General features: G+C 41.7%; 1 protein-coding gene and 2 long non-coding RNA genes across 5 annotated transcripts; 1 reads left to right on the forward strand and 2 right to left on the reverse strand.

Moving 5' to 3' along the window:
* Positions 1-16,613: 16,613 nt before the first annotated feature.
* On the reverse strand, positions 16,614-35,246 carry LOC116048516. Of its 2 annotated transcripts, none has more exons than XR_004104667.1 (4): positions 35,236-35,246; positions 33,644-33,650; positions 27,849-27,853; positions 16,614-16,734 (listed from the first exon to the last, which is right to left on the reverse strand). It is a non-coding gene; the product is annotated as an uncharacterized LOC116048516 (long non-coding RNA). The 2 variants fall into 2 exon arrangements; XR_004104668.1 differs by lacking the exon at positions 27,849-27,853 and adding an exon at positions 25,232-25,236 and having other exon boundaries at positions 33,642-33,650.
* Positions 35,247-41,093: 5,847 nt separating this feature from the next.
* LOC116048236 lies at positions 41,094-44,489 on the forward strand. The gene is made up of 3 exons (XM_031297208.1): positions 41,094-41,154; positions 43,567-43,619; positions 43,806-44,489. Exons 1-3 carry the CDS (start codon positions 41,094-41,096, stop codon positions 44,487-44,489), a joined length of 798 nt encoding a protein of 265 aa, XP_031153068.1.
* Positions 44,490-53,330: 8,841 nt separating this feature from the next.
* On the reverse strand, positions 53,331-54,630 carry LOC116048521. Of its 2 annotated transcripts, none has more exons than XR_004897082.1 (4): positions 54,608-54,630; positions 53,783-53,981; positions 53,593-53,672; positions 53,331-53,390 (listed from the first exon to the last, which is right to left on the reverse strand). It is a non-coding gene; the product is annotated as an uncharacterized LOC116048521 (long non-coding RNA). The 2 variants fall into 2 exon arrangements; XR_004104673.2 differs by lacking the exon at positions 54,608-54,630 and adding an exon at positions 54,236-54,414.
* Between the last annotated feature and the right edge of the window lie 15,007 nt (positions 54,631-69,637).

Here is a 69,637-nt window from a genome sequence, read left to right on the forward strand (position 1 = left end):
TTAGCGCCGGCCTGTTTTACAAAGACACTCCGGGGTCAATGGATTCTATCACATTGGCTAACGGACCGAACAAAGGATTAGTCCAGAGAGCGCAATTCAGCGCAGAATCTGGGGAAGTTGACTTACTAGGACCTCTCCACAGCGACATTTTTTTCTGCGAGCGTTTGTTAAACTCTGTCGATTTGAGAATCAAACTTATTCGTTGCAATGATGCGTTTTGCCTTATGGGGGCTCGTGACTCAGAGTTCACCCTGAAGATATTATCAGCCTCCCTGTTTGTTAAAAAGGTCACCGTTTCCCCTGCTGTACGCCTGGGTCACGCAGCCGCCCTGATGAAAGGAAATGCACTCTACCCGCTCTCGCGTGTCAGTGTGAAAACGTACTCCATCCCTGAAAATTCCAGGATATGTAACCAGGAAAATCTCTTTCTGGGTGCTATGCCACGCTATTTAGCTTTAGCCATGGTACACCACGATGCTTTTGTAGGAAGACGGGACCTGTCACCGTTTAATTTCAAACATAATGATGTGGAATATTTGGCTTTGTGTCAGGACGGCAGACAGGTACCTGCTAAAGCCTTTCAGCCCCGTTTCAATACCGGAAATTCAGTCAGAGAATTTTACAATATGTTTACTGCCACAGGACGACATCTTAAGGATTTACCTCTTAGCATCAACCGCAGCGATTTTAACCAAGGTTATTCTCTGTTTGTCTTCAATCTTGGGGCGACCGAAGACAGCGACGCCTTATCTCCCATTTCCAACGGAAATTTGCGTTTGGAAATGAGATTTAGGGTACCGCTGCCTTACACTACAACACTTATAGTATACGCATGCTACGATTCCATTCTGGAGATCAACGCTAAAAGACAGGTGCTGGTGGATTATTATTAAAAAGATGGATAATCATCAACTAGAACGACTGTTGCATCATCTTATGGGTCATTTATTTCACGGAGTGTGGGCTTCTGATCAACTACCCTCGCTGAGTCATACCTACCGTCTACCTGCTTACTTTATCGTCAACACTCACCCATCCCACATGCCCGGGGAACATTGGCTTGGATTGACGTTGGAAGAGGACGGCGGAGCGACCTTTTTCGACTCGTACGGATTCCCGCCTGATTTTGCTCATTACCCCTCGAGCATTCTACAGTTTCTGGAAAACCGTTCAAAGAATATACAGTACCACGACCGTCAACTTCAGCACCCGCTGTCTACCGTATGTGGCCAGCATTGTGTTTTTTATCTCTGCCATCGGGCCTGCGGCTTATCGTATAAAGAAATGTTGACTCTGTATTACGATGATGTCAATAAAAATGACCGTATGGTATCTAATTTTGTGAATAAATATCAAAGGTGCGTCAGTCGTAACCGTTCAGAATCTTTTCACCATAGTGTGTGCTCTTTAGACATGTTTAGAGATTGTTACCGCTTGTAAGAAAGACTCTGTAACCATAAACTTGTGATTAATAAAACATTTTATTGAAAATGACATGAGTGTATGGTGTCGTTAATCCAAAGTTGACCATCGCGGGGATAATAGGAATGTTTTTCTTCTTTTTTCCCGCGGTAATTTTTCTTCAGAAGTTGACCATCGCGGTGATAATAGGTACGTTTTCTTTCTTTTTTCCCGCGGTGATTTTTCTTCAGAAGTTGTCCATCGCGGTGATAATATGTACGTTTTTTTTCTTTTTTCCCGCGGTGATTTTTCTTCAAAAGCATCACCGGCCATTTTGAGCTGCCTGTACTGAGCGCGTGCTTGGGGATTTTTAAACATGGCCACAGGGATATTTAACCCATCCAACGTATTTAAGAAACTAACCCAACCTTTTGGGATTGATTGGGTTCTTCTTTTATTGGTCAGTGAGAGGTTTTTTATTAAGTCAAGCATATGAGATCCTTTAACTACATCTCCCTTATATATAAATTCACCTCTCGATGTCCAACCCTCGTCACTTGCGGCTAATTTCTGCAAAATGTAGAGGGCATTTTTACGATCACGTGGGGGTAGGTTTTTTATCACCTCGTCTGCAGCGTCATCCAATGTGGTATGGGGACTAGCAGCTGCTACTGCATCTACTGCATCTGCAGCTGCTGATGGTGCTGATGCTGAGTGTTCAGTTTCTGATGCACCCTGTTGCAGGCTGAGTGTAACGTTGTGAACATCATTCTTACTTTGTTTAAGCAAAGTGAGATATCGTAGCAGTAAAGCTTCGTACCTTTTAGCTTTTTCATATGAATTTAATCCTGGATCATTTAGTACCGCGCTCATTTTCTCATTCAAAACATCTTCAGCCGTCTGTCTGATGGACGGCTCTGGTCTAGTTATTTTGCTCAGCTGTTGAGGTGAAATCAAATACATTTTCTTGGCAGCCCTCAGAGACATCTTTTATTTTTTTGGAAGCAGACCTCCTAACAAATTTCCCAATATTGGAATGGCGGCCGACAGTAATGGTAGGATAAAGCCCCCCGTCTGTTTTTTCAGAGCCTGATGTTTACGCTTTAAACTGGTTTTTTTATCGGCCAGCAGTCTGATAATCTTCTTTTGACGTTTCAGTTGTTTGTATTGAGAAGACGATACAGGCAGATTCCCTTTTAACAGATTTAGAGCCACCTCACACAAGGCTTGGAGAAAATCGGGTGAACAGTGTTTCAAAATGTCTTTACGTTTTGAAGGCGTGGCGTGGTACAGTGCTTTCAGCAACAGAGCATTCCTTTTTATACGCTCTGACATAACGACGTCCTACTTTGTTTTTGATATGTAAATCGTCGTTTGCTGGTGGGGAAGTAACCCTGTACGCACCCTGTAACGTTCTGGGCATGAAGGTGTGAGGTCCAGGATTATATAACCGTGTGGTTCTCTCGTAGCATCTTCAAAACTTTCCAGGAAAAAATGTTTTTGTGAGGGAAACATCTGATGCGCTAGTATCCTAATCTGAAGCTGATCTCTGGGATTTTTAAATAGCACCAGATAATTACTGTTTAAACTTATGGTACGACTGTATCTGCCTTTATGGAATACATTTTGGGTTAACATAAAAACACTCATATTTCGATGATGTCTGTATTGTGTGAAGATTTTCACCACCTCAGGATGATCAGATGCCTGAAATATGACGTCGTCTAGTATGACCAGATGTGATTGCTCAGGAGGAAACATACTTGCATCTTCAAAAGAATCAGGTAGACCTTGGACAAACTTGATTTTTTTATTCATTTTCTTCATTTCGTCATACATGGGTTGATAACTTGTATAAATCCAAACAATATTTTGAGGTACAATATCCATCACACGTTCACATTTTTCCAGTACAGATTTCAGAAAATACGTCTTGCCACATCCACTGGGGCCAACTATCAGACACGAAAATGGACCCTTTAACCTCGGATCAAAATCAACCTCTTCCATCATGCGTCGTTAGTAACCAAAAGGTAGAGTTGTACCGTCAGGACATAACCTCCTCTTGTCATAAATGACTCTAAATTTTTTCCGGAATGACGCGTTTTTCAACAGAAACCCTTTTTTATCGCGTTTAATATTCTGTTGAGGTGTCTCAAGGGACATTTCTTTAGAACCCCTGAGATAGCCCTCCACCAGCTCTGACACACTATCAAAGTTGATTTGTTCGCAGCACTCACGAGTTTGCGTTATGCCTTTCACCTTCATAACCACTTTTTTCTGATTTTTGGTCTGGTAGGCATAGCTCTTTGGTCCCGCTGCTACAAATTCCTGAATTGTGTCCCCGTCCAACTCATCGGTAAGATCCCCGAGAAGATTACCCAGCTCCAGAGGGGCCTCGCCCTCTTTTGTCACATATATCAGACTGTCTGTATCTGTATACAGAACGTTCTGCTGCAACTTTTCTAAATAACTGTACAGTTTTAGACGCCCATAAGCTGTAGTAAACGCCGCAATGAAAATGTTATTGGTTCGCCCGGGAGGTACGCCGGTACGTTCATTGTGAGTCCACTGAATCAATGCAATGTCATCCTCGCTGTTGTTTGTCGGTAAGAAAGACACGTGTCTTAGATTTTTGTCTAGGCGATTTGACGAAAATCTTTTAGTTCTTTGTACTCATTGCTTAAGGAATTTTTTAACTCAGCAAACAATTTGTATATTTCACTTAAGTCAGCCATGCTGCTTGCGCCCCCGGCAATTTGTTTGTTTGCCATTTTCTTCTTTGGCTAATACTTATTAGTCTCCTTATGCGTTATAACTCGTTCATAACTAGTTTTTGTTGCCTGGCATATTTTCCTCTTTAGATGTAGGATAAACAAAGTACAAAATTACTTTTGGGGGTAGGAATAAGCGAGCTCAATCAAGCTGTTGCCATATCACCGGAATCGGAAGCACCACCTCCAAAATAATCAATTCTTGTTTTTCCAGTATGTACATACATTACTAAAATCTATCTATTGACGCAAACAGATGATTTTCATTCCTTCTTGTTTACCTAAAAAACGAGTATGTTATAAAATAAAATGAATTAAGGTGAAATATTTTTTCTTTAAAGAAAAAATTGATTTGTGTGAAATCAGTCAAATTATCCCAACTGTAAATATTAAAAGTTTCTAGTTTCTGTATTGGTGTTTGGTGCTAGTGTTTTTACTTTCAGTATGTTCTGAGTGCCGGTGTGTGTTGTCTAAATGAAGATTGTTCATAGTGTTTGGCTGCACTGGTGTTTAAATCCATTCATATATTTTCTTGTTCTTGTTTAATAAGCGGTACTTTGCATTTGTAATTGGATAGATATACCCTACAATTTTCCTTATGAAAGTGAGAGAAGAATTGCTACATTTACAGCTTAACAAGGTTAACACAGGGCTAACAAATAAAACCAAAGTGTGTATATAGTGAGATGAAAGGCTACAGTGGGACATGTGGCTTTTACCCCTCAATGCTTTTTAGCTTGAGTGGTTCTGGTTGTGTTTGGAAATTATTTTCCTACGGACATTTAATCTAATGACAAATGATAACTACTAAGCGAGAACGTATGTGGACATAAATGTATAGCTGTTGACATGCCACTGATGTCTCTGTGTGTGTGTGTGTGTGTGTGTGTGTGTGTGTGTGTGTGTGTGTGTGTATGTTCAACAGAGCAGAGGTTAGCCTAGAGGCCCCTTGCTATGGCTCGCGTTTTCATGCAGCATATATGATATGATACTATTTCTAAAAGATAATAAGATAAAGCTGGTTAAAACGTAGTTGTTACGCATTAATGTCAAGTTGTACATAGCATAAAGGTGTTTAGGTAAAGACTGAGCTGACTACTCAATATAGGAGAGAGATAATCATTGCAGTAATTTGTATTATACATCCTTGCAACTGACTAATGTTGCATAATTAACTGTTAATTTGTTTCTTGTATTAAGTACTTAAGACTAAAAAATGAGACTAGGAAACAGAAAAACAGAAAATAAAACACCATACATGTATGTAGAGTAGAGGTTGACCTTTGAACTTAGTTGCAGCAACTGTTACCTATAGGCGTCATCCTCTGGCTCGCATGACAGCTGCTCGTTTCATACAGCAGAACTGATGCTTATGAATCTGGGCCTGTTAAGAATGCAAACCACCGTCTACACTTGTGTAAAATAAACAGTGAAAGCTAGACAACCCGTCCGCTGGCTCTATATCACTCTGGCAGCATGTGACAGAAGGGAAAGTTGCCTGTTGCATTGGGCATTCCATCAACAACTGGTTGGTAATTTTATCGAATGTCAGTCAACTTAAGCTACCCAGGTCTGAATTATATAGCACTAAAACTAGAATCAGCAGTTTGTCTCCTAACTATTTGAACATTTCGCATAAAGTAGTAGTATGGGGCTTTTATTTAAAGTTACATTAATGTCAAGTTGTACAAAGCATAAAGGTGTTTAGGTAAAGACTGACCTGACTACTCAATATAGGAGAGAGATAATCATTGCAGTAATTTGTATTATACCTCCTTGCAACTAACTGATGTTGTTAATTTGTTTCTTGTATTAAGTACTTAAGACTAAAAAATGGGCCAAGGAAACAGAAAAACAGAAAATAAAACTGTGTGTGTGTGTGTGTGTGTGTGTGTGTGTGTGTGTGTGTGTAAGCGCTGCAGAGCTGAGGTCGACCTTTGACCTCAGCTGACTACTGCATGCTAGAGGTCCTTGCTCTGTCAAAGGGAGAACTAGTCTACTCCAAGAGAGATCTTCCAACATTGATAGATGTTGTAGATATGAAAAAGACAGAACATTGTATAACAATATTAGAAATACAAAGTCGAACAATATCACATTTGGATATACGAATTCGTAAATAAAATAGCAGTTTGCTTAGAGGGCCAAGCTTCCTATATCTTTTTCTTTTTTAACTATCTCTTATAGTTTTCTTAAATCCTCTCTTTTCTAGTAAATAACAGGAACCTTGTTTGAGTCAGAGTTTTGATGTAATCATGGTTGCCGTTCCAACACCCTTCAGGGTCTTTTCAGTGATACTTTTACAGGATAAAAAACTGTGGTCTTAAATTCTTAGTTTCTGCTCTTAAGAGATATATCATTTGTCGGTCATTCAAATGCATACATACATAGTTGTCAGTTGCATATTGTGTTGTATAATTAATTATTATAAATAATTGAGCTCAGGTTGAAATGCAGATAACATGAGACCAGAGTAAAATGCAAGGTAGTACTACTTACTTTTAACGTTGGTGTTTTACAAAGAAACAAATTTGGGTCGGGGTGCAAAGTTGAATCTCATCTTACTTTTCTTTTCTTTTTTAACACTGATCACATAAGGTTTAAAATGTTTGTAATGTTTTTAATATAATTAGCTAAACTACTTGCTGCTATGTTATCTTTTTTAAATTGGCATCTTTCACCACATTAAACACAAACAATCTTTTAAACGTATGTGGTTATGATAGTTACATTAAAATGATACAAAATAAGTTTTGTATTCACAAGTTAAAATTCATGTTGAACATACCATATCTTGTCTGTGAGACTTACATTTTGGCAACGTGTTAATTCTGAATTGGGAAATTACGACGCAATGTCGCTAAAACATAAATGCATCTGATGAAGTCATATAACTTCAAGGTACTACTTACTTTTAACGTTGGCGTTTTACAAAGAAATAAATTGGGTTCAGGGTGCAAAGTTGAATCTTATCTTACATTTTTACAGCTATTATAAGCATTGTGTACATCAAGGAGAATAAAATATAATTTTAACAGCTGTATTAATACAAAAATGTCACAAGCACATATTTTTTAACGTTTGTATATTTAATACATGCTTAACTATTTGCTACTACGTTATCTTTTTTAAATTGACATCTTTCACCACATCAAACACAACCAATCTTTTAAGTCAATGTCAATGTTTGTCATTGTGAATTGTCAATCACTACAAATCTGTTTTGCTAGTTACATTAAAATGATACAAAATAAGTTTTGTATTCACAAGTTAAAATTCATATGCATGTGCGGGCGAACATTAGTGGTTCACATGCACAAGCGGCAACATGACAACATGTACTGTGTCTGTGTGTGTGTGTGTGTGTGTGTGTGTGTGTGTGTGTGTGTGTGAGAGAGAGAGAGAGGGAGGGGTGAACAGAGAGAGAGGAAGTGAGGGGCGAGGGTGTGTGTGTGTGTGTGTGTGTGTCTGTATAATGGTACACAAGCACAAGAAAGTTGTAGGAGTGTGTGTATCTTTCCCATTAATTTCCTACATTTTGACCGTAAACAAAAAAAAAGTGTGACTAAGTTGAATAAATCACTCAACATGCAAAGAAAGTAGTCTTATGTATGTTATGTGTTCAAATGCCATGTGTGATTTTGTGTGATCTGATGAAAAATACCACATTTATGGTACAGGGAATGTTGATGTGAAATGTTTTTTTTTGACTTCTCACTGGTTAGCTCATTTGAACTGAAAACGCAATTTCCGGTAGAGTGTTTGGGCATGGGACAAATAGGTGTGGAGGGAAAAGGGGAGTGAACACAGATCCCCGGGCCAGAACGATGCAGGCACAGCCAGATGAGTACGGAGCAGCGGAGGACGCAGGAGGGTAGAGGACAGTGTGTGTGTGTGTGTGTGTGTGTGTGTGTGTGTGTGTGTGTGTGTGAGTGGGTGTGGGTGTGTGTGTGTGTGTGTGTGTGTGTGTGTGTGTGGGTGTGTGTGTGTGTGTGTGTATGTGTGTGGGTGTCAGAGCAGAGGTTGACCCCTGACCCAGTAGACACTGAAACAGTTGCCCCTGAAATAAGACGCCTTCCTCCGGCTCGCGGGAGACAGCTGCTTTTGGTGAGCACTCAGTTTATACAGAAAGAGCTGCAGAAACAAGTCCTTAATAATTTCTCCTTTGCAATATTGTAATATTGTAATGTACTTGGAGCAGCAGAGGACACTGGGAACCAAAAATACGAACCAGAGCGATGCATGCACACATTTTCTACAAAATGTAAAACCTAATTTGACCCATGTTATTAGTTATTAAGATGCTCCATTTCATATAATGATAACACGCTTTGTTGGACCAAGTATGACAATGTAACCGTTGGACAATATTTTTGTGGGATGTCAGCTTAAATAGTTTAATAGCTTTAATATTTTTTGTTTGCGTTCATTCCTATATTATTAAAAGACATTGAATGCATTAACAATCGGATTTAACAATCTTAAACATAAACTAATAGTATAACAAATACTGATAAAGATATTTAACTCATTCAAAACCATCATCTACGTATTTCCTGTCACCCTCATTTCTCATTGGCTCATTTGAAAAACGCATTTCCTGTCTCGATGCATTAATATGCAGTTTCCGGACTCCTCCTCGGTCTGAGGCACGCCCTCTTTCTAGAAGGTTCCGGAAGGATTGCGTCAGAAACACCTGTCGAACATCAATCAAAATTTTGACAGGTCGTGACCTCTTGACCTGGCTGTCATCAATCAAACTCGCATATTTGAGTGAAAGAAGCTCACCACTTATACTCTCTGACATGTGGAGGACATTACTTATTTAGTTATTTTATAATCCTACCTGTTTCTCATTATTTAAATATTTCACTTACAGTTCCACTGGGATTCCGCTAATACTGATTCTGCTGCTGGTGTGCACATCATGTCAATACTTCGGAATCAATACTTTCTTTTTTCTTTCCTTTGAAATGTGTTTGTATTGGCAGCTGAGTGTGATTTTCCAATAGAGTAAAATTCCTCTTGTGCAGTGTTTTTTGTACTTTGATACCATTTTCATCATTTAGGGCCATTACATTTTACTAACATGGGAACATTTTTTGTTTCTTATTTGTAATGAAGCACTTTTACTGAAAGTATTTTCCAAAGAACTTCAGTTCGGCAAAACACTATCACCACTTACACTGTAAAAACGTACCAAATATTGCAGTACAGAAATGCCTCAATGTGTTTGAGATCTTTTAGAAACACTGTCACCTACCGTCCACAAGAGAGCAAAACTCACATTAAACCTGTGTTGTTGTTGTTGTTGTTGTTGTTGTTGTTTTTTTTCTCCCTTGTTTGGGGGCATCACCTCAAGCTGTAAACACGACGTTGACATATTATGACTTGTGCCAACAGCTGACTATTGACACATCCAGCAAACATGGAGCGACAAACATTTATTTAGTCATGTTTCTGGCCAACTGGTGTTTCTAAGTCTAACATTTACACTCTTTTTATCTGGCTCTTTAGCTGCTAAATGTTCCACTGCTAAATGTTGACCAGCTGGTCACTAACTGTGTCTGTATGCAGCTGGGCAGGGCCCAGTTTCAGGAGGCAGGTTTAGTGAAAACTCTGAGTTAGTTAACCCTGAGATGAGGGAAACTCTGGGTTTCTGTTTCAGAAAGAGAGGGAACTTAACCTCAGAGTCAGTTACTATGGTAACTTCACCTCAGAGTCAGTTACTATGGTAACTTCACCTCAGAGTCAGTTACTATGGTAACTTAACCTCAGAGTCAGTTACTATGGTAACTTCACCTCAGAGTCAGTTACTATGGTAACTTCACCTCAGAGTCAGTTACTATGGTAACTTCACCTCAGAGTCAGTTACTATGGTAACTGAGCCTGTGACCCTAACCTGGTTGGGAGCAGGTTTTCTTCTCTCAGTCTCCTCCCTCTGACACAGCCCTCTTTCATTTCCTCATTCATTCATTCATTCATTCATTCATTCATTCATTCATTCATTCAGTCTGTATTAGGCTCATTTTAGACCAGTTTGTTATCTGCATGAATAAAAAAACGTGTTGGTTTATTAACCATGTTAGGCAGACTATAAAACGTTTTTATTCCAAACATGACATTTCCTTGTGTCGAGGATCCTGTTGATGAAGAAGCTGCTTTACTTCTCAGGGTGTTAAACACACGTCTGGAGATGATATTGAGGCCCCCCCGACTATAGATCTATTTTCATTTCCAGATAACTTCCTATTTGAGCGGTATGGTTTTTCTTCCCAGTCAATCAGTTATGTATCCTCCATAACCTTATCTGTCCTCATATCACTATCGTCACCCATCGTGGACATGCTCTACATCCCAGCACATTATTTGTGTCACATACGTTTTTTTTGCAAACGGCAGTTTTCTTTACAACATTGGTGATGCGGAGCATTTAGTAAAGCTGCTGTAGCAAAGGGCCGTCAGAAGAATGTGACTCGCTCTGAAATGTGTTTTAAACGTTTGTGTAGTGTTCCCTGGACACAAACCAGTAAGAGCCATTACAAATATATTCCACAGTATTACAGGTGAATGATGTAAACCCTTTGAAATAAAAGATTATGAATTATAATTCTGTTAATGATGGTGCTGCTGAGTGGGATTAGTAGGTGTAGTACTTTTTCGCCCACAGTATTGCACCTAAATGAAATAGATTATAGGTTCAATACCATTTTACCAGTAATATTATACTTATGATTAAATATGATATAGACTATATTAGAACATACTCATTTACTCTCTTTTGCAGTAGCCGTTGTATTGTTTTTTTTAACAAAATACATGTTCAAACTCACTGTATGTGCGCATGAGTATTTCCGCCGACCAGTTTGTTTGTGGTTGTTACCATGGTGAATCGTAGTATCATGGCTCCATTGATGCTGCCTTTTTATTGTGGTGGTGCACGCGCGTGAACATACTCTGAGTTGATTGAACCAACTCATATCAGCTGTTCTGGAACCAAAAACTCAGTTTCCATCTCAGGGTAAATCTACTCAGAGATCAGGGTTAGACTCAGAGTTTGGTAACCCTCCTTCCTGAAACAGACCCCAGAAAGCCTGAATCAAAACAGTTAAGTTGTGTGCGTAAAACCAAAACAATGAGCTGAAAGTTACTAAAACTCTCCTCAGACTGTAGTCACTGTGGGTTTGTCACTATAAATGGCTGATTTAGGGGGGGGGGGGGGGGGCTGCTGCTGCTGGGAACAGCAGTCTTCTGGAAGACCTGGAGTTAAGCTTTTCTTTGAGAAAAGAACAAAGAACGGCACTGAAGTCATTCTTAAAAAAGGAAGATGTGTTCAGAGTTTTGCTGACTGGATACGGCAAAAGATTAATCTACCAACTATCTTCGCTACCTTCTTCGTTGCTCTGCCTGGTTGTAGTGCTATCCTATTGCGTGCAGAGGGAATTTGAAAGACAACCCTTTATCCCGCCCCTCGGATTGAGGTCCGTCAATGGTGAGTTCCCAGACCCAACATCTGGATGTGGGGCTGGCTTGTCAGGCTAAGGAAGGGCTACACAGAGACATAAATCAGCACGATGTCTACTGAGACTGGCGCAGTTTTGATTTGAGTCTGAGTAAAAGCAGAGACTTCACTTGAGTGATCTCAGTGTGTTCTTGGAGTCATTTTTTAATATTGATATCAGCAGCCTCAAAAATCCAGTTTCAGTCAGAATCATAAACACAAGATTTAAAATGAGGCAACATAAATTATACATAAAAGCTAGACTTGGTGACTTAGTCACCGAGAAGATGTCTGCAGAGCCCTTTTTGCTGTGCAGTGCAGTGAGGATGAGCAGGGACCATGGAGCCTTTATTTATGCTAAAAGCAGAGTAACAGAGAAAGGCCACAGCTAACAAGCCAGCCCTCCACTCTTACTGTCCCCTGAGGAAAGGGGGCACAGGGAGGAGAGATAGAGCTGGAGCCTCCAGGGAATGTCATTTTGCTCTCCTGGGAAATTTGCATGCTCTAATATTAATTGCTATTGGAAATACTTGATTTGATTAAGGGGGGAGTCCCAGCGGGGGAGAACGTCTCTCTGCAGCTGAAGAGAAGGGAGTGCTCCTAACCTTGTTATGTTGAAAGGCAACCGGCACTGAGTCAATAATGCACACAACACACACCACTCCAGTCTCTTGAGTATGTTTACACATTTCTACATTTCCTTTTTTTGTTTTTTACAGATCAGTGACACAATAGTTGCTGCGTATTAAAGATTTATAGAAATGCCTTTGCACACATATTTGGAGAAACACGTACAGTCACTCAGATGCACAAACACTCAAGCATACACATGTTCAATAAATGATTTGCATCCACTGGATTCCATTACAACTTTCATCGGATTAAAATATTGAAGAGATGCACACAGGCACGCACGCATGCACACACACACACACACACACACACACACACACACACACACACACACACACACACACACACACCAACAAATTTAGCATTCAGACAAGGCTAAGGAATTGATCACAGGATTTGATATGGAAATGCAACATAAGCACACTGTATCTACTGTGCATTTGCATTCTGCTGATCACTCCTTAATTTATAGCAGAGGTTTTCTGTACATGTTTTCCTTTTGGTATTCACCCGATAGCTCAAAAGGAGCTTTTGTTTTGACTGCACAGGGCGTATTTGTCCCCTGGCCTTAGCGTAAATAGGAGTTGACAATAAAATATAGCCTACAGAAGAATTCCCCATTGACTGTGAATGAGAAGGAGCACAGCTATTGTATTACAACAGGTTGATTTACATAACTGTGCATATGCGCAGAAGTATATGTGTACAGTTTGTGCTGGAGTGTGACTCTGGGCAACACATTGTCATGAACGAGTTCGTATGATATTGTACTAAAACTTATTCCTAATAACTCGTATGATATCCTACGAAATTACGGTAACCAGTGGCCAGTCACGTGACAAAGTTTGGCTGAGCGGTCACATGACAGTTAAGTTTAGCAGTCTTTACAGTTAAGTTTAGCCAAGAAAAGGTGACTGTGAGTCGGGTACAGTCGTTTCAGCGGCCGTTGTAGTCGAGATTAGCCAATAGATGGTGACTGTCCTGCGGTGACGACACCAAAATTACTAGTTAAGATTAGAAAAAAGATTGTGGTTTGGGTTAAAACAGCGGCCCCCTTAAGTAGTATCACCGGGAAACGAACACCTGTTTCCTGGGTGAAAGTCTTGTGTTTTCCCCTTAACTTCTTCCAGGACACAAACTCTGCTCCCCGTCTTAAAAAGCCCTGTGTTTGGGACCCATCCATCCATCCCGACCTCCTCCCTATGCTGATCATCACGGTCTTATACAGCGGCAGTCAGTGTGTTGCATGCAGTAATAAATACGTGGAATACATACGAATTGCAGTGCATCACTTTTCATAGCTATATGGTAGTGATGGTCAAATGAAGGTTGGCGAACCACTGTCTTTATTTTCTGAGCTCACTAGATGGCGCTCTCTGTTCAAAGAAAAAGGTTAAAGGAATGGCAATTCAATGGTGTTTTCAACCCTTTGTTGAACAGAGAGCGCCATCTAGTGAGCTCAGAAAATAAAGACAGTGGTTCACCAAGCTGCATTTTACCATCACTACCATATGGAGGTCAGCCCTATGGTCCCATAGCCCAATGGTCCCACAGCCCTATGTTCCCACAGCCCAATTGTCCCACAGCCTTATGTCCCACATTTCTAAGAATTTTCTTTTCACTGAAAATTAGACCCTATGTTCCCGCAGTCCTATGTTCCCCCATTTCTAGGACATTTTCAAAATTAGGTCTTGTGTTCCTACATTTCCCTTCAATTTAACCCCTATCCTCCCACAACATTTTTAGGGTTAGGGGTTAGGGTTAGAGGGATAAAATCTGATACAAATTTATGAAAAAGGAAATGTGGGAACATAGGGCCTAATTTTGAAACACAATCTTAGAAATGTGGGAACATAGGGCTGTGGGAACATAGGCACGCTCCAGGTATATGTATGAATGGTTCAGCCTGCTCTGGATTGTTATGATGCAGATTGTAACTGTAATTGCAGCATACAGTTAAACAAACTCGATTAAACTTCAGGTTCTGTATGGACAAAGAATGTTACATTCATGTCCAATCACATGCATTATGCAATCTTTTCTGTCTCTCTTTTGACCTCTGGCCAAGAACATTAGCATACAGTACCCAAGACTCCAGCAGGCTTATCTTAATGGTCTCCTTCAAATGAAACTCAGCCATTGAGTCAAATCTCCCTAGCTCACTGGACTTACTTGGCAGATTATTGGACTGCACAAAACACCAGCTGATTAATTTAGAATTCCTCTGAGATATCCACCATAAATATCAACCCAGTCTCACAGCAGTTCGTGAAATGGTCACGTAATTTAATCTATTGATTCGTGTACACGGACACGTTTATCTCGTTTTTTTGTGGTGGTCAGCACGTTTTGTTAACTAATGTATTTCAATAGGAAGCATCTTTTGTGATCACAGCACGACTATGGTAGCGAGTAGTATGAAAGGCCGGAAATCTGCGTAGGGAGGTTGGTTGGGGGGGTGGATGGGTCAAACAACACAGGACTTTCACCCAGGAGACCAGGAATCGTTTCCCACGTGTCACGGTTCCTTTCCCCGTTCTTCTTTTCCTAACCCAACCCCGGAGACTGGGGATCGTGTCCCGCGTGTCACGTTTCCTTTCCCCGTTCTTCTTTTCCTAAACCCAACCGTCCCGTTGTTGTCCCGCATCCCCCAGAGACCGCGGATCGTATCCCGCGTGTCACGGTTCCTTTCCCTGTTTTTCTTTTCCTAAACCCAACCTCTGTGTTCCCATTACAATGACGTGCTCACCATTGATTTTCGTGATTTCAGACGTGATTGGTGATGCAAACAATGCGAGTACTTACTGAGACAGACAGAGTTTCATTAAAATCCCTGTCAAAGGTGCAGACAGTCTTATCAAGGTTTGTGAATGAGCTGTTGAAGATGAGGATATCATCTCTGAGTCATGTCTGCGAGGGGCACTATTATACAGTTCACTGTGGATGTTTAATAGCAGCCACAAAATGAGATTATTTTGACACTGATCCAGTATTGTGACTGTTCAGAATATGTTCTAGTCATACAATATATGCCATAGAATGTATATTACTATTATTATCAACATCTTTTTTTTGTATGATTTTACTATGTATGGTATTTATAGTTTAGTATGAATTAACGTAACGTAATGAGTCATAAAGTAAAGTGGCACGTAAACATCCCGATAAAGAGAATCATTTGGGAGCTTTAGTCGTTGCTACTGGCTGGAGTGTCACTAACTTCTCTCAAAGGCAATTTCTTCCTTGAAGAAATCCTACTAATTTAACAATGTTTCTGTGATTAGTCAGTCAATATTCTTGTTTTTATTTATGTTTGTAACTATGACATTTATTTGGATGGATTTGTAATTAATTGCTGCCAAGTGAAAGGGAAAAAATTGAAACGAGGATTGCTTGCTGACATGCAGTAGCAGTATTATCCCACAACCAAAGGAGCACAGTCTCCTGATTAATACGAATTAAATTCCTTCTCTGGACAAATAAAAACTGTTGCAGTGTTACTTTCAAATCTACTATGTTAAACAGTCACATCATTTCTGATAATGATGCTGGTAGATATACAGTATTTACCAGAGAGATACTGTTACCTTGTATAGCACGGTATACTAACACGGCAAGTAATGAGTGTTCAATTCAATCAGTTCAGTTCTGTCATGTCACATCAAATATAGTCTGGATCCACAGAAGTACATTTCCAGGATAATTGCCTGACATCCCTCACCTTCCGTTCTCAAACTCTGTTCGTTACGGGAAACAACAAACTTTGAGCTAGCTAGCTACACGCTAAAACGTTTTGAAGAAAATTTTGATCAAGCAACAAGATTGGTTCTTTTTGGGAATGATGGGAATTTACAAAGAATATGTTTGCTGTGGACAAAGTACACACGGAGATACACTGGTAAGAGCCAATGAGGTTTAACCATGTATCAGCTAATTTAAATACCTTACGTTACTGGATTGTGTCAACAGTTAACTTCATTTAATATTGGATGTAGTGTTTATTTTTGCAGGATGCAAATGTTCCACCAAAACAAGTTCCTTCCCGAGACTATTTAGCAGACCCACCGTTGCTGTGTCCCCCAAGACGGTTGTAATTGGTTTAAAGAAATGCAAACAACCCTTTTCTCCTATCCCGTAATGTATCTGTGGTGTAGCCAGACCTTCCTCCACAGCACTGTGGCGATAGGTCTGGCAATGCGAGACTACATCAAATAGCGTAAAGGAACACGCCACCATTTTTTTAAATAGGGTTATTCACCGTCTCCCCTAGGTGTAGATGGGTGAGCAAACGCATTTTTGTGTCAGTGCATGCATTGTCTTAGTCCGGCAGCGCCGCCGCTAGCTTAGCTTAGCTTAGTGAATGGAATCCTATGTTGCCGGTTCGCATATCGTGAGTAAAAGTGAGCCAACAATAAACAAAAAAACCTATGCAATGCAGATTAAGACTAGACGATTTCCTAGGCAGATATTGACTTGGGACTATATTGGGGCGAAGCACAGTCGAAGCACTGCTACTTGGGTGCAGAGATATCACGCAGCAACTCTGTGTGAGTACAGGTCTAATAAGGGTTGATCTATCCCGTAAAATAACCATGTGTCATGTTTACAATAATCAGCGGCAGCGCTGCCAGACTAAGACAATGCATGCACTGAGACAAAAATGTGTTTGCCCACCTATCTACATTTAGGGGAGACGGTGAATAACCCTATTTCAAAAAACGGTGGTGTATTCCTTTAAAGACGCTTTAAAGGGGTGATATAATGATTATATAGGGTATTTCACACTGTTCCTTAAGGTCTCCTAATAGAGTATGTAACATTGGTTGGGCTGAAAATTGCCCGAATGCTATTTTATTAGGCCCTTAACTACCCTGTGAATATGGCTCTATTTGGAACAAGAGCTTTTCTTCCAAATATGGTATGCTCATGAATATTTAGATGAGCTGCACGCTGATTGGTTTGAGCGAACCCCATAGAAACACGGGCTATTTCGTTATTAAATTCACTTCTGATATGTTTTTATGCGAGAAATCAACTATATAAAGCTCAAATATGGGCCGTTTTACGAAAATTGATGGCTAATTGCCATCAATTTTCTGGTATACTGGTAAGACATGTCAGACTTTGGAGCTCCACACAGTCTGACAAGAAAACGGCAACCTCACCCAGTGAAAGTCACCGTTTCTCGGCTACTGGACTACTGGAGCTCCGTGGAGCTCCGCTGCCGGCATAACTAGAGTATATTTAGTTTGCATTTCGTCACGCCACTTATAGAACATATACCCCGAGGTCTTATAAAGCTAACTATGGTGTCCGATTTCAATTTAATGCATTTTTGTGAACATTAGGGATTTCGTTAGCTGCTACTGTCCCTTCAATCCTATGGGTAGCTAAAGATTGCAGCTAGCTGCAGGCCCTGGAGCTCCATCAGGGCCTCAGCATTTTGTAGTCCAGTAACCCAGAACACCAAGACGTGCCGGGCGGCGAGGCAACACGTAGCCTGCTGAGCTCCTGCTGAACTGCGACACACAGTTGGACAAAATTTGCAATTAGCCATCACTTTTCGTAAAACGGCCCATATTTGACCTCTACATAGTTGATTTCTCGCATAAAAAAGTCTCAGAAGTGAATTTAGTAATTAAATAGTGTACCTCTGGAGATCTGCATGACCTAGCTAGATTCAGAAGACTAAGCTGACCTCAGGTCAGTGGTGTAGCCTATGCAAATGTTGGGGCGTGACTTGAGATCATGACGTCAACATCCAGCTTTGTTGAGATTCGCCCGTTTTCAGCGGCAGTTTCAAAATGTGAGATTTGCTGAGGATAGGGGTATCAATGGGATTTTGAGCTTCTATGTATGTCTTATTTACCCACCGAACTGTCGTTATTCAACTGTGACAAGGTAAAATCGGTTTCGCATTCTATCACCCCTTTAAACATGACTTATGGTTTAGTAGTTTAGATTATAATCTTACTGTTTGCCTTTGTTTAGTCTTCCAAATAAGTTTTAGCCAACCTGGGGGTTTGTTTATAGCCTGCCCAATCATCTGACTGCTCATGTTCCTTGGGGGAAAAAAACTACAAAAAAAAGAACCAGGTTGTAATATTCTGGAATTTTTCATTGACCTATGTACCTTCAAAAGTATTAATATTAAGTGATGAAGTCTGCGAAAATGACTGCTACAGAGTAATACTTTACTTACGTTTAGAAACATTAGCCATCATACCAGACCAAGTCGGCTCACGCTGTAGCAGCAAAACCACTGAGTGTACTGAGCGGAGCAAGAGTGTGTTGAGAAACAGAATGAGTCAGTTCTGCTTTCACATGTTACATATTCTCACTTCCATCTGCAGTATCTCCTTCTATACTAATCTTCTGTCTTTTTCAGTCTTCAGTCTTTAAAAAAATACTTGTTTTGTCTTTTAAATTTCTATCAGTCTAAGTTTACAGTTATCATTCAGTTTTGCATATTGTCACCTTTTATAACCCACATGTTATCACTGGGTGATACATTTAATCAGAACAGTCTGAACAAAAAGAGCACTCCAACTTTTGCATTGTATGTCATTTTTTGTGAGTGTCCTGTCATGTCACGTCACATTAAATAACTGTGTGAAGCTTTAAACATAGCTTCTACTTTCTCCCACTTGCACAGTTTCACCTGCATCAGCCAAAGCTTGAGCCATTACACGCAGAGATTTGACAAGTAGTATGCTTTTCCCTCAACAGGGGGAGATGTGGCTCTGCCATGTTAGGCTCAGTCCTGTGTCAGTGAAAAGTGTACCTTGCCGAGGCGATTCGGCTCCCAAACAGTGATAAGTGCTGCCGTCCTGCCACACAACCCGCAGGCTGCTTATCTGGTTGGAACTTTCTGTTTTTATGTTATTTAATAGGATTTTCATAGCAATGTGTCACTCCCTGCAGTCTGTCAGCTCCACTGACTGAGTGCATACATATACTGGGAGCTGGCAGGGGGGTTCATCATGGGCGTCTTAACAGGTAAAACCTGGTCCTGCGTGGATTCTCAAAGCTTAGTTACAGTGGAATCGCAGGGCTGCAACTAATGATTATTTTCATTGTCGATTAATCTGTTGATTTCTTTCTTGATTAATGGGATAGTTGTTGGTCTCTAAAATGTCGGAAAATGGTAAAAAACGTTGATCAGTGTTTCCCAAAGCCCAAGATGACGTCTTCAAATGTCTTGTTTTGTCCCCAACTCAAAGATATTCATTTACTCATTTGAGGAGAGAAAAAACTAGAAAATATTCACATTTAGGAAGCTGCAATCAGAGATTGTTTACTTATTTTTTATAACAAATGATTTAAAACCAAGTAATCGATTATCAGAAAAGTTGGCGATCAATATAATAGTTAGTCTCGCATTGCCAGACCTTCCTCCAAGCGCTGCAGAGGAGGGTCTGGCTAGTCCACACAGCATTCTGGGATAGGAGAAAAACGTGCTCTGGTTTATTGGCATTTCTTTAAACCAATCACAATCGTCTTGGGCGGCGCTAAGCACCGGACGGAACAACGCCGCCGTTGCAAAATAGCCTCGGGAAGGAACTTGTTTTGGTGGAACGTGTCTGTTCAAAAGTAGTTTTAGTCGTGCAACAGAAAACTCAGATTGGACAGATAGTCTAGCTAGCTGTCTGGATTTACCCTGCAGAGATCTGAGGAGCAGTTAACCATAGTCCTCACAAATCCACCAGAGGTTAGAACACCAACACAAAGAAAACCTAAGGTAATGGATATCTGGCATAAATGAGTGAAATCCGGTGGAATTACCGACGGCAACGAAGCAATCCCGGAAGTGGAATGTCGTGGATATAGCCTAATGTAATAGTTGACAACGAATCGATTGATCAATAAATCTTTGCAGCTCTATGAAACAGCATGAAGGACATAAACATTGGTACTAATATACGTTACAGCAAGGTAACTGTTTGCTATAGCTGTTAGCAACACATTAGTAGGGATGTCCAAATTAATCGTCATGAAGCCTTTTCTTCATTTCCTGAGCCCAAAAGATGTCACTCTCTAACTTACTAAAGGTTAATCGTATCGATTGTAAAGATTTACAAAGAATATGTTTAGGTCATTTCCTCTCTAACTGGGACGTTTTGGGACTGATTGGTGGGATTGCTGTGGACCAAGTACACAGGGAGATACACTGGTAAGAGCAAGTTATGTTTAACCATGTATCAGCTAATTTATACAGTATAGCTCATGTTACTGTATTGTGTGAACAGTTAACTTCATTTAATATTGTATGAGGCGTTTTCTTTTGCGGGGTGCAAATGTTCCACCAGAACAAGTTCCTTCCTGAGACTATTTAGCAGAGCCATCGTCGCTGCGTCCAGAAGGTTTGGCAAAGCGAGACAACTACAGGAGTAACCATGCTTCCCATCATGCACTGTGGCTATGTTGTACATGTTGAGATCGAGCGAGCGTTCACCCCGTACACCAAAAAATCCAAACGATAAGTCAGAAGCCCTAATGTCTGGCTGTGCATCTCCACAAGCAGGCGCATAAACATGATAACCGCGTTAGAGATGTGGAGCCCTGACATAGATGCATTACTCAACACAGGGAACACAATTTGTCTGGGTACAGTTTACACGGCTCCGTGATAAACTGCCTCACACCATCACAGAGGCTCCGGTATAGAGTTTAGGATGAAACGAATATATGGGAAAAAGAACAGAGGGAAAAAAGACAAAGAATATCACTTGTGTGATGTTCATAGCTTTCATCTGGTCTGAACAGGAACCAGGCAGAGGAACCAGCCAGTGCATCAGAAAGGGAACATCCCCTCTGTGACCAGTCTTTCTGTCTCATTCTTCACGTCTCCGTCTCTTTCCCTCTCTGGTTGACGCTACATTTACCCCTCCAATGTGACAGACTGCACATTATGAGCTGCTTCCCATTGATGTGGAACAAAAACAGACAGTGTAGCTAGTGGGTTAGACTCTAATTGTTTGGCATCCCAAAATGGAGCTGATGGCTAAGAGAGATTGACGACTTGTGTGGGAGTACAAGTTTTTCCTGTTTTGATACCGCCCTGCAAGATCAGGTAATAATGAGGACTAAATTTAGATGCATCAAGAGTTTAGAAAGGGGGGGGGAATATCATAGCAACCAGTACAAAATGTTCATGAGGACTATCTTGAAAGATGCCATCTGTCTGGCTCAAGATTACACTGTCAATGCTTGTATCTGCATGTGAAATGTATGTTGGGCCATGTTTTTCTTTTTTCAGTACGTGTTGGATGCTTGAGTGTATTTCACGAGTGGGGGAATGTAACTAAGTACATTTACTCCAGTAATGTACTTAAGTACACATTTGAGGTACTATACTTGAGTCTTTTCTTTTCATGCCACTTTCTACTTCCTCTCTGCTACATTTCAGAGAGAAATATTGTACTTTTTACTCCAGTACATTCATCTGACAGCTTTAGTTACTAGTTACTTTACACAGTAACATTTTTGCACACCAAACACATGTAGTTTATAAAATACTATGTTGTATTATTAATTAAACAACCCAACAATATACAGGCCTACAAGTCCAGCTGAAATGATCAGACCATTAAACACACAACTGTTTTGAGCGTTTCCAGTTTCTAAAACGTGAGGATTTTTCTGCATTGAGTACTTTTAATTGTAATACTTTAAGTGCATTTTCCTGATGATACATACTGTGACATTTTCAATGCCAGACTTTTACTTGTAACAGAGTAGTTTCAGTGTGGTAGTACTTTTACACAGTACTTCACTTTCACAATGCATCCCCTGCAAAGGTGTCTAAGTTGTTTGCACTAGATGGCACTGTGCACATGGCTGTGGAAACCTGAGTATTGCGACTGGATCAAAGCCACACACATCATTTAGGATCAGTTATTGACACCATTTTGTATTTAGACCTTACCATCATCAGACTCTGTTGCCGTGGGAACAGGTCTAAAACAAGCTGCACAAATCCACACACGTGTGATTTACTCCCCATCCAATGTCTCAAAGGCGAGTCACCATAATGGATACAGCAGCTGAGTTGAGTCAGCAAAGGTCAGAGAAGATGACACTACACTCTGAGAGTGAATTAGCAAGGGGTCCCTGCCAGGGCCAGGTGCTGAGCCGTTAGCCGCCGTTGGCTTACAGGCAGGCAATAAAAGTCAAGTCTTGAACAATGTGCTGGTCAGGTAATCCAGCAGTTGAATAAAATGTCAGCCTGGCTGGACGTGCTCAGCACACCTGTTTGGAAAGACTGTTAGGCTGCTTTGTTATACACAGTGCAGCTGGGCCAGCAGACCACATGCCCATTCAGACAAAGTAATGGCCTACTGTATGGCTTTAAATGGTAAGTTCACTCAAATTATAAAAAAAACAAAAGCATATTTTCTTATTAACCTCTTCTGGTATCTAGCCAGAGTAGTCTGGATCAACATAAGTACATTTCCAGGATAAAGCCTGACATCACCATAGGCTCCCCTTGCCGTTGTCAAAATCCCTTCATTAAGGAAAACAACAACAAACTTCGAGCTAGCAAGCTACACGCTGACAGGCAAGTTTTGAAGAAGATTTGGATTGGGCAACAAGGCAGGCCTGCTTGGTTCTTTCAAGGAATGATTGTAAAGATTTAAAAAAAATATATGTGTACGGCATTTCCTCTCTAACTGGGACGTTTTTGGACCAATTGGGGGGATTGCTGTGGACAAATTACACACCTGATACACTGGTAAGAGCAAAGATGTTTAACCATGTATCAGCTAATTTAAAAAGCTCATGTTACTGTATTGTGTCAACAGTTAATTTAATATTGGATGTGATGTTGTTTTTTTGGGGTGCAAATGTTTTACCAAAACAGTTCCTTCCCGAGACTATTTTGCAGCGACACTGTTGCTGCGACCAAGATGAAAACTTACTGTTTTTCACTATTTCATTATTGTTGCTTTATTACGCAAAGAATAAACCATTCACAGTACTGTATGTTGTAATGCATTGAAATACAATGTAAAGTGCACACCCACTTAAATGCAATAAATTGATATTGAATTGGGGAAATTTATATTGAAATGCATTGATTAATCAATTTTTTTTTTACTTAGCCCTATGGCCCAGTGTTACCACTGATAGCATCACCTGTAGCTTTGGTGTAATTTGTTTTTGAGACTTTAAAAAAAGAAGAAGAAATTACTTTCTAAAAACATGAACAGGTTTGGGGGCCAAATTCATTGACATGGTACATACTTTATATGCCAATCCCACGGCCATAGTCTCAACCAATGGCTTGCATTCTCAGCCATTTCCCATTGAGCGGGGCTCACAACAGGGGTGCCCGCTTTCCCCCATGTTGTTTGCAATATCTCTTGAACTGTTAGCCCAAGCCATAAGGCAAAATTAAATCTGTAATGTCCAGATTAAATCCAATAGCAGCTCAATATCATTATTTGTAGATGATATTTGGTTGTACATTTCTGATCTTGAGGACTCTATTCCAAAAATTCTTAAGATCTTCAACAAATTTGGCTCAATCTCTGGCTATAAAATTAACTGGAATAAATCTAATCTTCTTTTATTGAACAACAGGCATGTGACATCAGCCATTAGTGTTACAATACCAAACTAAAGAGTTATCTCGAGACACTTTACAGATAGAGTAGGTCTAGACCACACTCTGTAATTTACAAAGCCCCAACAATTACAGTAATTCCCTCAAGAGCAAGCATTAGCAGTAGCTATTGCAACAGAAAAACTCCCTTTTAGGAAGAAACCTCGGACAGACCCAGACTCTTGGTAGGCGGTGTCTGATGGTGCCGGTTGGGGGTGTGATGAACAGTGGCAATAATAGTCATGATAAAGATAATAGAACAGTGACTACAATGGTAGTCGTAGTAGTTTAGTTAGTTTAGTTAGTATGTCATAGTAGGGCACAGCAGGGCGTTACGGGGTGTAGTGTGGCACAGCAGAGCATGGGTGGACGCGACAGGACGCAGCAGGACGCAGCCGGACACTGCGGGGAATTGCAGAGCGTAGCAGGGTGTAGCAGGTCCATAGCCACAGCTGCACCCAAGACCCAGGTCTTGGTGCCACCCTAATCCAAGGCGATATTCTGGGTGAAGAAGAAACATAAGGACTCCGGGGAGTAAACTCCCCAGAGCTAGGTTAGTAACAAGCACTTCTGGGACAAGGATGCACACAAATGGAAACAAATGAAAAGAGAGAAGAGAGAGCAGCTCATTGTGTCGTAGGAAGGAAGGAACTTCCCCAGCAGTCTAGAATTATAATAGCATAACTAAGAGAGGCAGGCTAAAGAGAGGTGCCATCGCTACAGCAAGTTGTCCAGGACAACTATGAAACTACATTAAAGTGCTCATATTATGCTTTTTGGCTTTTCCCCTTTCCTTTATTGTGTTATATATGTTTTTGTGCACGTTATAGGTTTACAAAGTGAAAAAGCCCAAAGTCCCCCCCAAAGGGACTTACCATCTCCAACAGAAAACTCTGTTCACAAACTGCTCCAAACAGCTCTATTGTAGTCCAGCCTTTACTTCAGAGACAAACGTGGTCACTTTGGAACACACGTTATAATGCTCACCTAGCTGCTAGCATGGCACGCCCTCATACTCTGCTTCTGACTGGCTAGTAGTCCTTACCTAGGTACTGTCAGGACACGCCCTCATACACTGTTTCTGACTGGCTAGTAGTCCTTACCTAGCTACTGTCAGGGCATGCCCTCATACTCTGCAACTGACAAGCTAGCAGTACTTACTGAGCATGTGCGACTCCCAACAAAAATGGTACAGAAGTGAGATGTCTCACTCTGTAGCTAAAACAGAGAGCTCAAGAGGAGCTGCATCAATGTGCAGTAGACCAAAATATATGGTGTTTCTGAAAATTAAACCACATAAACCTATTCTGGTACAACCTCTAAATACAATTATGATCCTCAAAATTAGCATAATATGAGCACTTTAAAAGGATATTTCACCGCTGGAAAGATGAATATGTATTTAAATTGGGTTATTTATGTAGTAGAAATGTGACATTTTTTTAGAAGTTGGTACCTTCTAGACCGAGAAAAGCCAGAAAATGTTTTTTTGGCTCATGTAGATGAAAGACAACAACTCCCAGAATGCACTTGCTTCGCTTTCCTACAAGGCCACTCCCAGGCCACGTCTACTGGTTACAGAGGGCAGTCAAGTCAAGTCAAGTGGGTTTTATTGTCATTTCAACCATATACACTGTATATAGTGAAATGAAACATTTCACCATGATTCAAGTGGTGTTACACATTGAAAATATATAAAAACGACATTTTATAAAAACAACATTATATAAAAACGACAAGACAGGCTACATTTAGTGCACACACATTATTGACTATACATAAAGTGCAATTACTACTTAAAGTAGAGCATTTAAGACAGACAAGGGACAAGACAGAAAACAGACAACAAAAGACAGGGCATAAGTAGACTTGTAACAGAGCACTGATTGTTATAAGTTAGGTTCAACGTGAGGTGAAGGTAGAATATAAGAACTTTGAGTTTTGCGTGGTTGAAATCATCAGCAGGATGTAAACACTGAGTATAAACACAGCCGTGAATTTCTGTGGAATGTAGAATGGTCGGCATTTAATAGTCACAAACCAGCCCAGTCTCATGGCAGTTTGTGAAATGGTCACGTTATTTAATCTATTGATTCGTGTTCACGGGGACGTTTTTCTCGTTTTTTTCGTGGTGGCCAGCACGAAAATGTGAAGTAATGTATTTCAATGGGAAGCATATTTCGTGGTCACAGCACAAAAATGGTATGGAGTAGTATAAAAAGCTGAAAATCCGCGTAGGGAGGCTGGTCGGGGTGGTGGATGGGTCAAACAGCACAGGCGTTTTGTTTCCCGTAGTCTTCCTAATCACAACCGTCCCGTTATTGTCGCGCGTCCCCAGCAGCCGTCTCCCGGCGTCTGAGGCGTCCTTTCCCTGTAGTGTTTTTCCTAAACCCAACCTCCGCCATCCCGTTATTGTGGCGCGTCCACCGCGGCCGTCTCCCAGCGTGTGAGGCGTCCTTTCCCGGTAGTGTTTTTCCTAAACCCAACCTCCGCCATCCTGTTATTGTCGCGCGTCCCCCATGGCTGTCTCCTGGCGTGTGAGGCGTCCTTTTCAGCCGTCTCCTGGCATGTGAGGCGTCCTTTCCCCGTAGTCGCGTCCCCAGCATCCACCTCGCGGGGGAGTCGCTCGGAAGGCTAGCACACCTGGTAGCTGGATAGCAGAGTCCGGTACACTGTTGTTCAGCCATGTTTCCACAAAAACAAAAACACAGCAGTCTCTGAACTTGCGTTGGGAGTTTTGTTGAAGTTGGATGTAGTCCAGTTTGTTGTCTAATGAGCGGACACTTGCAAGCAGGATGGATGGGACAGGTGGCCGGCTAGCGTTACCTTTCCACCTAGCTCGAACTCCTGCCCTCGTTCTGCGTTTCCGCTTTTTCGCACACCGCTTTCGATGTCCCCTTCCCCGGCTAGCGGCACCAAGCGACACCACAGGCTGAGGTGCTGGTCTGTGTCGCGTAGTGTGTCGAGTATTCCATCTGCAATAAAGTTTGCTGCATATTTTCCGATCTGTACCAATGTATCCCGATGGTACACATGTGCGGTAGTTTGAATGCACATAATTGCAAGGTTGCTGCTGAAAAAGTCATTGCTAGACAAACATTTTACATTCTACTGCAGCAGCTGCTCCGGGCGCCTCTTGTTCCTCCATCATCCACAACTGTTCCTTGCTGTATTGCAGCTTGTACAGGCAGCCACGAGCATTGGATTCGCGCACCAGATCTTCAAAATCCCCTTTTGCCATATCATCTTCAAAACTTCCTTCCGCCATCGTGGTTAGTCTACTAAAGTATGAATTCATTACTCAGCTTTCTCCACAGAGCAATAGCGTGTTAGCTTAGCTTCAAGATGGCTGACACTATTTGGAAATTCTGGGAGTGAGTTCCCACCCCCTATAGGCGGGTTGAAAACATGCGGAACTAGCTCTTACTACTGGCTGTAGTCCATTAGCCTCGTGAGACCGTCCAGATCTCGCAAGCTCCAGTTTTCCACTCGCAGATCAGTCTGGCATCTTGAGATAGAGAAAATTTGGAGCTGTTTGCCAAACGACCAACCAATCGGTGTTGGTTTTGAGGCGGGTTTAGGTGTGACGCAACAGTTGTTTAGACTGTTCAGTCTAAACAACATGGCGGCTTCTACGGATGAGATGAGCGTAGCTATCGCTAGTTTTATCCGAATTAGAAAGTATTCCTTCATTGAAAGAAGAGCAAAAAACGGCACTGGAGGCTTTTCTCGGAGGAAAAGATGTTTTTGCTCTTCTTCAGAAGTGTACCGTGAAAACTTGGTGGGGATTGTCGTTGATGAGTTTCATGTCGCATAGAAATGGTAAGTTTAAAAATGTTAACGTTAGCTACGTTACCTAACTTAATTGTATGTTAAACGATGGCATTAGAAGAACGGCAAAGGTCATTGAAGCCAAACTAACGCTAGCTACACTAACTTAGCTAGCTTCGTTGATCTGATTGGTTGATTTGGCCCATCTATCACCAACATAGGTGGTGATAGATGGTTTATCCAATCAGCTAACCAGTATTTTCGCCCCTTCCCAAAAGTTCTCCAATGGAAAGTTCCCAGAGGGATATGCTGAGGAAATGCGAAGCAATCCATCTGGCGGAGTCAGGTTAGTAGTCCATAGCCTCTGGGCAAAAATGCCTCCGAAGACGCAAAACGACAATTTTTGCGTCCTCAGAGGTTTTTTTCCAGACACACAATACAAAGATGTCTCATCATTCGAAAATAGTACCGGGTTTCTACTGATACAAAGCTTAATGCTAATCGGTGAATTATCCCTTTAAGTAATGTTCAAAGGGATCTGGCCAATTGGTCTGCGCTGCCGGCATCACTACGGTCCAGGATTGCTGTCTCACATCCTCGTGAGAATTTCTTCAGTACAATGATCCCCTTACCCCCACCAATACATTTCTGGAAGAAACTTGATACTTTAATTTGGCAGTATATTTGGAACAATAAACAACCTAGGCTAAAATACTCGATACTGCAGCTTACCACAAACACGGGAGGCCTGGCCCTCCCCAACCTTAAAATTCAATTCAATTTCAATTCAATTTTATTTATAGTATCAAATCATAACAACAGTTATCTCAAGACACTTTACAGATAGAGTAGGTCTAGACCACACTCTATAAAATGTATCACAGAGCCTTTCAGCTACGGGTCCTCAGAGTGTGGATGGACCCCTCATCTACAGCTCCATGGAGAGAAATAGAGCAAAACCTCACTGGAAGTCTAAGACTGCAAGACCTTGCCTTTGCAGGTGTGTGTCCAAAAAAGTGTATGTTAGCCATGTCCCTATTATCAACAACACATTGACCAACTTTAAACAGGTGGAGGAGCAACTATACTACACCAATAAGTGGCATTTGAATACCCCAATATGGTTCAATCCACACTTAATGTCTGGTAACAAACCCTTTGCTTGTAAGCAGTGGAGTGACAGAGGTATTTATACTTTATACCTAGATATGTTGAGTTTTGAAGACCTAAGAGCTAGTTTTGAGGTCCCCAGGACATCATTTTACTTTTATCTTTGCTCAAGATCAGCCCTAAAATGTTATGGAGTGCCATGGGGAAACAGTCTTGAGGCACACCCATTCATTAAATGGTTGGTTGATTTTCCTGTGAGAGGGTTTAGTATCCAAGATTTATGCTAAACTGATGCAAGTATCCATAGGAGAACTCCCAATAGTAAAGAAATAGGAGCAAGAGCTGAGCCCTGACGGGAACGCAATTAATTGGGAGACAGTTTGGGACAACATTTTCCACTGTTCCAAGAACCCAAACCACCTGCAGATCCACTTCAACATATGTCATAGGACATATTGGACTCCCCAGAAGAGATACGTCTCTAAAGTCATTCCCACTCCTTATTGCACGTTCTGTCAACCTGAACAAACTGGAACTTTCCTGCATATGGTCATCACCTATCAACCTATGGAAAGACAGACTTAATGACCTCAGTCTCACAAGAACTAGAGGAGAGTGATTAGGCAAGGTGTGGTTTCTCTTTGTTTGTTTTGTTTTCCTCGAGACTGCAGAGGGTGGGGGGGGGGAGGGTTTTTGTTCTTGTTCAATTTGTGTTTCTCTGTTCTGTGCACCATCTGACATTACCTGTCACACATTGTGGAATTAGTTTTGTATGTCTGAAGGTGTAATAAAAAGTTCATCACAAAAAATAAATAAAAACATGAACACTTGTCTTAGTGCACCACAGAATTGGAGAAAGTACACTAATGAACATTTTTTATTGGAACATAGACCTCAGAACAACTTTTGACAGTGTGATCTGAAACAACAGGGACAGTGTTTCTGTCAAGGCACATTGTTATTGAATATAATGTAGTAGTCAACATCGATGGCTCCAACGTTGCCCCCTCCACCTGCATCCGCAACCTTGGAACCATCTTCGATCCCACCCTCTCCTTTGTACCGCATGTCAACCACATCACCAAAACCGCCTTCTTTCACCTTTGTAACATTGCACGCCTCCGCCCCTCTCTGTCCACCACTGCAGCTGAAACACTCATCCACGCCCTCATCACCTCCAGACTGGACTACTGCCACAGCATTCTTTACGGACTACCAGACAAAATCAAAATCAAAATCACCAACAAACTCCAATACGTCCAGAACTCAGCTGCCCGCCTTCTCACCTCCAACCGCCGCCGAGACAACATCACCCCTGTTCTCCACAACCTCCACTGTCTCCTGGTCAAACACAGAATCAACTTCAAAATACTTCTCCTCACATACAAAGCACTAAATAACCTTGCCCCTCCATACATCACCTGTTTGTTTGTAACCAAAACTGTAAAGCATCTGAGTGTTTAGAAAAGCGCTATAAAAAATAAATGTATTATTATCATTATTATTATTATTAGTATTGCATTTCCATTAAGTTAGGAGCTTGTGAGAGAGAGATTTCAAAATGAATGATGGAAATTAAAGCAGCAGAGGCATCTTTAATGAGACCCTCCCTGCCTGACAAAGACATTCTTTTGAAAATATGAATAGTCAAGCCTGAGCCAAAATAACCCTGATGACATCACTGACCCCTTGATTACATTAGGGTTATTTTCTCAGACTTTAGAAAGCTCCCTTTAGAGCTGAAAATAAATAAAACCTTTCTTTTCACAGCCTGCATAGTACTCCTCCTGATGAGTAAAGTTAACTCTATGGGTCCTATCTTGCACCCGGCACAGCGCAGCGCAAAGTCCATTGCAAATGTCTTAGCTAGTTTAAGACCGACGCAGTTGTCAGTTTCCCGTCCAGCGCCCACATCGTTTAAATAGCAAATGCACCTGCACCCATCTGTGGCCCATGGGCGTGCTGGTCTTACAGGGAGGTGTGTTCAGGTGCATTCTGGGTGTATTGCTATCTTGAGGCAGCGGAAAGTGATCGCGCCATTGATCAACAAAAACCTAGTCTAAAGTCAATAACGCAGCATTTCATTGTTATTTTAACAGCGCAAATATTTTAGGCAGCACACAAACATGCAAAACATTAAAAATAAAAATATTACAATGTGAAGTAGTTTAATTTCACTCACGAGCAGATCAGTTTCTTCTCCTGAACATCTCAATCCTCCATCATAATAGCAATAAGCCTGGCTTTTAAAGGGAATGGCTTTTAAAATGTTGCCTATATCAGATTCCAGTGTGAACTGTTTGCGGGTTCGAACTGACCCGCATGCGCAAAAGACCAATAACAATGACATCAGACACAGCACACTGTTGCACTAAAGTTAGGGAGGTTATGGAGGAAGTCAGCATTTACACTTTTATTTCAAAATGTTTGTGTAATGGCAGTCGTAACATTAATGAGCAGGTGCTGAGGAGGAGAAGAATGAAGAGAAAGAGAGCCAAATTCCACTAATTAGGTCTAACAACTCACTCTCCCTCCATTGACTTGCTTCATTTTGTAGGCCTAGTCAGGTTTTTAATGTTACTGTCTGTGTCTAGGCCTAACTACCGCCGGCGCATAATTGTGACAAATGTTGATGTAGATTGACGTAAAAGTTGCATCAAATCCTCCTTGGTTGTTCACACTGCGGCCGCATTGAAACAAATCAGACCTGGGTCTGATTCAGGACCACATATGGAAGTGGTCTCAATCTGATTTGAAAAAAACAGATTTGGGCCACTTTTTCCTGCAGTCTGAACATAGCCTCTGATTGGTTTATTGCATGTTACGCCCAAAACACTAAGTACAACCCTTTTGAACCATGCGCCCGGCGCAAGGACCCTTTTTAAACTAGCAAAAGTGGATTTGTACACGCCCTAAACGCACCTGCGCCAGGCGCTTCATACCATGTGCTTAGATCGTTAAAATAGGGCCCTAAGTGTTAAACCGGTGGAGAGCCCCTTTAAAGGAACACGCCGACTTATTGGGACTTTGTCTTAATCACCATATCACCCAGAGTTAGATAAGTCCATACATACCCTTTCATCTCCGTGTGTGTCGTAACTCTGTTTGACGCACCCACCGCTAGCCTAGCTTAGCACAGATCCTGGAGGTAACCGGCTCCATCTAGCCTAGCTTAGCACAGATCCTGGAGGTAACCGGCTCCATCTAGCCTAGCTTAGCACAGATCCTGGAGGTAACCGGCTCCATCTAGCCTAGCTTAGCACAGATCCTGGAGGTAACCGGCTCCATCTAGCCTGGTGTAACCCATATGAAATATAGGGCTACTAAAACCTTGTGTGTTGTTTAGAGATGCAGTTACACGGTTTCTCCAGCAGAGTGTGTTTGGCACAGTGTGACTGTAATAAGCAGTGAGCGGTACCTGAAGTCCCCACTTTTGTAGCAGGGGGTCACTTTTGAAGGCAACACCTAGACGAGCAGACAGCAGATGCGCAGCTACAAGCGAACTGAGCATTTCCTGGTATAAAATGCCATAAAACAGTTCCAAAACCTTGATTAATCCAGTCATATTAAATTGTTTTGGTGTTGATAAGTTGCTCTTTTATTAGGTTGCGAGCTGTGAATCTATTGGATACAATTCCTGTCGAGATAAAAATGTCTTTGAACTCCGGTGAGTAGCCGCACATGGCACATGATACTATGTTGTTTTGCTAGCCACTGTGAGGAGAAAATAAATGATAAATGCTGTTTATTTATCATAAAACCAAAACCAAACGGAGTTATGTGAAGGTTTTCCAAATGTTTTCCTGTACTTTGGTGTACATTGTGCCATTGTTTTAATATGTAAAATAGATCGCTAAAGCTATCGCTAATCGCTAGCTACGATGCTAACGCTAGTAGCTAAATCATATTGCTAGTTGGTTGGTGATAAACTGTGCTAAATGTTATGCTAATTGGCAAGCTAATTGCTAATTCTGGTTAGCAAAGCAATACAGACATGGTGGTGAAACCTTAAAGGAGCATTTTACTTATTTTGCTACTAAAGCACCTTGATTAGCAGAATGAATCCACTTTAAATGTGATTTAATTCATTCTGGTTGTTAAAATGCACTTGTTTAGTGAAGGAATAATTATATTCACTTTTCTTGTTAAAATGTAAAATATTAAAAATGTATAAAAAGATAAATGTTTACTAAGAAAAGATAAATAATTCATTGTTTATTAAAATGCCATGACATATGGTAATTAATGATAAGTAATTCATTCTTTGTAGTTAAAATGTTAATTGTTGTGATACAAGACAATTCATTTTGTATAAGTCTATACTTGTTTTGATTAAGAAGTTGATGTAGTCAGAGTAGAATCAGATAACTTACAAGTCTGCACTATTTGTGCAGGTTGTTTTTTTTGTTGAGTACCAGAAATACTGACGAACAGAAGGATGGCGAGCCTTGCCCAGCAGATCTGTGGACGGTGTGGGATATGGTGTGGCCAGCCATAAAGACCTGCCACATAGGAATTGGACTTGCAGATTCATTCATTCTGACACAGATAAGAAACGCACTAACCTACCCGGGTAGTAGTATTAGAACTTGACATTGAACACACAATCCGGATATTTCCCCCCCAAGACTGAACTCTCTCTCTTGGAGGTTGAACAGTTCTCCTCAATACAGAGGAGCAATAGAGTTGGAACACCCAACTCAAAGGGACCTAATTCTTTTGTTTATTATTTCAATTAAGAGCTCTATTTTATTTTGGTATACATACAGTATTGTCTGCGAATGCTGTAAATGTTTGTTGATTCATGGTGACAAGCATTAAAATTGTCAACTGTTAACCCCACACTTACTTCCTTCGTGAGTCATCTATTCCAAGTGTATTCTCCTATAGGACCTAGAGTGATGTAAGTGTCTCATCTACCCAATCAGGTTAGGACCAGAGGTGCTACACTAGCTTAGCACAGATCCTGGAGGTAACCGGCTCCATCTAGCCTAGCTTAGCACAGATCCTGGAGGTAACCGGCTCCATCTAGCCTAGCTTAGCACAGATCCTGGAGGTAACCGGCTCCATCTAGCCTAGCTTAGCACAGATCCTGGAGGTTACCGGCTCCATCTAGCCTACTGCTCCCAATAAGTGACAAAATAACACCAACATTTTCCTATTTACATGTTGTGATTTGTATAGTCCCAGGGTGTACAAATAACAAGGTCACATGAGACACAGCCATCTTCTAACCGTATACATACTGGGAACTATATTCTCAGAAGGCGAAGCACTGCTACTTCTGCTACTTGGGCGGAGTGATCTGCTCGCAGCACCTGAGAAGCCCCATGGTGAGGAGCAGAGAGTAACAAGGTGTTGTAACAACAAGGTGTTGCGCTAATCACTCCGCCCAAGTAGCAGTGCTTCGCCTTCTGAGAATATAGTTCCCAGTTTGCCATCAAATACTTGTTTTAAGAATAATAAAGCAGGCATTTCCTGTTACATCTGGGATATTGCTCCAGACTTCATATGCTCAAAATAATGGTTCATCCACATATCATTGGCTCCATCTGTCTCTGCAGCCGCTCCACACACACACACACACACACACACACACACACACACACACACACACACACACACACGCCATCAGTGGTGGAGTGGGCAGGTAAACAAAGCCTATCCAGACAAGTTTGTGGAGCAGCTGAATTTGTTGAAAAAAATATTTTTCTTTTTAAATCCTATAAGAAAGTGCAAGAAAACGTGTCAGAAATGCATACTTTTGCTCACATCAGCCAAAGATATATATATATATATATATATATATATATATTCAGCTGAGGCTTCTCATCTTTTATCATGAAGATATGGTTATGAAAGTCTTCAAATCACCAGAGCAGCTTAATCAGAAATCATGGTAACACTTGTACATGGATTATTATGAATGCATGCATGACTTCATGCATGAAAAAGCATGAATTAATTTGTGTAGAACTTCATGAACTATTAGTTATGTACAAGGATTACAGTTTTTGCCCATTGCTTACACACTAAAAACGAATGCTTAGACCAAAGCCTCAATACCTAAACTTCTCGTAGCATACCTTAATCACAGTGTAACCATAGCTTAAACACATGGTCAACTTTGCACTTTGTTTGCAATTCTGTAACACACTTATTGCGAAACACTACACACATTTTCTTACATTAGACACTTTGTTCAAAAACGAAGTCTTGTGTTATCATTAGGAAAACACTGTTCAAAATGCAAAACTCATCTGGCAGAGTTCCGGTTACGCCTTGATGGAGTAGACAGTGCGGCACCACAGCTCCCGGTAGCCATTAAATAAACCCTGAAAAACTCGAAAATTTAAGACTGAAAAACATAACTACCGAAATGAGCGGGGATAAGAAGCCAAGGAGTCATAAAACTTGAAACAACCCAACTAACATACCACGGAGAAAAGTGAACTGAAAGATACGATTGCTGTTCGCGGGACAGATGAAGATGGCCGCCATGAAGGAACAGGCCAGTCGGGCAATGGAGCCGAGTTTCATTCTGTCTTAGAAAACATTAGCATGGAGATCTGAGGTTTAAAGTCGGAATTAAAAGAACATCTCCACTCATTTGGTGAGGTTCTGCGCAGCGACATGAAAGCGGACTTTGAAAGCTTCAAACAAGAATTTAACCAAAGATTCACTTCATTGACCGCAGAACAACAACTACAGCGTGTGTTGAACGGAGGTTCAGTTGAAAACCCAAAAACCAGCTAAAACTATATTACTGCTTAAAATTATACTGCTTAAAAATGTATTAATCTGTACTGCATTATACAAAACTGATAGCATGCTATGTACTGCATTTGCTTGTGGAAAAGTACTGACAGAAGAGGAAGACCATATTTGACTATTGCATGTAGCTTGTGGAAAAATACTGACAGTTTGTGTAGAGCGCTAACAGAAGAGGAAGTTCATAAGTAGGCCAACCACGAACGTTAGATTTCTAACTGAATATCCTCTATGACACGTGAGTTTCCTGTAAACGTCTGCATTACTTTACTAGGACATGAAGCTATGGTGAACAAACCCTCTGGGGGAGTGAGCCAACTTGTGCATAAAAAGAGAAGCTTTGCAAACAGAATTGGCTTAGTTACCTCATGCTCTAGGCGCAAGGATCATAGTACCTCAAACAGCCAGAGGAATACTCATTGAACCGACCCGGTTCTGAGCATAGCATTTAAGATAGTCTAGGTTACCTTGTGCTTTTGGGCATAAGGATTTAGGACTTAGTACCTCAAACAGCCAGAGAAATACTCAATGAACCGACTCGGTTCTGAGCCTAGTCTATTTCTTTTAATTTTGCTTTTTTCTTTCTCATTTAAATAAAACTACCTGAGCTTGTGCTGAGCTAGGAGACCAAAAAGAGTTTTCGTGTTCTTTTTTGGATTCTTTGGAACATGCTCCTTACCCCCGTGGCCAGGCGGGCGCTACTCTAACGGGAACAGCTTAGACTCCTCTTTAACCGCCTGCGGCGAGTTGCGGCCCGGCGGAGACCGATTTTGACAGTCAGACCTCCTGTTATCTCCTAGAGAGAGTTCATTTCCCTACCCGCTCGGCTGGTCAGAGCCCCTGAGCACCTACCCTCTCTCAGATCGGCGACCGAGAAAGGCTAGCAGGCATCCTTCGGAAGGAAGGGACCTCCAGTGACCCTGAGAGGAGCGGCCAAGACTGTGAATACTTAAGATGTGTCTCTCTAAAAAACCTAGCAATCAGGGAAGTATCTAAGTAACTCCTTTTGAATAGACCAAAACATCCGCTCCGCTGACGGTAACTGGCGTTGTCGTACAGCAGAAGAGGGCATAGTAGACGCGGGGGTTACTGGGGGGAAGGCATAAAAGGAGTCGGCCTTTGACACAAGGGCGATACGACGCTCCACACGTGCAAGAGTGACTGAAGCAGAGACACGGGTGGAAAAGCTGGAAAACTGGGCTCAGGAGTCGCACGACGCTCTCTTACTTTCACTGGAACAGCAAAAAGTCCTACAAGACAAGCTCACGGACCTAGAATTTCAGTCGAGGCAAAATAATACTTGTATTTACGGAGCTTCGGTGGGGGCAGAGGGTGAGTCCGTCAAGTATGTGGACACTCTGCTTAAACGTGAACTCTCTCTACCGGAGGAATTCAACTTGCTAATACAGAGAGCCCACCAATCACTCACGCTTAAACCCGCTGACGGCGCACCTCCGAAACCTATCATTGTGAATTTTCTGGAGTTTTATACTAAGGAGAGAATCCTGAGGGAAGTGTGGAAAAAGAAAATACACCAGGGAAACAGAGTGTTTGACATTCGACCACGACTATGCAACTGAAATTGTGGTAAAGAGGAAGGAATACAACCCTGCTAAGCGCGCTTTGAAGGAGAGGAATCCGGTTCCAGACGCCGTTTACCAAGATGCGAATCCATTGGGACACGGGAACCTGAACATATAACAACGCGAGGGAGGTGAGGGCTGAACTGGTGAGGCGTGGTTTCATGGAGATGGCGCCCGCTCCAGTGGCGGCTGGTACATCGCCAGAGGCGCGGCTGAGAGCAGCGATGGAGTGGCAACGCAAGGACGGGACCTGGAGGAGCGACGTGACCACAGCACTACGGTCCAAGGAAAGGTTGCAAGAATTTCAAAGAACCTCTGATTGACTGATGAAGTTGTGAAATGTAAACCGAGCTGGTAAGAATGTTGTTATTATAATTTAAACTATGTGAGTTTTGACTCCGTGCCCATTCGATTACTCAACAGGACTACCTGGGAGCTGTATTTATGTTAACGTTGGACTTACTTAGAATGTCCGTAAGCGTTGGCTCAAGAGACATTTCTTCTAAGTTAGGGCCCTCCTCATGTAGGAGGATTTCCCCTAGATCTACCAACGGGATCAAAACACGGGAGGAACCGAAGAGCCCCCCCTCTTTTGGAGCTCAGCTGTTGTATTTCTTCCTGTTGTTTCAAGTTCAAGTTGTAAGTGGGACCACTGCTGTTTTTGTTTCGTTTTTACTTCTTTCTCTTTCTGTCTACATAAAAGACACAACATAACATTGTAATGATAGCATCCTTGAATGTCAATGGTCTTAATAACCCAGTTAAAATAGGATATGTTTTAGCCAAGATGAAAAAGGAAAAAAATCTGGTGATTTATTTACAGGACACGCATTTGTCCCGACAAGAACATGACAAATTGAAAAGGTTTGGTTATAAAAATACCTTCTCCAGTGATTACAAAAAGGGGCCCAAAAGAGGGGTTGCCATACTGATATCTAACTCCCTTAACTTCAAAGTCACAAAATAATTACACGAAAAAGAGGGGCGATATGTATTAGTAAAGGGGAAAATAGAAAATAATGTGGTCACCTTAGTCAATGTTTATGTCCCACCTAGCACTGATAAGTCTTTCTTAAAACAACTATTCGAGACTATAGCTCTAGAGAGTGAAGGAATACTCATTTGTGCCGGAGATTTCAATATGATTTTGAATTCTAAGCTTGATACAACCAACAAGAGAATCAGGTCCCAGTCATCCAGACTTGTCAGCACCTGGTTAACAGAACTCGGGATGTTTGATGTGTGGAGGGAACTTCACCCGTTAGAAAGGGATTATACACACTTTTCTGCACCTCATTCCGAATACGCCAGAATAGACTATTTCTTTATGAACAAAATTGATAGACATAGGGTTGAGAAATGTAACATTGGAGTAACAGACTTGTCAGACCACAGACTGACCTTTCTAACCATTCGTTTGGATGGAAGACACAAAAATACATTATGGAAACTAAACGTGGGCATGATAAATAATAGAGAAGTAAAATGGGAATTAAAAAATAAATTAAAAACTGTATAGAAGAGAATAATGACGGCCTAGTAGATGCGACCATACTTTGGGACACGCTAAAAGCTGTTTTGAGGGGGAGGTTAATATCAAGGGCTGCCTACCAAAACAACAGGTGAGACAGGAAAACTATGAAAAGTTGCTTATTAAATTAAGAAATTTAGAACAACACAAAAACAATAAAGATGGATCAACTCTACAACAAATATTAACAATCAGGCAGCAAATAGATGATGTTCTTAGTAACGAGATAGAGAAGAAATTGAGGTTCACTAAACAAACCTATTATGAATCTGGTCCTAAAGCAGCCAAATATTTAGCCCGACGTCTTAAAGTACAGCATGCCTCGACTATAATTCATAAGATTAGGGACCCCCAGACAAAACAACTATTATATAAACATGAAGAAATAGAAAATGTTTTTAAGACTTCTACCAAAATTTGTATTTACAGCCCCCATCAAAAGAGGAACACCAAATGAAGGAATTTCTTAATATTACACTTACCTTGTATAGGAGAAGCACAAAATAGAAAATTAATTTCTAATATTACTATAAAGGAATTAGATGATGCAATCAGTAGATTAAAACAAACAAATCACCAGGCAGTGATGGATTCCCTAATGAATGGTATAAGACTTTCAGAGATGAATGATCTCCCCTACTCCTTACCTCTTTTAATCTGACACCTAAGGAGGGAGTGCTCCCCCCTTCATGGAAGGTGGCCGTCATTTCAGTTATTCTAAAGGAGGGGAAAAATAAAGAATATTGCGAGTCCTATAGACCTATCTCTATTCGACTACAAGATATTTACGTCAATAATTTCCAAAAGGAACATTTCTTGCCAGATCTTATAGATGAAGACCAGACAGGATTTATCAAGGGTTGTCAGACTCAAAGTAATATTAGACGCACGCTTCACATTCTAGACCAGATTCAAAAACAGGAAATTAAAGCAATATTAGTCAGCCTTGATGCAGAAAAGGCTTTTGACCGTGTCAATTGGAACTTTTTGTATCAGGTATTAGAGAAACTAGGATTTAAAGAACAGGCAATAAAATGCATTCAAACTCTCTAACAAGATCCTACATCTAGGATTAAAATGAATGGTAATTTAACAGACAGGTTTACTTTACACGAGGGACTCGTCAAGGCTGCTGCCTTAGCCCCACCCTGTTCGCAATCTACATTGAGCCTCTAGCACAAAAGATCAGACAGAGCAATAGTTTGACTGGTATTCAAGTAGGAGGACAGAACCACATCATTGGATTATTTGCGGACAATGTTATTGTGTTCCTTCAGGACCCAGAGAGAACATTTCCCAATTTATTATCGACCCTGGAAGAATTTGGCCATTACTCAGGATATAAATTAAATGTAACAAAGACTCAAGTTCTTTCCTCACGCTATTCCCCTAATCCGAGAATAAGGGAAAAGTACAAAATTAATTGGAAGGCAGAAACAATTAAATATCTGGGTGTGGTAATCGCGAAGAAACTGGAAGCACTATTGGAAATTAATTATAACCAAATTACCAACAATATTCAAAGAGATTTCAGACGGTGGTCTGCTTTTCCACTAAATTTTGGCTCCCGAATTAAGGTTATTAAGATGAAAATGTTGCCAAGATTGTTATACTTATTTCAATTTATCCCACATAGTATTTTAGAAACATAATTTAGGACCTGGGACAAATGGGTATCCAGATTTATCTGGGCTGACAAGAGGCCAAGGGTCAAATATAAAAAAGGTTTACCTTTGCCCGATTTAAGAGCCTACTTTTTTGCAGCGCAACTGCAAAAAAACTGCAACCTGCCCTCTATACAATGTGAAATTGAAGGATATAGAAAACAATATACAGACTTTCCCAGTTCAAACAACATTAGGAGACCAAGGGAATAAATTACATTAAAAAAAGAGTTAGAAACAGAAATTTCACAGGAGGATTGGCAACTAATTTGGAAAACACAACACTCAACAACAAGTTCCAAAAGGTGGAGAGAATTTGGCTGGAATAATCTGATTCGCTTTTTCATCACACCCCAAATTAAAAGTAAAACATCCCAATCACAACAACAATGTTGGAAGCAGTGTGGACAAAAGGATGCCAGTCACTCCCACATCTTTTGGACCTGCCCGAAAATCCAAATATTTTGGAGTAAAATACGCTTAAGTTTAAAAAAGATTTTTGGATACGAAATACCTTTCGATGTTAAGGTCTTGTATTTAGATATAATGAGGGAGGAAGCTATTAATAAAAATGACATGTATCTGTGTAGGATTTTGTGTATTGCCTATAAGAAAGCGATTACAAAGAATTGGTTCAACCCTGAGCCTCCGAGCCTCAAACAGTGGATGGACATTATCAAGGAGATCTATACAATGGAAAGGATAACTTTTTCCCTAAGAGCTAGAAGAGCAAGCTTCATCCGAAAATGGGAGAAATGGACCCTCTTTTTGTCGGACGATATGGATGCTTCTACATTGTGATTGTCGGTAATCATTTAACATGAGGGATCATGTGAGGCTAACTGTAGTGCCTCACACGGTGTTCTTTGTATATATATATATATATATATATATATATATATATATATATATATATATATATATATATATATATTTTTTTTTTTTTTATTTTATTTTTTTTTTTATTTTTTTTTTTTTCTTGTTTGCTTGCTTTTTTTTTGTTTGTATTTGTGTTTTGTTCTGTAAATCGTTAAAGGCACTTTAAAGAGTTAAAAAAAACAGCACCAATCGGTCTGAGCCTTAGCATTACAAATAGGCCTCAGGTAAGCCATTTTGAGAACTTTGCAAGCATGGAGGCAATGAGAGTCAGAGTAAGAGGAGGACAGAGAGAGAGAGGAGTCGGGCGTGGAAGAGGACGAGGACAAAGACAAGGACCAGTGTGGAGACGTGTATCAGATGACATCAGGGCTACTCTGGTGGACCATGTGATAAATCATGGCCTGTCCATGAGGAAGGCTGTGCAAAGAGTCCACCCTAACCTCAGTCGCTACGCAGTAGCATCGATAATAAGGACATTCCGACTGGAGAACAGGTATATCTTCAAGTTTCTACTTCAGACTCTACCTACTCTATGATTCTGTATCATATTACAGTATTACTGTACTAACCGTACTATACAAAAATGGGTAGTGCTATGAAGTATATGTAAAGGAATACCATTGTGATGTTACAGTACTGTGTACAGTTTAAAAGTACAGTATGTGAAAAAGGTCATGTATTTTTATATTTTGCTGAGGGGAGGGTCATCCAACATTTTTTAGTCTGGGTGGGGGGGGGTCACCCAACTTTTTTATTCATGAAAAGAGCAAAATTTCAAAGTGGCTTGTTTGGTGCATATTTATCCATGTAGCTCTCAGTCTCGGCCCCCTAGCAGATGGTTCTGACCACATACGCGGAGTTTGCTGGGGGGGCAGGAGGAGCACTGCCCCCCTGGTGGCTCAAACAGGCAATTGCATTGTTTAAAAAATGAGTGGAATAATTACATCTGGCATGACCAGATATTTTATATAATATCTTAAATAACACAAAACAACTAAATGGTGATAGGTAATACATCTGATTTCATATACTGCTTTAGTAAAAAAATATTACCTGGCTGACGATGGGAGCAGCAGGACGCAAAAAACGAAACTTACTGTTGTTGATGCCATGTATATAAATGTGATGTCAGCTTACTAATTGATTGCGGGTTTTGTGTAGATTTGGACTTTTATACATTTATTCCACTTTGTTTAAACGGTGAAGTGGAGAGGCCTCGTTCACCTGTTCGGAGCTGGCTGGTGAATGTGACGCTCATATCGGCCTTGCTGGATACACCGTGACTCTGTTTATGGATCTACTGATCACTGTGGATTACTTTTTTTTTTGTGTCACTGGATTACGGCAAAATACGGATCTTTTTTTCTCAACGTGTCTCAATGTTTTATGGTGAGTTTGGAGAGGCATCTCAACAGACTGTAGGTCCAACACTGATTGTTCACTGTTACATTTTAGTTGAATTTAAGCGCCTGTCTATTGCGTTCCAAAACAGCCGTGCCGCGATTGGAAAGGCGAATTGTTAAATTGTTACAATGTAACTTAAAATCTGCTTTAAAAATAAACATATGTTTTGGAATATAATGTTCAGCTTCGGCACCTTTACCTATGTGCTAAAATATACAATGACGAAGCCTAGTGACGAGTCCATAGCAACCAGTGTTGAATTGGTTATATCCCAGCGTCCTTTGCTGAATGGTCTCACTGTTTTATTGTTTTATTTCATATTGTATTTCATATTAGTTTACTAAATGAGTAACTTAGTATCTGAAGTAATGCAGTAATGCATGAAGTGTGCATTTAGTTCCCATGCTTATTGTGTTTCCACAACAATGTTAGTGAGTAAATCTACTGAAATGGCCACCACACCATAACAGAGGAGTGTGATATGTAAGATGAGAATGCAGAGGTTAATTCTGTACATCATGGCTGTAAAAATCAAATAGTATCTGTACTTCTTTGCTAAGTGCAAACTTGCACGCAAGGGGAGGGTCATTCATCTTTTTCAAATCATTTTGGAGGGTCATAGGAAAATTATTACTGACGAGGAGAGGGTCACGTCTTTTTAGGTTAGAGGCCACAAAACTCCTCTGGTGGCCCCTTAATTAAATAACGAACAGTCTCTAACCAATGACATCTTGTGGTGGCATTTTCTACAGAATGGTTGGGCGACCTCTTCAAGGTGGAAGGGAACGGCTCTTCACTCAACAACAACAGCTTGCCATTGTTAAAGGAATTAGTGCGAGAAAATAATGCAATCTGACTGTGTGAGTTGCAACAATGCATAATTACAAATAGAAATGTTTTCAACAATATCAAGAGGGTCAGCATTTCTACACTAAGTCGAGAGGAGGAACAGTGTCAGGGTCAAGGATCTGCGCCATGATTATGTGCAGGTATGTGTCACTTTACTTTACATACTATATATTGTGTGTGGGAATGAGGGTTTATGCTGCCACCTGCGCTGCCTGTAGCTTGTAGTTTTTGTCTATACTGACCCAACCCAGCCCTTGTGTGAAAACATAGACATTGTAGTTACTGTATGTGTTTTCAGTAACACTATTCAATATTTTCTGTTACAGAGAGTTCTGGATTTTGATGCCGCCGAACTGCCACGTGAGTTCATCTACGTGGATGAGGCAGGCTTCAATCAGGCCAAAACCAGGCATCGGGACCGTAACGTAGTTGGACAAAGGGCCATTGTAAATGTCCCTGGGCAGCATGGGGGAAATATCACCTTGTGTGCTGCAATTAGTGTCCAAGGAGTCCTGCATCACCATGCCACTATAGGTCCCTACAATACAGGACAGGTCATTGCATTTCCAGATGCACTACATGCAGTTGTGCAGGACAGACCAGAGCAGCCCAGGTTTGTTGTCATCTGGGATAATGTTAGTTTCCACCGGGCTGCTCTGGTCCGAGATTGGTTGAACAATCATAACCATTTCACAGTTTTATACCTGCCTCCTTACAGCCCCTTTATAAATGCAATCGAGGAATTCTTTTCAGCGTGGCGGTGGAAAGTAGATGATCGGCAACCACACGCCCACATGCCTCTTCTGCAAGCAATGGAAGAGGCACGCGGAGACATTGAGGTGGGATCAATCCAAGGGTGGATTCGGCACACAAGGCAATATTTTCCCCGATGCCTAGCCCGTGAGGACATCGCCTGTGATGTTGACGAGGTCTTGTGGCCAGATCGGAACAGAAGGCGGGATCCATATCTCCTAGTGCTACGTCTGATTGGCTTGTGTCTAGAGTTTTGACATAATGAGTCAAATTCTGCAAAGTGTGTAAGCAATAGGCAAAAACTGTAATAGTATCTCATGCATGACTTAATGCAGGAACAATACGTTAATAAATGCATCAATTGAGGTATTTCAATCATCATGATTTCTGATTTATTAATGATGTTCATGTCACAGCAGTGTACATATATTCTGATGAATTGTAGTATTGTAATCATGATTAACTAATCATTACTGCATCATGTTTGTGTCCCTTCAAATAAAGTGCTGACCTGCTCCATCTCTAACATTGATAAATAAGATATGATTAATGGTGGCATAACATTAATGTATTAGGAATTAAAAGAGCAAAATTATACAAAGGTCACTACTAGAGTTGAGCCGGATACTCGGCTGAAACGAGTATCCGGTACGGATAAAGCACTTTTGCCGAGTACGAGTATTACACGAGTAATACGAGTCAATATCTGTGCTCGGATTGAATAAAAATCCTCATTGGGTAGCTGACTGTGTCTGCGTTCTGTGATAGGCTAGTCGTCACAGCGCCCCTCCCCTACACACATACAGATGTATTGTGTTGCTGTGTCCTGCTCTGCTCACTCACACAGAACATCTCTCTCTCTCTCTCTCTGTCTCTCCCTCAGTCACTCAGGTTCGCGGGTCTTTTCCGTTAACGTTTAGGGTTTCTTCAGCTTCAGGTTTGTTTTTTACTACGGTTTGTAGTACTTACTTATTAACCAGTAGAGTTCTGGTAAACGTGGGGTTTGTTCAGACGTGGTGCTTGGTAGAATGCGACTCGCGTTGCGTCTCTGCCTGTCGGAGATTTTTTTTCTTTTTTAAACCGTCAGCTGGCTTTAACCAGTTTTTTTTACTTCACACACTGAGTGTCTGACACTTTCTTGCTAAATAAAAAAAAATAAAGGAAGTAGTGTTATAAAACTATATTACAAATGAATTAGCTACTCACACATACCTGGTGTGGAAATAAAAAAAAATAAAAAAGAACCAAAAAAAAAAAAGAAATCACACTGATCATAAAAAAATTTAAAAGTTAAAAAAAGAAAGTTATGTTGAGTATGAAAACTCTTGTTCATTACATTTTACTTCATAATTGCAACCGCATGTGTTGTATTCATTGTTCTTGTTCTGTATATAGTTTGTTATTGTGATCAAAACCATTGATCTGAAGCTCAATGCTGATGCTGTCATGGAAATAGTTTTCTAATCAGCAATAAATATAACAATTTCTGATCAACCCATATCAATTGCATGCTTAAAATAACATACCGGTTAAAGCCCCGCCCATTTCAAGACAACCCGACCCACTTCCGGGTTAAATCCCCGCCCAGTCCGAGTACAGATACAGATACAGATAATTCATATGGTTAACAGATACAGATACAGATACAGATAATGCTGTACTCGCTCATCCCTAATATTCATATGTCAGAAAGCATGGCAATATCTAAAAACATCTCATTTAAAGTTTGGTTGTCAGGTGACTGTCATGTAGGTTGTGGAGGGGAATAGAAACCAGTCTCTCCAGGCAAGCACAGAGAATATGGTCTGATCTATCTTTATTCTCCATGCCAAGTAGCTCTTATCCTCTGGCAGAAGATATGGGTACCCCAATGTAAACTTAACATTTCTAAACTATAGGCCTATTCGGACCTACCTCAATTAAAATTAAAAAAATTAAATAATGCTGCTTGAGGCTGCAGGGGTTGTGGAATAGCTTCATGATATGATGCATAGGGTTGTGTGTTGCTCTTGTCACTGTTTGTGAAAGATGAGCAATAGATTGTGGCTGTGTGATGTCCTTCAGTCTGACTACATATCACTTCATGTTTTTTTTTTATTGTAAGTATATGTCAGCTGTATGATAAAATAATATGTCAAGTGTTATGTGTGAAGCATTTGAACTCAAGGCAGATATGAGTTCTCTGGGGACAATCAAGTATCACCTGCAAAGTGGTCTCTATGATGTGTAAAAATTAAAACATTGTCGTAGGACTATAGCAAACACATCGTTGAAAAGGTCTCAATCTGGACAGTAACATATGTCAGTCTGAAGAGGATCCATTACTCCTGCTTGGAAATATTGACCTCTGAACCTTGAACCCAGTACATGTTTGAAGTCTTGTCATTTAGCAACAGAAGGAGCTACACACATAGGACCAGCTGTTATAGAAAGCTCTGGACCTCAGCTGTCATGTAGATATGGTCTGCAACGTTTACCCACTGTAAGCACTGTCAAATATGGTAATAAGCTATTTTCACCTATTTAACGATTACATTTTTAAAGTCTGATGACACCAGTGTGTTCCCCATCCCAAAAAAACCCAGGGTGTATCCAAAATTCTACACTGCCAACTTCTACTTAGGAGAAATATACCAATATATTTAAAACCTACAACTCCCACTAGAAATGCGCCCCAGAACCTGTTACAAAGCTAGTGTACTTGTAGTTCTTCCGGGGTGGGTGGGGGGACATGTTCGACTTCAGATTGCTGCCGCCCGCCGGCCATGTACAGTACAGTGACATTACATGAGACAAATAAATGAAACTGTATTTTATTATTATTGTTATCTATAATACAATATAATACAATGTTCAAAAACATCAATATTACGAATATTATGTATTTGTATCTTTCCTATCCGCAGAGCGGTACGTATTACGGAGTATTCGCAGATTTTTTAAAACGGTATTACGGTGCATAACTTACTGGAACAAAACTGAGCAACGTGTTGTTGCTGGTGACTAAACCACTGACTGTATATATGTACACTGAAGCAATACTGGTGTTAAAGACCTGCTGATCGCTGTCCGATTCTCTGATATGAATGCCCGCATTGCATTGTGGGATATCAGCTTTGAATGCGTCCAGCTCGGATCATATCGTAATGTTCTGCCTCACAGCGTACTGTAATATTTCACCAGTAATAAGACCAAAATAATATTATTAATATAAAGAAGTAAATACCATGATACCATCTAAATAAATGTTGATAGATGTAGCGTTATAGTTTTAAAAATATCAATAAACAACAAAGCAATCCAGCTTCCCTGGCAATAAGACCGAAATAATAACATTAAAAGAAATACATATAAACCCTGATAAGATCTGGTGAATAAATGTTGATTAAAACAGCTGTTATTGGGCTAAAAATATCAATAATAGCAAAGCTGTACAGCTTCTCTGCTGCAGTCTGACTGGCAGAAAGAATCGTGCTGTGATCATCAAAGATGCTTCCCACTGAAATACATTAGTTTAAAAAATGTGCTGACCATCACGAAGAAAACGAGATAAACATGTCCGTGTACACGAATCAATATATTAAATTACGTGAACATTTCACGAAATCCCGTGAGACTGGGTTGTCCTTCATTAAGTTATGCATGATATACTATTAATCCTTGTACATTACTGATCGTTCATAAGGTACTACATGAATGAATTCATGCTTTTTCATGCATGAAGTCATGCATGAAGTCATGCATGAATTCATGATAATTCATGTACCATTATTAGAAAAGGGTTACGGAAATCATATAAAAGATCTTATTAACATATTGAAAATGGAATGTATTCCATATGTGGCTGGTTTATCCTGTTTATTGTTCAGTTGGTAAAAATGAATATGACCAACAGAGTACATCAGTGAAATTAAGATATCAAAAACAGCTTCTTCTGAAGTTCACAGACTATTTTTAGAATTAAAATTCATCAACAAAAGAAATTAACCAAATGTTGATTCAGCTCCTTTATGCAGCAGAGGTTTCGTGCTCCACTCTGAAGACTGAATTTGCATGTGAACACTTGTGCAGTGTGTGTTTTGTTGCTTTTTAAAATCAGGATGTGTACAATGTAGAGAAAGCCCGAACGATCATAAACACAAGCGATTAATTACTTGACATGCAGGTCACGTCACAGTTATATTGCCCTTGTAAACACACTGGGACCGCCATTATATCGCAATATATCTTGTCCAACGTCCTAACGTGTCTCGCTGTCTGTTTGTATCTTCACCTTTTTCACACACTATATGTGCATACAGATGTAGGCCTTCATACAGGTGGCATGTGGCAGCTGGGTGCTCAATTTAAATTCATGATGCAAGAAAAACAACTCTGCATGGACATGTTTGAACACATATACATTAAAAAGGCAAGGATTTACACACTCACGCACATGAACACCACACTCCTCCCTCTCTTCTCTCTCATCCAGTCCCTCCAGGATTTCGCGGCCTTTTTTTGAGATTGTTGCGGTCCAAAATGCCTGATTTTGCGGGAGCTTTTGTAAAACATTGCAATAAAAGTTTCGATGGCTTTTGTATTTTAGTTGCAATGAAGTTGCGAGAGACAGTGAAAATTGCAAAGAAAAGTTGTGATTTTTTTTTGGTATACTTCTTTAAAAATAAAAAGGAAACTTGTTTCAGGGAGAATATAATTACTCTGGTCTGAGATTTCCTAGTAACCAAAAAGGCTCAGGATGCTGCAAATGTTGGTATAATATAAAAATGGCTGGTGGATTTAAGACAAAAAATAATAATGTATTGAATGAATCAAATTTGAACATATGTGTCATTGGCTTGTTGATCTTTACATTGTTAGTTAATTTCCTATCCTGGCCTGGGACACATTCATACGGTTTGATAAACTACTTATTGGACTTTAACTTATCATTGCACTTACAATAACGAGGGTAGCTGTCCTCAATTTAGGTCATCCTGTACGTCTCATCTCTGCTTTTTCCTGCATCCACCGTGTGTGTGTGTGTGTGTGTGTGTGTGTGAGAGCCGACAGGATTGAAACTTCAGCAGCTTTCAGCAACTTTAGAGTGAAAAATCGTTACAGCGTACATTGATGTTAAAATGTATACAGGTTGGCAGGACGGTCTGAAATGTTTTGCACGGTCTTTCGCTGTACGTTTTGTTGGTAAATGTGAGATGTTCGAGTCACACACGTCTCGTCTTCAAATCAGAAACAAGGAAATGAATTTGGCGACGTACGTGTGTTACGTCAACCCGTTCTCACTCCCGCTTGGTCAGAGGCTCTCAGAGTCACATACTGACGCAAAGTCTGGCACGTGGGACTGCTGGGATTGGTTGAAGTCACAGGAAACTCCGGTTATTGGTCAAATTTGCGGAAAAGTTGTGGTGATTGGTCAAAATTGCAAGTCGCACCGAATTCACGGTGATTGGTTGAATTCGCCTAAATTGTTGCGATCATAACATCGCAAAATCCTGGAGGGACTGCTCATCAAAGCATTGTCAGTACACTAGCACGACATTTTGCTTTTATTTTGAAGAGAAGTGGGTAGCAGCGCCTAACATCTGCATCTATTTTGCAGTATTAAGGCGAAGAAGTCGAGCTGACAGTGAGCATAAAAAAAAGACATGCTGCCACAGCGTCTAGGACTAACAGGCTATTGCACATTTCGTACACTGTGCAAGTGAGAGTAATTATCTTTTTTTCTGGGAAATCAATTCCACGTCATGGAGGGTTTCCAGAGATCAACTTGTTGCCTGAGTCGAAGCTGAGCATGACAATCACTACTTTTCTACAAATCTGACTGTCCTTCTTTCTCCTGCAGCCACCCCTAACCCTCCCAACCTCTGCGGTAATGACAAAAGTGCTGTTACAAGACTAGCATCTTGTCTACACAGGAAGTGTTTCAGACACATTTTTCAGTCATCAGTCTCAAACACGTCTAATGGCTCCTATTTTAATCAACCCATTTGTCTACACCTTATGGCTCACATTTTACTTATGCTACACACGCATCTACAGTCCATAATATCATCAAATTCAGATTCAGAGAAACTGGAGATGAAAACTGAAATGAGAACTGCATGAAAGCGGCAAGGCCGAAAACCAACATTGAATGCCTGGAAAACCATTGTCAGTTAACACAGTTCGTTGCTACATCTACAAGTGCAAGTTAAAACTCTACCATGCAAACATTAAATATCTTGTCTTTGTAGTGTATTCAATAGGCGTTATGCACGGGAGGCTCTTTAGAACTTCCACAAGAATGTAAGCCAGCTCATTCACTTCTGGTGGAATGTCAGCACAGCAGCAGCCGTGGCGACATCTTTAAATTTGTGAGGTAGGCATATACGATCAGGACAGGACTGTAAATATATATTATAGTAGTGAAGTATAGTTGTTTAGTATAGTTTTATAGTTATTTCATAGCAGTAGGCCTAATACATAAGTGATCGAGAGATGAGTAAGTCGTATAAATTTCAGCGTCGTAAGTGGATGACAGCTGAACATTGCTGTGTCCCTCTGTTCGTCGTCAGCAAAATTGAATTTGTCTTTGAGCTTCCATACTTTCCCCTCTGACCATCAACAACGTCAAAAATGGACTGCGAAGATCAGAAGAGAAAAGTTTGTGATCTCTCACCACACTCGTGTGTGCAGTCGTGTCAGAGGACGTCGTTGAGCCATCGGCTGAAGGGGGTAGAAGGAGGCTAAAGCCAGGCACCGTTCCTGTTTTGTTGCCCTGGAATAACTTCTCTCTCGGAAAAGTAAGACTTGGGGTACAGGAGTAGATCAGAGCCAGACCGGAGAGGATGGAGACCGACAAAGTTGCTGGCACTCTTTGTGCCAACGATCATGATTATTGTTCAAGGCCGGACCCTGCGTTTGTGGTCACTGAGAATGAGAGCTGAGGCAGCAGCTGGAGCAGCTGTCACTCACGCAACGTTTTGGTTTACAGCGATTTGGTGGCTCGGACACAGACATTCGTTTTTACACAAGGTATGTAAACCTAGCTTTTTTCGTAATTTGATAGGCTATACTATTATAATACCTGTTAAATTATAGTGTTATGTCTGTTCAATTAAAAAATGCATAATGTAGCCTACCATTTGTTTTCCTGTATGCATGTCCATTTGTTTAAGTTACAGGTTCACTTCTAACCATCTGTAGGCTTGTGAGCATGGTACAATAATAAGAACTAGTAGATTTAATAAAAGCTTCCTTTTTGTTTTGTGTTCTTGGCTCACAGCAAATTTGGATAAGGGGATGATTGGCATAGCCCCTCATGGTGCTGTAACCTTTGTTTCTCCCCTCTTTGCTGGCTCAGTCAGTGAACAGATCCTTGTGGAGTCAGGACTATGTAAACTGCTCAGGCCGGATATGGCAATCATGGTGGACAGAGGCTTCCTGGTGGATGACTGTGTGCCTTGTAAAGTGTACAGGCCTGCATTCCTAGCCAGAAGACTTCAAATACCAGCAAACAAGGTCAGGGAGATCCAGTCTATCGCACGCCTTAGGGTGCATGTTGAGCGGCTAATTCGTCGGTTGAAGGAGCACAAATTCTTTGACACAGTTATGCCCCTAAACATGTTTGGAAATATTAACCAGCTGTATGTAGTCGCATGCCTATTAAATTACCAGAATGGTCCACTTGTAAAAGCCTGGTCTAAGTAGAGGTGTCAATATTTTTGTGGAGTGGTACTGTGGAGGGCAGAGCATTCAAAGAATATTGTTCTTGTTGTTGTTAATGTTGTTATTGTTTGTTATAACCGTTCCCATTGACTGTATATAAAAAACAGTCGATGGCCGTTCCATATATAATTTTGCTACAGTGAGCACTTACACAATACTATGTTTAGATACTAATGAATAATCTCAGAACACATGAACATAAGAAACTATGTAATTTAATAAATTGAAGGTGACATGTTCTACGGTCAACAATTTAAATACATTTCAGTCAGTGAAAAAATATATATATTTATATTTTTTATATATATATATAAAATGACTGCGAAGAATACATGGGAGGTGCATTTTGTATAGATTTGTAAAAATGACCACTAAAACCTAAAATCAATGCTAACTGATTAAAACTGATTGAAACAAGTACTGTCAATGGCATGGATTTTTTTCAAGCCAAAATCATAGGTAGATAAAAGTAAAAGTAGAAGAAATCAACCTTTTCTTTCATTGTTTTTATGATTCTGCCATCCCTATATATTCTTTGAATGAACATGTCATCTTCTGCAAAACAAAATCACACCATTCCAGACCAGTTATGAGCAGTAGTCCCTGTACCTGCCAGTAGTACGTGTGAGATGGTTTTAGCTGTAGCACTCCATCGGAGACCCTAAGGTACATACAGTCTACATAGCTTCTCACATTAGGACACTTCACCTCCAGCAGTCCAAACGCAGTGCATCTGGGTGGATGATGAAACCGCAAGGATAGTGGTTTACATCCTTAACAAGGCAGTACTCTTCTACTGCCTTGGGCTCCATCTGAAGATCCCTCTTCATTTCTGCGGTCTGATAACCTGGCTGTAAAATCCTGAGTGCCAGGTTCTCTGCTGAGGACTATCCTCTCACATGGCAAACCTCTCTAGAAATGCATGAACACACACATCTTGGTCTAAATATTTAAACAACATCTTAAACAATGTAATGACTATCAATAAAAAAGATTATACATACCGGAATCTAGAGGAAGTCACACATGGCTTTCTTAGAAGTTGCCATTCCTTCAGTGTGCTCTGTTGTCTTGTGCTTTCCTCAAGTTGGTGCGCCATGAGCTCTGATGTTTGAAGAGATTTCATGTGCAGCTGCTGATGGTAGTTAAGCACAAAACAACACTCTGAGGGCCCCAAAGAGTAACCATCAAGAGGTAAGGATGGTCGTGGTGGTGCAGTCGCATGTAGATGTGTCATTGGTGGAGTCCATGCTGGAAGATGGTAGGAGAGAACACTACCTTCTTGGACTTTTCCAAAGGCACTATATCCTAATGGTACACCCACTGCAATTCCCATGGTTATTAGTGGAGCAGTTTCCCTTGGCATGCCTTGGTAGATGTCATTCAACATCTGGACTGACATGTCTGGAAGGTCACAGGTCAGGTTATAGGCTCCTTTGTATAAGTTACTCCTGAAAACATACAACATAACTGATCAGTTAAACAGTCAGTAATGTTTTTATTATCAGAAATGAATGAACACACCTGTGTTCTGTAGCTTTAGGCTACAGTGTGTGTGTGTGTGTGTGTGTGTGTGTGTGTGTGTGTGTGTGTGTGTGGACAGAAACAGCAGACACAGAATGTAGCAGAAATATTCAGTTTAACTCATGTTACCTGATTCCTTCAGCCACTCTTCTCTCCTTGGGCCGAGCTGACAACACTACCATCTCATTTGTTGGACCAGGCTTGAAACCCTGTAAGCAAATGTACAATAACTTATTTAAGGATGATGTAGCCTATGTGCGAACCTGTTGAGAGTTGATTGAAATATTTTAATTGTGGAAGTGTTGGAAACAAACATTACCTGGGTCCTGGGTTTGTGCCAGTGTTGCTCAGACCCTGTACAGCTGTGAGTGAGTAGGGGGGACAGCTATTGCTCCCTGTTGGCTGTAATGTGAAGTTTGATACAGCAATGCTGCAATGTGACTGCATAGCGCAAGCCCTGCCACACATGAGCACTGGCATGCCAGCAGTTCAACAGGCTTAGAGTCTTTGAGAACAATCTGTAAAATAAATGTATACAAGTTGGTAAAGTAAACTATGTGTTTTGATGTTCAGGTATGATACAGTGTATGTTATGTAACTAAAATACATGTATTAACCTACTGGAATTTAGTCACTGGTGTGTTTAAGCCCACTTGCTGTGTGCGGGTGAACTAGGCTGCATTGTTATCTAATAGCTTGATACTTCAAATACCATTCATTCCTAAAATGCATTTTCAACATTTTTACACTGAACCTGCTCTCATTTCCCTACACTTAAGTTGTGTGGTCTCTTGCTTTTCCTCATTGACCTGAAGCAGCTTGCCCTCACAGACACCTCTCCTGACTCGTTCTTGTCAGAAACTGAGAAACAGAAACATATCAGCGAGCGTAACGGCATAACGTTAGCTTACGCGAGCATAACAACATAGCTTTAATACACAATTTTTATGACTGCCAGCCTGTTTATCTCAAAGAGCAGTATCTCACATACATTCACTGCTAATATGTGATTCAACATGATTATATTATATATATATGTTCGATGTTACATTTTAAACGTTAACGTTATTGCTATGTAACGCTACTCTCGCAGAACATCAGAATTGATATTAACATTAGGTTAACGGTAACGTTGTACACTTACCTTCATAGTCATGAATATAGCTGATTATGTACAGCTTAAATCTTTTTATTTAAATTTATTTTCTTAATGCCGTGGTTGAGTAGGCCTTAATAAGACAGTGTACATCGTTGATAGTGACACGGGGTAAGTCTTGAAGATAACAAGTGTAGAAAGTCATTGTTTTGACGGCTCTGACAGACAGCTCATCTAACGACCAGAAGTGATTGGGCTGGCTTGTCTGTAACCAGGAAGTAACTGTGTATATAGCCTATTGAATATAGGTTGAAAAGGATTTGCAAATCGTTGTTTTACACGTCGTTTTACACAACGTCCCAACTTCATTGTAATTGGGGTTTGTAATAGGTACTTAAAACAGTACAGCTCAGCCTGGTATTTTGTCATAAACCAAAGACAAATATAAATGTTGACCTGGCAGTGGCACTAGATGAAAGATTAGAGGACCACAAAAATTATAACAATTTATCCTGAGGGGGACATGAATTTCTGAACCAAATTTGATGGCAATAAAGTAAAAAAAAAAAAGTTAACCTCCTGGTGGCGCTAGAGAAATAGTCAGGTGATCAAAGTTAGTAGGATTTGTCCTCTGGGGACCATGATTGTTTCTATCAAATGTCATAGCAATCCATTTAACAGTTAATATATTTCAGTCTATACCTAAGTGGTGACCAACATTGCCATAGAACAGGTTTGAGATGCAGTTAAGACTGAGTAGGCTTTTATTCCGTGTCAGATCTTGATGTCTACAGTATGATCGTAATTAAAGATGCTGACGAGTGACTGATAGATGGTGTTGAGCGTTGTCATGTGTGCAAGCTGATGTCTGCTACATTTCGTGTGATACTGTGAGATAGAAGTCAGTAAATTATGTATATCCAGTTAACCTTGGGCAGTCTGATGAGGAGCTCCAGATTGAAGATGCTACCATGTTGATATTAGAGGCTACATTTCTCATTTCCTGATGGGCACCACAAACTAAATGTAACCAAAGTAACTATCACAGTAGATTCTGTGGATTCTATTCTGTTTGTCATTCTTTTACATTGTATGGATAACAGTGGCTGTGTGTCTGCGTTTAAAGCTATAGTGCGTAGTTTATGTCGCCCCCATGAGGAATTCTAAGTAATGACAACAAAACTTCTCCGGGAACCATCACCTTATCGTGGTGGAGAGGTTTGTGTGTCCCTATGAACCTGAGGGCTGTGTTGTCTGGAGCTTTGTGCTCCTGGTAGGGTCTCCCAAGGCAAAGTGGTCTCAGGTGAGGGGCCAGACAAAGAATGGTTAAAAAACCCTATGAAAAAACGAGGTAGAGATGATGTGACCCTGCCCGGAGGAAGCCCGGGGCCCCCGTCTGGAGCCAGGCCCAGATGGAGGGCCCGTCAGCGAGCGCCTGGTGGCCGGGTTTGCCATGGAGCCCGGCCGGGCACAGCCCGAAAAAGCTACGTGGCACCTCTCTCTCCAACCCATGGGCCCACCACCTGTGGGAGGAACCGCTGGGGTCGGGTGCGCTGCCACATGGGTGGCAGTGAAGGTCAGGGGCCTCGACGGACCAGACCCGGGCAGCAGACGCTGGCTCTGGGGACGTGGAACATCACCTCTCTGTGGGGGAAGGAACCGGAACTTGTGCGGGAGGTGGAGCGCTACCAGTTGGATCTGGTGGGGCTTACCTCTACGCACAGTCTCGGTTCTGGAACCATACTCCTGGATAGGGGTTGGACTTCACTGGAGTTGCCCAGGGTGTGAGGCGCCGGGCGGGTGTGGGGATACTCACAAGCCCCCGGCTGAGCGCCGCTACGTTGGAGTTTACCCCGGTGGACGAGAGGGTCGCCTCCCTACGCCTGCGGGTTGTGGGGGGGAAAACTCTGACTGTTGTTTGTGCGTATGCACCAAACAAGAGCTCGGAGTATTCGGCCTTCTTGGAGACCTTGAATGGAGTCCTGTATGGGGCTCCAGTAGGGGACTCCATAGTTCTGCTGGGGGACTTCAACGCGCACGTGGGCAATGATGGAGACACATGGAGAGGCGTGATTGGGAGGAACGGCCTCCCTGATCTAAACCAGAGTGGTTGTTTGTTGTTGGACTTCTGTGCTAGTCATGGATTGTCTATAACGAACACCATGTTCGAACATAGGGATGCTCATAAGTGTACTTGGTACCAGAGCACCCTAGGCCAAAGGTCAATGATCGATTTTATAATCGTTTCATCTGATCTGAGGCCATATGTTTTGGACACTCGGGTGAAGAGAGGGGCAGAGCTGTCAACTGATCACCATCTGGTGGTGAGTTGGGTCAGAGGGTGGGGGAAGACTCTGGACAGACCTGGTAAACCCAAACGGGTAGTGCGGGTGAACTGGGAACGTCTGGAGGAGGCCCCTGTCCGACAGACTTTCAACTCACACCTCCGGCGGAGCTTTTCGTGCATCCCTGTGGAGGCTGGGGGCATTGAACCCGAGTGGACAATGTTCAAAGTTTCCATTGCTGAAGCTGCGGCGGGGAGCTGTGGTCTTAGGGTCTTAGGTGCCTCAAGGGGCGGCAACCCACGAACACCGTGGTGGACACCGGTGGTCAGGGAAGCCGTCCGACTGAAGAAGGAGTCTTTCTGGGATATGTTATCCCAGGGGACTCCGGAGGCAGTTGCAAGGTACCGAAGGGCCCGAAGGGCTGCAGCCTCTGCCGTGAAAGAGGCAAAGCAGCGGGTGTGGGAGTAGTTCGGAGAAGACATGGAGAAGGACTTTCGGTCGGCACCAAGGTGCTTCTGGAAAACCGTTCGCCACCTCAGGAGGGGGAAGCGGGGAACCATCCAAGCTGTGTACAGTAAGGATGGGACGCTGCTGACCTCAACTGAGGAGGTAATAGGGCGGTGGAAGGAGCACTTTGAGGAACTCCTAAATCCGACTAATACGCCCTCTATGGTAGAGGCAGAGCTGGAGGATGATGGGGGATTGTCGTCAATTTCCCTGGTGGAAGTTGCTGAGGTAGTTAAACAACTCCACAGTGGCAAAGCCCCAGGGATTGATGAGATCCGTCCAGAAATGCTTAAAGCTCTGGGTGTGGAGGGGTTGTCTTGGTTGACACGCCTCTTCAACATTGCGTGGAAGTCGGGGACGGTGCCTAAGGAGTGGCAGACCGGGGTGGTGGTTCCCCTTTTCAAAAAGGGGGACCAGAGGGTGTGTGCCAATTACAGGGGTATCACACTTCTCAGCCTCCCCGGTAAAGTCTACTCCAAGGTGCTGGAAAGGAGGGTTCGGTCGATAGTCGAACCTCAGGTTGAAGAGGAACAATGCGGATTCCGTCCTGGTCGTGGAACAACGGACCAGATCTTTACTCTTGCAAGGATCCTGGAGGGAGCCTGGGAGTATGCCCAACCGGTCTACATGTGCTTTGTGGATCTGGAGAAGGCGTATAACCGGGTCCCCCGGGAGACACTGTGGGAGGTGCTGCGGGAGTATGGGGTGAGGGGGTCCCTTCTCAGGGCCATCCAATCTCTGTACGACCAAAGCGAGAGCTGTGTCCGGGTTCTCGGCAGTAAGTCGGACTCGTTTCAGGTGAGAGTTGGCCTCCGCCAGGGCTGCGCTTTGTCACCAATCCTGTTCGTAGTATTTATGGACAGGATATCGAGGCGTAGTCGGGGTGGAGAGGGGTTGCAGTTTGGGGAGCTGGGGATCTCATCGCTGCTTTTTGCAGATGATGTGGTCCTGATGGCATCGTCGGCCTGTGACCTTCAGCACTCACTGGATCGGTTCGCAGCCGAGTGTGAAGCGGCTGGGATGAGGATCAGCACCTCTAAATCTGAGGCCATGGTTCTCAGCAGGAAACCGATGGAGTGCCTTCTCCAGGTAGGGAATGAGTCTTTACCCCAAGTGAAGGAGTTCAAGTACCTTGGAGTCTTGTTCGCGAGTGAGGGAACAATGGAGCGGGAGATTGGTCGGAGAATCGGCGCAGCGGGTGCGGTATTACACTCAATTTATCGCACCGTTGTGACGAAAAGAGAGCTGAGCCAGAAGGCAAAGCTCTCAATCTACCGGTCAGTTTTCGTTCCTACCCTCACCTATGGTCATGAAGGCTGGGTCATGACCGAAAGAACGAGATCCAGGGTACAAGCGGCCGAAATGGGTTTCCTCAGGAGGGTGGCTGGCGTCTCCCTTAGAGATAGGGTGAGAAGCTCAGTCATCCGTGAGGAGCTCGGAGTAGAGCCGCTGCTCCTTCGCGTCGAAAGGAACCAGTTGAGGTGGTTCGGGCATCTGGTAAGGATGCCCCCTGGGCGCCTCCCTAGGGAGGTTTTCCAGGCACGTCCAGCTGGGAGGAGGCCTCGGGGAAGACCCAGGACTAGGTGGAGGGATTATATCTCCAACCTGACCTGGGAACGCCTTGGGATCCCCCAGTCAGAGCTGGTTAATGTGGCTCGGGAAAGGGAAGTTTGGGGTCCCCTGCTGGAGCTGCTACCCCCGCAACCCGTTACCGGATAAGCGGAAGAAGATGATGATGATGATGACAACAAAACTGTCAGCACATCCACATGATACAAGCTTTACGTGTAATGGACATTTATTAATATCCAAAAGTTACGCACTAAAGCTTTAACACAGTAGCGGTTTCCATATTTTTTACTAATGCATATTGTTATGGCACTATGCTAACCTGGGGCCGTAGAACAATGGAATACAGCTACTAAAGGCTAACCTAGCTGGTAACATTAAAGGGGCGCTATGCAGTTTTGGCAATTTCTTTGCTGTTTTCTCGCTTTTTGCTCGCAGGTTTTTCTATAGAGCTCCCCCTACAGCTTCGGAATAGATATAACTGCTGACTCCTCGCTCAGTCAGTCTGCAGTTTCCTCTTTCTCTGTTCCTCCGACAATGCTTTCCTAGGCTCACCAGCCAAAAGTCGCAGGGGTGGTTTTTCCACTCACAGGCGCTAAGGGGAAGCAAGACGACCACCATTCAACCCGAAAAAAGTCATATAACCATTCCAATGACTCCGAAGCTGTTCAGTTAAGGTAAATTAAGCTAAAAAAAACTGCATAGTTCCCCTTTAATTATATTGTCTCCTCTCCCTGCGTGTTGCGTTTAATGTGAGAGCGAGACCTATGCTGGCCTGGATGAGTTTATATCCTTCCTACTTCTAGAAGGGTTTGTGCTGTGTTAACCGACTCACCCAGCCGCTGCTTCAGTTCGCGGTCGGAAGATGGCTGCTCGCTTGGGTGTCCATGCCGTCGAGACGGCCAGCATGGTCTGATGTGCCGCTCCAGCGTCTCTGCCGCCAGGTCTGCACCAGGTGTGGTTCAGGTTTTACATAAGGGTTAGTGGGTTAGTTGTGTTGTGGAAAGAACAAGAAAACATTTCTTCAATCAGAAACAACATCTTTCTTTCAGTGTCTTTCTCCGCATGTCTCTCCAGCGTGTATGGCCTGTAGCTTTCGTCTGCTTGAGGCTCTCTGCCTGTCTTTTTCTACTAAATGAATCTCTCCCACACACCTGCAGTACTGGGTTAAATCAGCCTCCACCGGGGCACCTGGTTAGCTCACCTAGTAGAACATGTGCCCCATGTATAGAGGCTCAGTCCTCGTCGCAGTGGCCGCATGTTCAATTCCAACCTGCAGCCCTTTGCTGCATGTCATTCCCTCTCTCTCCCCTTTCATGCCTAAAACTGTACCAATCAAATAATGGCCTAAAATGCCCAAAAAAACTAAATAAAAAGACTGCATCCACAAACACTCCCCCTCATGTGTCATTTGTCAGTCTGACCATTCCCATCCTGTTCGGGCCAATCACCACCGTTTATCTCGCAACCTAACCTAACCATACCTTAACCATAATTTACACAATGTGAGATATATACTTCATCAGAAGTGCTTTAAACAGTTTTTTACAGTTTTACAAGAGAAATTACTTTAAAGGTGAATACTAACTAGTTGGTTTGGCAAATGCATGGTCAACATTCATATCTCTGTTAAAGAGCAACACACAGCCGCTTCCATGAGCTTTTAGAATAATTTATAGAATAATTATGCCTGAGAAGTCACTGAAAGATACTATACCAGAGAGGCTTAAATTGTTTTAAGAAAAGGTATTATGAGCAGATTACTCTGAAAGACAACTAATTATAGACTTGAACACTGAAATTGTAGTATCTACTCACTTGGTCGAACAGAATTCCTTGGTACATTTAGCATATTGCCACCATAACCGAACTCAGCTCCAACTTCCTTTGAGTGACTAAAAAAGTATCATGACATTGAGTTACCTGTGGTAACACGCTACCTTATATATATATCTCAGAGGTTGCACGTCTATGGAGCAACTGGGGGTTAAGTGTCTTGCTCAGGGACACATTGGTTGATGTATCGCAGTGGGAATCGAACCCAGAACCCCCACACCTAAGGCATGTGTCATATCCACTGCTCCATCACCACCCCTCAACCACTGGCCACGTGGTACAGCGGAAATAACCTCTTCCTGAACATTGACAAGGAAGTGGTTATTGATTTCCGGAGAGGTCCCACCCCGAAACCCCCACTGACCATCAACGGTGCTGCTGTGGAGAGAGTGAGCAGCACCAAATTCCTGGGGGTGCACATTAGTAAGGACCTCTCATGGACAACAAACACTGGCCAAGAAGTCCCAGCAGCGCCTCTACTTCCTCCGCAAACTAAAGAGAACAAGAGCCCCCCCACCCATCATGTGTTCCTTCTATAGGGGCACCATTGAGAGAATCCTGTCCAGCTGCATTTCAATCAGGAGAGACTTCGTTGCAGATATGTAAACATTTATTACTAACAATTAACCAAACAAGTACAAACAATTATTTGGAGATTAGACTCCATTGTAAAAGGGGATCTATACAATTAATGTTTAGGAAAACCAAACACATCCCCCAATGGAATCTAGACAATGGTGGTGGTGGTGAGAAAATCCGAGATATAAAATGGGCCGTCAGCCAGGAGAAGACCGATACACCGTCGACAATGCCTGGAGGTAGAAGGGGAGGAGGCGGGTCGCACTCTCGTCTGAAAATACAACTGACAGAAACGGGAGAGAGAAGATATTTAAAACAAGGTAGTCATGCTGTGATTGGATAGAACATACGTGCCCAATTCTAATTGGTATACAGAACCGAAACACCCACTGCCCAGCTGATCAGTTAAAGAGAATAGAGACAACGTATTAGAAGTCTCCCTGACAGAATTTACGCTGAGCTACATTTCAATCAGGAGAGACTTCGTTGCAGATATGCAAACATTTATTACTAACAATTAACCAAACAAGTACAAACAATTATTTGGAGATTAGACTCCATTGTAAAAGGGCATCTATACAATTAATGTTTAGGAAAACCAAACACATCCCCCAAAACTTGAAAAGAATTTAAGTGATTAAATGACATGAATATAGCCTACATACCTTACAGCCGCCACAATCTGTATGGTAATAGAAACATGAATGTGTTAAATAATCAGTGAATAATCAGTGTAACAAAGACATTGAGCATTGACATTGAACAAACCCCAAAAGACATAAGAATACGATGTTGCAAAACAAAACTCGGCGATTCAGGCCGGAACAAACAAAAACTCTGCGATTCAGGCCGGGACAAACAAAAACTCGGTGATTCAGGCCGGGACAAACAAAAATTCGGCGATTCAGGCCGGGACAAACAAAAACTCGGTGATTCAGGCCGGGACAAACAAAAACTCGGTGATTCAGGCCGGGACAAACAAAAACTCGGTGATTCAGGCCGGAACAAAACAAAAACTCTGCGATTCAGGCCGGGACAAACAAAAATTCGGCGATTCAGGCCGGGACAAACAAAAACTCGGTGATTCAGGCCGGAACAAAACAAAAACTCTGCGATTCAGGCCGGGACAAACAAAAATTCGGCGATTCAGGCCGGGACAAACAAAACTCGGCGATTCAGCTGAACATGCACTCTGCAATCCAGGCAGGAACAACCACAGACCTCTGCAGTTACCACAGCACCTGTAATTACAAAACAACCACATACCAGCAATTCAGGCCGGAACAAACAAAACTTCTGCAGATCTAAAACAAAAAATACATATCAGCAATTCAGGCTGAACACGAAATCTCAGCAATCCAGGCAGGAACAACCACAGACCTCTGCAGTTACAAAGGCACCTGTAATTATAAGGGCAATACACATATCAGCAGTTCAGGCTGAACATAACACAAAACATTGGGAATTCAGGCAGAACAAACACAGAACCTGTAGTTATGATAGATGCAAAATAAAATCTAAATTGATGAAAACAGTTATAACAATACATCAGTACCATTGAGATCACCACCCATCCAATACACCACCACCAGTTATATGCAATCTTACCACAATCAAGGTTTAAGAGATCTCTGGTTATTGATGATGTCTTCTACATCAGAGCAAATATATGAAGAGTACACAGAGGAAGCCCACAGTCCAAGTTGTTGTAGAGAAGTACTGTAGACCCCTCATGACTCGTAAAACGCTTTGGTGAAATGTTAGCTTTGATAAGGACTAGTTCCAAATGCTGTTTAAACCAACATTTTGACATAGGGAAATCTCCAGGAATACAAATAAGGGTGACAGGGTACTACTCTGTAAGATAGATACTCAATCATATCTTTAAATGGCAAAACTGTGTGTCAGTGCGGGCAACAATGATTGAACTAACGCATCCACGTTAAGAAGGCTGAACACAAAACAAAACCTCGGCAATTCAGGCCGGAACAAACACAGAACCTCTGCAGACTTTTACTTTAATACTTAAAGTACATTAGAAACGGGTACTGTTACTAAAGGGTTATCATAGTACTTTTACTAAAATAAATATATGCCTGGTTATTTTTACTGAGATGCAGTACTACAACCACCACTGTTAAGAGATCAATACACCACAACCAGATATATGCACGCTTACCTGGATTATGCCTAAAAGATCTCTGGGTTGCGAAAACGTCACGAATGTAAGGGGAATAAACAGAGGAAGACCATATGCCGGGTTGTTGCAGGGACGTACATGAAATGCCTTGATTTCCCGCATTAGTAGCTCCCCCTATTCTGAATGAATGACCCGACTAAACTGAGTAAAGAAAACTAAATGATGGCTAAACCGAAATACACCCGGAAAACCTCTAGTATGAGCATAAGCAATGAGGAGTTAATCTTAGATTAAAAGCAATGAAAGAAGCAGTGTCTGAGACTTAGAAGGTTAGTGTTGTAAGGAGTACAACTTAATGAGGTCAAATGTCATGAGTTAGCTGCATACAAGGTCAGTGATAACGTCACTTAATGCACTGCATATATGAAGAGTTACAATAGAGAATTTTCCCATCCTGCGAGAAAAACAGGTTAAACATGCTGCAATAAGAAGCTATTTAAACGTGCATAATATGAAGTATAACTGGCCGTGCTGCAACGATATCGTGTAAAACATGCTCATAATGAGACATAGATATGAGGAGATCTATAGGGTGTAGCTATATGAGAATCCCATTGCAAAGGTGAATTATGTTTAAACATATTGCAGAGATGAACTGTACAACTAGCTACTAAAATTCAATCAGTAACATAAGACAATAACGACTGCCTTTTGCCCAGTAAGATGGACTACCACCACCATACTTAGGATAGGGATTCCCCCAAAACTTAGCTCAGCAAAAGAAAACGAGTGCCACACATGTATTAGTAATACAGTGCCTCAATAATACCCAGATACCAACTGACCTAGCGTGGTTAAGACAGAGAAGCCAACCGCACGATGACGATTCTGCGAAACAAGTGATTACCAACCACAACAAAAATGTATTGTTCTTGACATGCCCAAAATAATATTTCATAAGTGATAGAAAGTGTCTGGGTAATACACAAAATACTTACCTTCAGAGGGCATCGCAGAATCTAGGTACAAAGTAACAAAGTCAGACATAGGATACCGCAAGAAGGATCCATGAAATAGGAGGATGCGATGACCATAATGCTGACACGCGACCCATATGCACCATGCTGAGTTTGCGTGCCCATGAATAAGACAACGTACGTTAATGATGCAAGACTAACCACCGAGACCAGCCATAACCGAAAGTGAATACACGTAGTGATTAGAAACCTGGGCTACCACCGGTTCCAACACATCTACCGGGAATCAGTCAGAATCCGATTTGCAGGACTCACACCAATCTATTACCAACATAGGAAGCTTAGTGGAAATGAACAACACATCTTTGTAAATAGATTAAATAAAACGTAAAACACCAAGAGGCCCCCACAGATATGAGATGAAAAAAGTAGGCTAAATAGCTGATGCGAGCAATGCAGCTTGTTAGATAGTTTGTACCATATAAATATTATGCTGAGAACACTTGCTTTGAAAGACCATATATGAAACATAATGAGTGTGAGCTACCCACCATGAGTGAGCATAACACACAAAACGTTAGTAAGCAGGCAACAACGGCGATGAGTATATTTATGTACAAATGCAGAATATAAGTGCCTTATGCATTTTTCTGACGTCAGCATGACTACTATGAAGGTAAATATGGTGCAAAAAGGGAGAGCTTGTAGAATACAATGTGAGAACTTGCAGAACAAAAAATCTGAACTTGTATGTTAAAATTTGCACTTGTAAAAATTTAATTTGCACTTGTAAAAATAAAATTTGCACTTGTAAAAAATATTCACACACATGTGATCTGAATTTGAAGTCATACAAAGAAAAAAAACATGAGAGCTTGTAAAAAAAATCTGAACTTGTAAGTTGAAATTTGCACTTGTAGAAAATGTTCACACACCTGTATTCTGAATGTGAAGTTACAGAAAAAATATTCACAAATGTGTAGATTGATATTTACATGAACACAATGACAGCTGCAAACTTATAATGCAACATTTACTCCTATACTTTTTTTTTTACTCTGGTTCATTTTCCATCACAACCACAACTCAGTGATTACAACCTCTCGAATCTGTCACTGCAACTTCACATATGTGCTCTCTCGCATCACAAAGTGGCCAATCTGCGCACCTCGACTTTCACAACACTCTTGACGATACATTTGGTGCAAAACTAATTTGTACCTGTGGACTTAGGCTGTGGAGCTCTGAGCTAACAGAACGGGAAAATCAGGGTTTCTATCGCCAGATGAGGGACAACTCTGTCTGGCTTATTTATGTAGCATGGAAACTTGGTGGAATAGCATGCTAGCGTTAGCTAACTAGCAGCCAGCCCGCTTCTAAATAAATACCTTTTAATTGTCTAAACATTTTTAGCAGTCAAACTAAAACACTGGTGGTGAGCTCCAGGGCCTGCAGCCGCAGACGGACCGTCCAAGTCAGCCATTACGTTTTTGCCTACATCACTCCCCATACGCTCGAACAGACCAAGACAGCCTGGTAGCGAAGCTGATATAGTTTTCACATTTTGTTTCACATTAGATGATAGAAACTGATGTAAGCTAAACACAAACGACATTTCATGCAACAACAGTGAACTGTATTTGGGCTGGTGTACTTTTTCATTCATTTGATTTCCGATTTTTAAACGAAAAGAGTGGTTCGAAAATAACGTAAGACTGTTCTGGTGAAAGCCTTGTTTTCATGAGCTTCTGTGGCTAGCTGCTAACTAGCTCGGAAGCTAACATCTAATGGCAGGCAGGTTGCTAATTAGCCAATGCTAAAAAGTATGAAAGTACTAGTTTCCCCTGCTTTCTATCAATATTCCTCGGTATTTGTCTCTTGGTGTCGTTTGCTAACATGCTCGTAGACATGTAAATTAACTGTTTGCGTGCTAGCTAAGTCAACAGTCAACACCTTTTATATTGTAACGTGAAAGCTCAGGCTGCGTTAGCTTCAGCTAAACCACAGCCGCAACTTGCACTGCCCCGGTAAAATGAAACTTCAACCCTCGGATATAACGGTAATCACGTAGCGATTTTACTGTATCTAGACATCTGTATGTGTGTTCAACCTTTTGAAATACTTAGATTCTATTAGGTGTGTTACTGTGCAGGTCATTGAGCTGCAGCCTTCCCGCAGGCTGCAGCGAGAGGCTCCTCCAAGGGGGTAAGTGTCTCCTCACAACCTGAACCTCCTATGGCGCCATTTTGATGCTAATAAGCACTCACCCCCCGTTAGCATCCCATTGACTGCCATTCATTTTGACGTCACTTTGACAGAGAATAACTTTACATCTGAAGAGTTTAAAGACTCTATTTGTCCATTGTTTATTTCTAAAGAAACACGACAATGTATAAAAGGCTCCATTACCTTGTACCTCACGTTATGGCTCCATAGCAGACATTTTTGTAAAAATAGGCTAACAATTGGGTCATAACCACGGGACTTACTGTCACATAGTAGAGGAATTACCGTATAGTACAGGAGAAGCTCGCCGACAGTTTCGACTTACATTAGCTGTTTAAGTTTAATTACTAACGTTAACTATCAATTCAATTCAATTCAATTTTATTTATAGTATCAAATCATAAGAGTTATCTCGAGACACTTTACAGATAGAGTAGGTCTAGACCACACTCTATAATTTACAAAGCCCCAACAATTCCAATAGTTCCCCCAAGAGCAAGCATTAGCAGTGCCTAATCCGACAGTGGCGAGGAAAAACTCCCTTTTAGGAAGAAACCTCGGCAGACCCAGACTCTTGGTGGGCGGTGTCTGACGGTTGGGGTTATGACGGTACGGGATGTAGCGTGGCACAACAGAGCATGGGTGGACGCGGTGGACGCAGCAGGACGTAGCCGGACATTGCAGGGAATCGTAGAGCGTAGCAGGGTGTAGCAGGTCCATAGCCACAGCTGCACCCAAGACCCAGGTCTTGGTGTCGCCCTAATGCGAGGCAATGTTCTGGGCAAAGAAGAAACATAAGGACTCCGGGGAGTAAACTCCCCAGAGCTAGGTTAGTAACAAGCACTTCTGGGACAGGATGTACATAAAAGGAAACAAAAGAAAAGAGCGTGTCATAAGAAGGAACTTCCTCGGCAGTCTAGAATTATAATAGCATAACTAGGAGAGGCACTATATTATTGATTATACGATAGGTAAATCTGATGACTGTAAAGAGAAGCAGAGAAAAGCAGGGGTGCTGTGTCTGCAGCTATACACCCTGCCCCGCCGGTCTAGGCGTTCACTGCAACTCCTCACTCCCTAACTATAAGCTTTATCAAAGAGGAGACTTTTCAGTTTAGTGATCAATAATTAGCCTGTGCCTATGTGCCTATGTGCCTGTGTCTATGTTATCTCCTTACATATACCTACGCTCTCCGTCTCTGCTAGATTGGGAATGATTGAGATTTCTCTTGGCACAGCTACCAGAAGACTTCCAACTTTCAGACAGGTTGCTCACGTCACATTTACGTCGTCTCTCTCAGTTGGAGGCTGCTCAGTAACGCTCAGCCATCACCGGAAAAGTGCTTCTAATATCCTTCACTGGTCTCCATCCAGAGCAACGGGATCTGTTGGTCCATTCTTATATACTGTCTATGGGCTCCTCCAGTAGCCTGGTGCATGGTCTCCTCGTGACAGCCTACCTACCATGTAACAAACATTTAACTTAACATAACTACCAAGATAACATGACGTGTATTTGTATGTGATATCCATCGATAATGTAGCCTATTAATTTCTATGTACACAAGCATCTAAGATGCACGAGAAATAAAGGCTTCTGGAATCGGTTGATAACACCCGTTTGAATATAGACTCATGCAGTACCCTCGGTTACGGTCCTTATGGTCTCGTTCAGTAGCCTGGTGTGCGGTCTCCTCGTGACAGCCTACCTACCATGTAGCAACATTCACTTCTCTAACATTTAAGGGACAGTTCGTTATTTATTTCAGGGGCCACCGGAGGAGTTTTGGGATTTTCAGTCAAAATAGACCTGACCCTCCCTACACCAGCAATACATTTTGGATGACCCTCCAAAATAATATGGACAAAAGGGATGACCCTCCCCAACAATTTATTGATGCCTTCTGTACTGGTTTGCGCTTGACAAAAGACATACAGATAGCCATTGTTTTTTTTCCAACCATGACATAGCTGCCTAAACCTCTGCATTCTCATCTTATACATCACACTCCTCTGTTATGGTGTGGGGGCCATTTCAGTAGATTTACTCACTAATATTGTTGTGGAAACACAATACGCATGGAAACTATATGCACACTTCCTGCATTACTGCATTACTTCAAATACTAAGTTACTCATCTAGTACACTAATATTCACATGAAATAAAACAATAAAACATTGAGACCGTTCAGCAAAGCACACTGGGTAATACCAAACTCAACACTGGTTGCTATGGACTCGTCACTAGGCTTCCTCAGTCATTGTATATTTTAGCATAAAGGTAAAGCTGCCAAAGCTGAACATTATCCAAAACTCCATTTCTCAGACGAGCGTCAATTTGGGAGCTTGCATGCTACCACTCCTTCCTTCTCAAATGCCTTGAAAAGGCTGTCGTTTATCACCGGGACTGAAAGGATATTTGAGTCGGGTATGGCTGCAGCCTGGAGACCTCCCATCTCATGCCCTCCCGGCTTTGTGCAGTCCGCAAGTTTTGACTTTTCAAAATAAAAGCTTGTGTCTAATCCGTTAAGTTTTCGTACGGTGTTTTGGATGTTTTTGAACTAAACAGTACGGCAATCATGCTAATGAATAAATTATTTTTTTCATCAGATGTCTTAGTTACAACACGATGGAGCTAGCAAAGCAGTTTTGTGTTTATATATGCGAGCGGGATTTTTTCAGTTTGGGAAATCCCACGGTCTCTAAAGCTACAGCTCAAATTGTCTGGCTGACTAAACAGGGAGGGACCCATCTGCTAGGAATAGGGGCCGAGACTGAGAGAGCTACATGGAGCTACATGGATAAATATGCACCAGACAAGCCACTTTGAAATGTTGCTGTTGTCATGAATGCAAAAGTTGGGTGACCCTCCCCCCTAGACTAAAACAAATTTGACGACCCTCCCCTCAACAAAGAACGGCCCCTAACTTAACATGACGTGTATTTGTATGTGATGTA

The sequence above is a fragment of the Sander lucioperca genome, chromosome 4, assembly GCF_008315115.2.
Source record: "Sander lucioperca isolate FBNREF2018 chromosome 4, SLUC_FBN_1.2, whole genome shotgun sequence".
Classification (NCBI taxonomy): domain Eukaryota; kingdom Metazoa; phylum Chordata; class Actinopteri; order Perciformes; family Percidae; genus Sander; species Sander lucioperca.

What these genes read in the sequence shown, in the direction of transcription:
- LOC116048236 (XM_031297208.1), top strand. Translation starts at nt 41,094, where the DNA reads ATGGGAGAAATGGACCCTCTTTTTGTCGGACGATATGGATGCTTCTAC. An exon ending in CTTCTACATTGTGATTGTCG is followed by an intron (nt 41,155 to 43,566) that starts GTAATCATTTAA and finishes TTCTACACTAAG; the next exon opens with TCGAGAGGAGGAACAGTGTC. An exon ending in TGCGCCATGATTATGTGCAG is followed by an intron (nt 43,620 to 43,805) that starts GTATGTGTCACT and finishes TTTCTGTTACAG; the next exon opens with AGAGTTCTGGATTTTGATGC.